At 40.2% G+C, this 72,089-nt stretch overlaps 4 protein-coding genes across 5 annotated transcripts in view; 1 reads left to right on the top strand and 3 right to left on the bottom strand.

Moving 5' to 3' along the window:
- Positions 1 to 33,418, bottom strand: part of wwox (WW domain containing oxidoreductase) — a 239,333-nt gene extending 205,915 nt beyond the window's left edge. The window contains exons 1-5 of the mRNA XM_072671844.1: positions 33,207 to 33,418; positions 32,868 to 32,932; positions 31,934 to 31,991; positions 30,923 to 31,092; positions 15,300 to 15,406 (exon numbers count right to left, since the gene is read on the bottom strand). Coding sequence (XP_072527945.1) covers positions 15,300 to 15,406; positions 30,923 to 31,092; positions 31,934 to 31,991; positions 32,868 to 32,932; positions 33,207 to 33,313 — 507 coding nt within the window. The 5' untranslated portion in view covers positions 33,314 to 33,418. The remainder of the gene's footprint in view (positions 1 to 15,299; positions 15,407 to 30,922; positions 31,093 to 31,933; positions 31,992 to 32,867; positions 32,933 to 33,206) is intronic.
- A 4,534-nt stretch (positions 33,419 to 37,952) lies between these two features.
- Positions 37,953 to 44,505, bottom strand: hprt1l (hypoxanthine phosphoribosyltransferase 1, like). The gene is made up of 9 exons (XM_072673749.1): positions 44,165 to 44,505; positions 42,592 to 42,698; positions 41,238 to 41,421; positions 40,586 to 40,651; positions 40,456 to 40,473; positions 39,787 to 39,869; positions 39,232 to 39,278; positions 38,706 to 38,782; positions 37,953 to 38,607 (listed from the first exon to the last, which is right to left on the bottom strand). Exons 1-9 carry the CDS (start codon positions 44,180 to 44,182, stop codon positions 38,560 to 38,562), a joined length of 648 nt encoding a protein of 215 aa, XP_072529850.1. The 5' UTR covers positions 44,183 to 44,505; the 3' UTR covers positions 37,953 to 38,559.
- Positions 44,506 to 45,164: 659 nt separating this feature from the next.
- On the bottom strand, positions 45,165 to 65,291 carry nfat5a (nuclear factor of activated T cells 5a). Of its 2 annotated transcripts, none has more exons than XM_072671842.1 (13): positions 64,948 to 65,291; positions 58,472 to 58,594; positions 56,235 to 56,811; positions 54,561 to 54,744; positions 54,264 to 54,454; positions 54,005 to 54,177; positions 53,757 to 53,891; positions 53,289 to 53,341; positions 53,067 to 53,199; positions 51,458 to 51,532; positions 51,239 to 51,363; positions 48,838 to 51,127; positions 45,165 to 48,663 (listed from the first exon to the last, which is right to left on the bottom strand). In XM_072671842.1, the coding sequence occupies exons 1-13, from the start codon at positions 65,018 to 65,020 to the stop codon at positions 48,461 to 48,463; spliced, it is 4,335 nt and encodes a 1,444-aa protein (XP_072527943.1). In that variant the 5' UTR covers positions 65,021 to 65,291; the 3' UTR covers positions 45,165 to 48,460. The 2 variants fall into 2 exon arrangements, with proteins under 2 accessions (XP_072527943.1, XP_072527944.1); XM_072671843.1 differs by lacking the exon at positions 64,948 to 65,291 and adding an exon at positions 58,790 to 58,868.
- Positions 65,292 to 68,093: 2,802 nt separating this feature from the next.
- Positions 68,094 to 71,794, top strand: dbndd1 (dysbindin domain containing 1). The gene is made up of 4 exons (XM_072673748.1): positions 68,094 to 68,154; positions 69,048 to 69,194; positions 69,762 to 69,899; positions 70,699 to 71,794. The coding sequence occupies exons 1-4, from the start codon at positions 68,124 to 68,126 to the stop codon at positions 70,869 to 70,871; spliced, it is 489 nt and encodes a 162-aa protein (XP_072529849.1). The 5' UTR covers positions 68,094 to 68,123; the 3' UTR covers positions 70,872 to 71,794.
- The last annotated feature ends 295 nt before the right edge of the window (positions 71,795 to 72,089 follow it).

Here is a 72,089-nt window from a genome sequence, read left to right as displayed (position 1 = left end):
ATTAGAGATTTGTTGAATTTACAAGAATGGGATTTATGAATATAAGAGCAGATCTGTGAAACCGATCCTAAATCGGTCACAGACTTTTTGTAAAGACTTTCTCTTAATAACACAAATTCTTTGAACAATATAAGTGAATGAGGCCCTTTTTTGGGTAGACAAACATTAAGGGGCCAGTAGCTTTAGCTTATTCAGAAGGTCTAAGACATGCGCACAGTACAGAAATTGTCGCTCTGCTGGACTAAAACAACAATAAGGTTATAAAAAAAACACATTACAAAACACCTCAAAATAAGAGGTCCAGTAGTAAGGCCTAATATCACCCCATCAGATCATGGCAGGAACATTGCACACTAATCTGAAGGCTAGCAGCAATTGTCTCCGCAGTGCAGTCAAACAGAAAGGGGCTCGTTCTCAGCTTGCGTCCAGACAGGCCAAGCCTGGCCAGCAGCTCTCTAATTTCCCACCACTAAAAGCTCAACAGCCACCAGGGGACCTGTATAGCACATTACAGGTTAAGCCCTCATTTTGTCTCCAGGATGGAGGTGGGTAAAAACCAGAAAAAAAAAGAGAAAGGTGGGAGGGAAAAAAAAAAAACGAAAAGAAACTTTCCCCTCTACCCTGACCTGTGGCCGTGTAGCGGTGTACCCAGGGTGCAGTGAGGGAGCCCAGAGGTGTCAGAAGTGTTTGGGTGTGTTTTCCTAGCAGTGAGCTCAGTTATTGTGTCCGTGGTCTGCTGGGGACAGGAGGGCAATATTGCTTTAATGTGCGTGTTAGTGGAGAGGGGAATGGATAGATTAAGACAGAGTCCCAGCCCAGCAGCAGCCCAGCTCCCTGAGCACACAGTCCGTTAAGCTGCACTGCGTACTGGTGTGTGTGTGTGTGTGTATGTGTGTGTGTGTGTGTGTGTGTGTGTTTCGTTGGGCGATTGCTGAAAGGGTCGCTAACTGCACTTCCCACAAACCCTTGCAGTTACTCAACGGAACCTGTCCAGTCGACTGAAATGCAATGCACTTCAAAAAGACTAGCATGCGTGCTTACTTTATGTGTCTAAACAAGCCAAAGTATCCAGCCGGGTGTCACACTAGTCTTGTTCTTTACGCTTACGTTATGAGCAAGGACAAGTGAAGGGCAGGGGAAAACTGTAATGTATAAATTTACAACCTGATTCCTTTAAACAAGCTGGAGCTCAGTGCTTCCCGGGTTAAATATGTAAATGTAATCTCATGTTTACGGTTTGCGTGATGACGCACGCACAGGCCGGGCTAAAGCGCCTCTGATTAATGATACGACATCGTACAGCTGCAGCACGGCACGTGTTGAAATTATTCACCATGAATTAATAACAAACACATCTCCATCGCTTCAGAGGTGCGAGATGATTCGATTTATACGATTTAATAAACTGGGGCCCAGAAATCTCAGCAACGTTATTGACTCAACTTAAAAACAAACACTGTTTTAGTTGACATAATGAATTCACTTCTTACGAGGAGCTTCACAGCACTGAAACGACTGTCAAACACACAGTAAAGCCTTAATAATAAAAGTGCTTTGCTCTCCCAGCTTTCAGGAAGGCAGCTGCTTTAAATAGCTAAAGGAAAACAATAAAAGAACTTCAGAATTCAAAGTGCCATCATAGAGCTCTTCAGAACTTTAAGAGCTAGATTTTAAATATTGATAATGGACAGTTATTTTGTTTTTGGGGCATCTTGCTGCATAGCATGTTGAAGATCTACCCATACATTTGCATATATTCAAAGGTTGGTCTTGGCCATTCCAAAAGCTTTGGCTTAAGTTTCTTGAATTAGTTCATGGTGGATTTGGAGGCTTGTTTTGGATCATTGCCCTAAATATTTGCTTCTAGTATTTGCTTTAGTAGAATCTACTGCAGTGCGTTCTGCGACTCTGGCTACCAAACAAACCCCAAGCAGAACATATTCACCCCCCATTTTTAACAGTAGGCAAGAGATTCTTTTCATATATTGCTGCTGCTTGGAGATTGTGTCCAAAGAGCTTTAGTTTGACTGTCAGTTTACAGCACTTTTTAAGAAAAATGCATTTGGCTTATCTAGATATATTGCCTACTGTAGCTCTGCCTCTGATGATCAGGGTAGCAGGTTAAGTTCTGAACACTCTACAATGCTGCACAGTAGAACTTTTGCTACCCAGCTAAAGCTTCTTGCAGGTTCTTCTTCTTGTTGTTTGACTTACCGACATATTGTTTTTTTATCTTAAAGGTGTCCTAAAATAGAAAACTGTAGTCTTTAGTGTAGCTAAATACTGAGAGGTTGGCAATGTCAGGGAAGCGTAAGAGTATCCATGCTATGCTAATTCCCTAGCCGACCGTCATGAGATGTTTTTTTTTACCTTTTATTATATGCAATGTCTGCTTCCTTCAAACTGAACAAATGGGACTACCTCAGACAAGTGCCAACTACCAACACATCAGAAAGGGAAAATTTAAAGGATCGCACTGCAAGGGGAAACCAAAACCGTGGTAGCTAGCAGGTGCTAGACCAGCTAGCTAACCAGCTACAATCTCTTCAGTTAGCTAACCACACCAAGGACATCCAAACTTGGGAATAGAAAAGACTTGGGAACAATTGCAAAAAAAATTACATTGTTTTTGTTACACTACTAAAACCAAAGCTATGCTATAGTATGCTATGCAGCTTTTGTGAGCAGACATGGTGACATAAACCAGCCAATCAGAGCAGAGCTCATCATTTGTTTCCACAAGCGTACTACAAAAAGAGGTAAAAATAACAAGGTTGTAAATAAAACTGTGTCTGACCACAGTCTCATTATTTGTATACCAAAGAACAACTTATAAAGTAATTGCATTCTATGACATATCCATAGTTTTAGAACCCCAAATGTAAATTTCTTTGCATGTCTTTTTTGTTGGGGCTAAAAATGCAATGCCGTTTACAAAGGCTTCGAACAAAAGGACATAAAAAATATCACAATTTCAAATGTGAAGAACTAAGGCAATAGAAAATTAGCCATAATAAAAATAAATAAATAAAACTGCGCATGGGTGCACACAGTCTACTGAAAGCAGAAACAGCCCTTCAATTAAACCTCCTTTTAATCTACCTGATTCATAGAGCTGTAAAAATACGTGTTTCTAATCTACTTCTTCCTTGCTTGCCACTATTGTAATGGTACTTGGATTATCTTGTAAGCTCAGTGATATATTGAGCTTCTTACTGATTCTGGAACCCCCCATGTTTACAGTCTGCTAAATATGTATGCGAGTCTGCCAGGCAAATGAAGCTGTAAACCTCTTCTTTGAGCAGATCAGAAACACAAGCCTTCCCCCCTGGCTGCTGATTGCTTTGCCTGAGGTCAGAGACTCCAGCGGGGCTCAGGGCCTTTCCTTAGTAATTCCTTCTATACTCTTCTCAGGTTCCTATTGGACAAGTGTATTCTGTTATTCCAGCCATTAAATAAAGCACACACATATTCATCTAGACAACAAAGTGATGTCTTAAGGCACTACATCAAGATACAACTTCTGATCCGAGTTTAATCTTCGCCTCAACCTTTGCCTCAGTTGCTTGTAGGTCTTTGTACATTCAGTGTTGTCTTCACTAAGTGAAAAGCTGCTCAAAAAAGCTTTGAGGACAAAAACAATATCTTTGCCTTAAGATGTTCTTGGGTTGCTTTTGGAGTAAAGTTTTGGATCATTATTCATCTGTACTGTGAAACATCATTTTGCAGTATTGGAGTGAATCTGAGCACAACCCTATACACATCCTGCTAAATCCATCAATAGTCACATCATCCACAAACACCAGTGATCCAGCCATACATGCCCGTAACAGTACCTCCACCATGTGTGGCAGGCTATCTTTCTTTCTACATATTTAGTCTTTTTTACATCTGTCCAAAGAACTGTCTTGCAAATCTTAGATGGTTTCAAGCTCAGTCTAATCTGACCTTTCTGTTTTTGTGTGCTACTAGCGGACTGGCTGCAATCTCTAAACCAATAATGCAACATCATATGTTATAAGCTATTGGTCTTCAGTCACACACTGATTGCTTCGTGCCAAATCCACTGAGGTGGCATGCAGAGGCAAACATACAGGTATCGTTAGTGTTAAATCAACTCTTTAAGTCTTCATTTTGAAGTTCATTTTAAAGTGTTTATACATTCCTCATTGGCTAGAGTTAATTTCACACTATTTGTCAGTGTTAGAAATGTAATTGCTCACTTTAGATACTACAGTCTTGTACTAAATTGCATGTCAACGTTCACAATCTTTACCAAAGGTTCTGGTTTAACCCTGCAGTATAACAGCCTGCAGGGAAGGTGGAAACTTGCTCTTATAACTATAAACACTGAGGTCAAGTAGCTACACCAAAATACAGAACACACACATTATATATATATATATATATATATATATATATATATATATATATATATATATATATATATATATATATATATATATATAATATAATATATACACACACACACACACACACACCCATGGAGGTAGCCTGGGGGGGGGGGGTAAGTGAATAAGGGGGGAGTGAGGGAGGATTATGGTTAATAAGAGGAAAAAAAGACCCACCCAGTATGCAAATAGGTGGTGCCAGAAGCCAATGGGAAAGGTGTGAGGATTGTGGGAGGAGCCTAAGCTAATTAAACTCATCCTGCTGTTTTGCTCATCAGTGTTGAGAACGTTTACAGCAATGAAATAAATAAACACTACACAACTCTAGAGTAGGTTACACTGGACATTCAACACTGCTGTTTTTGCTGTGCTGATATTTAAGGCCTTTAAAGGTTATTGGTCACATTGCTTTTCAGATTTATCAATAATTTAGCAACATTTTAGCAATACAGTGAATAGAAAATTAGCCTTATTACCATGACACACTGGCCATAAAATAGATGTTTTAGTTTGTTTTAAATTCTATTTTGTGTGCTTTACACATAGTTTTCCAGGCCTGACAGCAAGCGTCAATGCAGGTCATCGTCTAGTTGCTTTAGACTGCTTAAAAAGAACACTTGTATATGTGTATGTGTAACATTTGTATTTGTAAAACTTGTAGAATATGGAAAATATAAGGGTTGGTTACTGTCTGGTATTTCAGTACTGAATGTTATCAATACTGTCCAACCCCACCTGAAGCCCATGTGCATTATAGCGAATTAATGAATGAAAAGGACTAACGGCTAGTTGAAAGAAGCTTAATCTGCTTAACCTTTAACCTTTCCTGGTCATTAGGAGTGCATACTGAGGGCTGACCATATTTACCACTTCTAAAGAGAGGGCTAATATAGTTCAAACTACAAAGAGACAGATACTCACAGCCAGTCTTCACATATTGCACCCATTATGAACAGGTCTAACTCCTGCAAGATTACCGATGGCAACTGACCTCATGAGGAAATATGAAACATTTATGAGCGACAAATTGTCAAAAACTGCAGATCCAGCATATATAGTTCAGGCGAATCTCTTCATCAGATTTTAGCCACTCGAATTCACACAGTCAGGACATACAGTATGCCAGCGAGATGTTCATGCTTGCAGGGGAATTTCACCAATTTTTCATCATGATTCACTCATCGAGAAGCAAACAACGTCAAAGAGTGTTCTGAAGATAAATGATTCATGCTAGGCAATTTTACAGTGTTGGATAGGTGTTGGCAGGCAGGGGTTGCAACACCTACCACACAAAAGATGACCATTTAAATAACCAGTGAAGCTGCTCATGTCTTTTGAGATTTGAAATATAAATAAAATGTGAGCAAATCCTCCACCCTGAATGCATCCCAGCCACGGGAAATGCATGCAGGGTGGAGGAGAGCCCTGGTTCTTAGCACTAGAACATTTATATATAATAATATGTAAAATATCTATTTATAAATACATTGTAAATAAATGATACTTACTTTAATACTTACTACAGCAGTCTGTCGTACACAGTAGACATCCTATACAGAGAGTTTACCACTTGAATAGTAAGATAGAGTTCTCTATCAAAGTAGCTCCTAATAAAGGGTGTGTGTGTGTATCAGTATAAGACAGAGGCCCGAAGAGAGACTAGCTGGGATCTCCATCTCTTATTCAATCCAAATCAGCCACCCGAGACTTTTATGGAGGGGAAAAGGTAAAGTACAGGAGAATGAGAATGTATTATGAAAGCCACTGCAGCTCCTCTAGAGTATAGAGCCGCTACTGATAGAGAAACAGCTAGCAGAGCCATCTTTCATCTGGGGAATAGGAGGAAAAAGCTGGAAATCATTCTTTCCAACAGGTTTATAAGTACTCTCTGCAGGGAACAGGGACGATACACACTGAGCAAATTGGAGTGCTATTCATATCTTGTTTATGTAAATAGGAAATAACAACAGCAACAATAGGAAATAACAAAAACAGCACCTAGATATACTGGAAATAACGTTCCTGCAATTTGCAAAAACGGGGAAAAAGTTCAAATTCTATATTTCCTTTGAAGTGAGAAGCTGACTTCTTTGTCTCAGAAAAGGGCAATAATATTTCCCTCCAAGTGTCCCTTACACACACACACACACACACACACACACACACACACACACACACACACACACACACACACAGATTGCGAGGGGTTCTGGCAGCCTCAAAAAGAGCAGTGTGCCTTGGCCCCAGGGTGTCCAGCAATAGCCGTGGTCAGCATTCCAGACTTGTCACTTTCTTTCTCCATCCACCAACCTTCAGCCACAATCAAGGCCACCATCCGGAGCCGCGCGTCAACATGACACAGGACGTTAGCACACGCATGCTCCGAGGCTGCTCTTCCAAACTCATCCGACTCTGTAAGCAGTGTGCTGTGTGAACCAGGCTCAGGAGCACACGTGCATTAGGCAGCACCTTCATGGACCGGGCTATTTTCCATTTGACTCGGACTAGAGCGCTCTAGTCCAGTGCTCATTCAGCCAGTGTACTGCTGTGGTGCACAAGCGGGCAGTTAATACAACGGGACTGGGCTAAGGACCTGAAAGATACTGCATCTTCTCATACCGCAACTACACTAGCAGTCAAGGAGAGTAATAATTTTGGGAACTTTATGAACAAAAATAACTTGCTATATTTCATATTCTGAGTGTTTTGGGAACAACACAATTGCATTACATGATAAATCACAACCATAATTATCTGTTTAATAGGGGTGTAAAAATACACAATTCAAAATTCTACTGAAAATGTAATAAGTAGTGTCTGGATGTATGTCTATGTATGCCATCATGCACAGTTCACATATTTTTCAGATTTCAAATTTTAATATTCTGTATGTAAAAAAAAAAATATGCTGACAATTATTTTACAGCGTTCTAAATATTACTACTACACATGTCCCAAAGCGTTGTAGTGTTAAGGTCATCTTAACTGGTAGAGAAAGAGTGTTCAGTGTGTACACACTCCAAACTCCATGGTGGCTGGTAACACCAAAACCAGCCAGTGAGCAATCACACCATGTGGGTGACAGGATCCCAATTCATTACAAAGAGCCTTTCTCTTTTTAAGCTGATGAGATGCAGCATATTTTGTACAAAGAGAATATAATGAGTATACATATAATAGTTTTTAAATCTGTTGTAACTGGTGCTTTTTGTCTGCAGGTCAAAAATACAGCAATACAAATAGTGCATCATGAAAATGTTTTTAAATATTGCGAATGCTCCATTACTCTTTTTCTGAACAAGGCAACCAACACACTCCGCTATAAGTGCCATGTACTCAACGCCAGTGCCAGCCAGCATTGCACTGCAGTATAGGGAGAAAGTGCCATCTACCTATTAGTAGTGATGTGGGGAGAAATCCCAACTGTGCTCTCTCAGGGCCCCGGCTGCCAACGGCTAGCAGCATGACTGGGATTCGGAGTAGCGATTCTCTAGTCATAGTGACAGCGCCTTATTCCGCTGGACCAATCGGGGCCCTAATGCTCTATTACTGTTAGGGAAAAAGCTAGCGTATATTTCCCAGCTGCCACTCATACAACGTCACTGTACAGCCTAACACGCCTGGAGGAGAATGCTAATTGCCAGTTCTGTTAAATCAGCCAACAGATGCCCTTAATGGAAGGCATCACGCATAATGACAACCCACTGTAATAATCCACTGTTTTAACAGGTAAAGGGAATGAAGTACACACCAACATAATCCAACGACAGTGACTTCATCCACACTGTCCTGGTGAATCTGACACTATTTTACATGAGTGAAGTATTTACTGTTCATTTTAGTGTTTCAGTCCGTTCAACATTGCACACTTTCATTCTATTGGTCTCGGTCTCTCCTTACCCCTCTCTCTCTCTCTCTCTCTCTCTCTCTCTTCAAAGCTCAAGCTCTACTCAATTATATATCACAGTATATTTTCTAAATTGATCATGAGGGAAGGGAAGCAACGCACTACAGTGAAAATAAAACGTACCACAGCAATTAAAAGCAACCCAGCAATCTGTTTGTTAATAGCTCATTAGGCTGCTGCATCCAGAGGAGAAAGCATCTCCACTTTTCGGTTGTGAATAAAGAGCCATGCTTGACAAGAGCAGACAGCATTGCATGTGGAAAGTTAAATATGGTCACTTATCTAATTACACTGGCCTGTCTGTCTGCCTCAATGTTAATGTGCTTTTTACACATTACAAGGTTGAGCCTTTCTCTACTCGCTCTCTCAATAAACCTCTGTGGAGAGGAGGGTTCACCCTAATTGGTTCCAAAGCACACCCTAACAACGCAACGCATCCTTAGCCGACACCAGCCATGTTAATTTCCCTCTCGATTGTAAATAGAGTTCTGCAAAAACAATGAATATATGGTAACGCGAGGCTAGGTGGGCAATTAACACGATTACAAAGTGCCTCATTAGCATTTTGACACCAGCAGAAAAAAGGCAAACACGTTTTAAGAGGAGCAAAAAAATGCAGCTAAGTTATTCTGGTCAACAGCGACAGGCCTTGATCAGAAATGCATCCCCCTCGAGACTCTATTAAACCACTCTCAGGGGACCATGAATCAGAGATAAGCAGAATTTTACAGGCAATCAAGAAAACTAAATCACACAGATACTCACAGGCACGCAGACTCACATACACACAAACACACATACATAAGCACATGCACGCATATTCAATACACACACATCATTCTGACTGTTAACCATCAGCTTGACCCTCATTTACGACAACAGCTGCCCTTAGGAAGCGGGAATATTAAGTGTAAGCAGACCAAGTAAGTAGGGCTGGGCAATTAATCGATAATTAAACGAAAATGACCTTCCGAACCTCTCATCGACGTAATCCTGCCCATGTTGGTAATTTTGTTGTTGTTTGTTTCTTAATTAATTAGCATATAACATGTCAAAAATGTGTGGCTATGCTCTGTGTCTAACGTACTGTAATACCGATAAAAAAAGTAATATATATGTATATGTATACATACAATATCTAAAGATATCTCACTTTACTTGAGTGGTCCATTATAGATGCCTCGTACATGCTCACCTAACATTCAAATAACATTCAAACGAATATCTATTAAATGCAACTGAAATCTAAGTTGAATGTAAATGACTGAATGTAACCCTACACCAAGCCCTAACCCTATCCTTACCCTTAAAATCAACCCTAAATCCTAACCCTAACCCTAAAAAGGTAAAAACATGGTTAGGGTTAAGTGTCGAGTTAAAATGACTAGAGATTTAAAACCATGACAATTTAAAGAACCATTTGAATGGGAAAAAAGGGATTTCCCAAGTTGAATGGTTCTTCTCTATGATGAAAAACCTTCTGCAGATAATTATATAATTATTATTTACAGAATAATTACTTCCACAGTAGTATCAGAAACATTAAATATGCATTCAAGGCGGTCCCAAAGTGTCCTCAGCATCAGCACCCCCATCCCCACCTCTCTGAAGTCGTATTCTGGGCCACTCGTACTTTTCTAATGCACATCTGCCAATTCACTCCTTACCCTCTCTCGTAGTAGCCTCATTGCACACTATAAAATCCCAGCCTGCCCAACCCCATAAACACCACTAACAGTGCTCTGATTGTACAACACCCTCGTAATTGTACACAGCAAGAGTTTCACATGGAAAACCAAAAGCAATGGGTCTGCCATATTAAACCCGTGCCTGTGCACTCATTGCTAGAATAAGCTCCATTTGAATTAGCTCCACCTGCCACATGAACTGCTAGTACTGTTAGCTTGAATCAGCTCCATTTAAACATATGCAGTTCAGCAAACTTAGCAAAGTTAGGTTTGCATCCACATACAGGCTTATGCCAATTATATATATGTATACGTGCAGGACTATGGCCATACCATGTTCTTTGGGGCAATGCCATAGAAAATAAAAACAGCTTAAGAGAAGTTTAATAGATGCTCCAGAATTTTTTACATAATCTATACAAGAGGGGGGGGGGAAACAAATATATATATATATATATATATATATATATATATATATATATATATATATATATATATATATATATATATATATGACATCATGCTATACACTATTTTTTGCAAAATTGACATGCAGACAAAATACATGAGTAGTATCAGAGTCTTAGAAAACTACTATTCAAATACTCTGAGATACAGTAAATTGTATTTATATAATCATCTAATTACACTATCTATAATGAAATGTATAATTAGTCAGTATTCTTTAGGCACCGATGATACGCTCGCTTGCATCACAATAACAAAATATTGATAAAATTGTCAAACCAACAAAACCAACAAAAGGTTGATATTCCATCACATCACATCACATCACATCACATAAGAAGAACAACACATAGAATTGTAGACTGAGGTGATAGATGCACGTCACATTGACCTCAGAACAAACCCCTCGACAAACCTCAAGCATTTCTGACCGCAGATAACCCAGAGGATGTGGGAACTCCTCTCACTACAGATAATCACAGAGCATCAGGCCAGCAGAGACGGACGAGCCATGCCACAAAGGTAAAGGTTAAAGTCAGAGAGGCCATAACACAACCATTCAGAACATACCTCAACAAAGTGTGTGTGTGTGTGTGTGTGTGTGTGTGTGTGTGTGTGTGTGTGCGCAAGCGAGTATGTGTGCGCTTCGGTGTCCGACCAGGCCGAGTCAGCGTGACACTGCACTTTTACAGATGTAAGCTGCTATGCTGTCATTAGTAAGCATGTGCAGAGGGAGGAGGGGGGATGTAGTGTGATTAGTAAGCAAGTTTGCATGAAGGCGAGGAACTGCAGAGCACCCTAAAGACCATGCAACCTGTCTGCACTAAAAATATACCAAAAGAGGATGAACCATGAAGGCTGATCAAAAAAAGCATATGATTTTAACCTTGAAAGCAGTGATTAGACCATGTTAGACTTTGTTAGACCTTGCTAGGCTTTGTACATATGCGAAATTCTGTCCAAACTCTGTGTGTGTGTATTTTCTTTTTCTTTTTTTATTATTAGTTCTTGGTATTGATTTTTAAAATATAAAAACAAGTAATAAAAATGAATACATTAATTATTCAACAACGTTTTAGATTCCAGCATTTTGTCAACATTTTGTTAAAGGTGAAGGCAATCCAGTCAGACGCTATAAGTTGTCAGTTGTCTGTAAGGTTTCTGCTAGGTATAAGAACACATGTTGTGCTAGGCGATCAGCTTTTACCATCTTTTCTCTCCAATGTCTGCTCTCTGAAATACAAACTGGATTTCCTCTGACTAGAGCTAACCACACATCAGAAGGGGAACTAAAAAGCACAGTGCTGCATGTGAAAGCCAAACCCTATCCAGGGCGGATAGGCTAAAAGCTAACCTTTTAGCCAACCAGCTACATTCTCCTTAGCTTGCTAACCACACACACATACACCGCACGAAGAGGACACAGAGCACAGCAACACTATCTGGTAAGGATTACAATGTCCTTGTTATAGTGGTCCCTGTCACCAGCCAAAAAAAGCAGAGCTCATCTTTTTTTCCATAATAAAAGAAAAATGAACATGTTTCATTCGGAGCAAAATAACAGGGTTGTAAATTGGCTGGGCATTTTTTTTAGCCCAAGCTAGGTACATACTAATTTTACATTAAAAAATGATTTAAAATACTTAACACATGCTTTCTATGTCACATTTAAACAAAGATTATTCACTGAGAAGACTATATTTTTAAGTTAAACTGTAACATTCCTTTTTTTTATTTATTCTTCAAACACAATTTGTCATGTAATATCAATCTGCAGTATTTGCAGAAACTGCAGCACTAAGCACAAACTAACGTCTCGTGCTTGGGTTTAGCCATGCCGTTAAGTGACCTGATCACTTGACTAAGGGTTAAAGATTATCAAGGCCAGCGCACTCTCAACACTCAAACCGGTCCACGCGGAATTCTAGTTGACCCAGGAAGCACACATGCCAACCTTATGTCCAGGAGACTTCAAAATATACGTCTTTATCAAAATAACCTTAACACGAGCGTGGGAAGACTCTGCGAGTTCATCCATCATTTTAACGATTAATTTCCTTCATCCCGTCCTTTCCCGACTCTATTAATATCGTTGCTGAAGTGTACGAGTACGTCTCCAGCCGAGGAGATTCACTCCGATATTACTGCTCTCATTACTCATCCCGGAATGCCTGTGATATAGGAGTCAAATCAAATCCCACATTTCTTAATCAGAAAATGAGAATCTTAACGTGATCAGCTCTTCTTTTGACATTATTTATCCACTCATTCTTCAAGATGATAGCCCATGTGACTCCCTCACGTTCTGAACGAGCAGAAAATGATTAAATGAAGGAAAAATTATTTTGTAAATGTTACAGTTCGTCCTCAAAAACTACTCACAAGCCTGAGGGAAGAATTTGAACAGATATAATAATTACAACGTTCATTAAAATGTTGATGCTGCTTCAGAATCTACAACACTGACTGTTACTCCACTAGTGTATTGTAGTGGAATAGGTGTGTGTGTGAGATTGTGTCTGTGCATGTGCGAGTGTGTGTGTGTGTGTGTGTGTGTGTGTGTGTGTGTGTGTGTGTGTGTGTATGCGTGAGAGTAAAACACCTCGGAGCAGTTCAGCTACATTTATTAAAACATGCCGTGATTTGAAGCTGTCGGAGCTGACGAATTATCCAGTGCAGAGAAGGGCCTTTGTTCAATTAGATATTTCAGCCGCTTTAAAGCGCTTTAGATTCCCCTGTAATCTATCGGCATCCTGTAATTAATCAACTAATTCACAGTCTCGGGACGGCTGTAATTACAGCGCTGGTAATAGCTTATTCTTTCTGCTCCAGCACCTACATTTCATTTGTTTATTTTCCCACAGTCATAAATCTAGGGGAGCGTCAGGAGTGCCACAATATTAGTGCAATAATCAGAGTTAATTATCAGACGGCCCTCGCTCTCTCCTCCCACTAATAACACAGGCTATCAGAGAGATCTGCCTCAGCGCAGACTGGAGAGGCTCACACCGCTTCAGTGGAGCAGCTTTAGCAGCCCCTTATTAATCACATACCACTAAAAGCTAAACATCTACAAACAGATTCACTATTTGTAGAGAAGCCAAAAATGTGTTGGGCTGCACTGGCTAGCACAATTCATTGGCTGTTAAAAGCCTGTTAAAGCCTGTGTGCTTTAGCAAAAGCCTGCAACAGCATATTCGCTAGGATTATTTTTAGGAAGGAAGGCTATAAAGACAGACGGCAGTTAGGTTAGACCCGAAGCTTCAAACTCATTAATATTCTTCAACTATTACTAATCTTAACTCTGCTTTAAATATCTTACAGGATTACTGGTAACATTAAGATTATCCTTTATGGAATTTATTCTCCACATTGAACCTATTGTGGCAACACACACACACACACACACACACACACACACACACACACACACACACACACACACACACACACACACACACAAAATGCAGCACCCAGGAAGCAATTGGGGGCTAGGTGGCCTGCTCTCTGAATGCTGCACCAGGGGACCTTCTCTAGTCATTAGGCAGAGACTGCCCCTCATTAGGCCATTATTAGGCCCCGCAATGTAAATATACAATCACCTAGAAAGTGGTGTCATGATCTAGCATGATCTGTATTTCTCTCTTTATTTTAGTGAGAGTCAAGTGAGATAGAATTATCCTTCAAATGTTTGCTTGCAAAAACTACAACTTCAATTCCAACACTGGAGTTTTTAAGTTATTTAGTACTTCAGAGCAAAACTGGGGTAACTACCAAGGGTATGCCACCAGTAGGCAGCCTTGCACAGGTTTTTATGGTGACAGCATAGTTCCTAAGTGGTGTTAGCCACTACTTCATCACTACAACATTTTGAATACCCTAACATTTCTTATGGTATGTATTTGTTGAATTACCAGCTTGTAGTATATAAACTGGGTATGCCCAGTTAGGATGCAGAATTTGCTTTCTGCATTTGTAACCCTACAAAAATAATTCAGGTGATTTAGCTTAATCAGTTAGAACCCAAAAGCACTGGTATCTGCACCAGCTTACAATTTTCCTAGTCTGGACCTCAACTGTGAATGCTCCAGAAAAGTCTGGAAAAGTATGGTCAATTCCACCCCTGCTACTGAAGGTAAAAGATGGGGAAATAAACCCCCCCCCCAAAATGCAATTACTGCATGAACCCACAGCGAAATATAGTTTACAGGATTCCTGTCCCAGGAAAACCTGAGACAAGACCTGAGAATTTCACAGCTCTCAGAAGTTAACACTGCAACTAAAATAAATCTTGAAATATTTAAACATGTGTTGTGTATCCTCTCTAAACATATGTGTTAAAAATAAAACTGTGTGTGTATATTTTTATTAACACCTGTCCAGGTAGGGACACATTTATTGTTAGTCAATACCAGTGTGTTCTACATATCCGTGTCAGATATATGTTGTGATTTTTTGACCCACACAAAGTATGTTAAAAGTGACCACTCAAAAAGTGCATTATTAACATGTATTAACATATTAACAAATTATTAACATATCAGCAATGTCAGAGCCAAACCTTTAAATCTCCAAAACAGCAAAACCGTTTTTCTCAATGTTAAGACATCAATGAAGAAAGAAATTATTTTATTCCAGTCATATTTTAAGCTTCTCTAAAAGAAGCTTTCGGTTCATTCATCAGGAAATTTTGACACAACGTAAGGAACAATTGCCAGACTCACATTAGGCCAAAAAGTGAAAAAACTTAAAACGTGGAGATGCAAGGTTTTGTTCTGACAGTGACGAGATCATTTAAGAGTGTAAGTGTATGTTCACACTCACCCACTCCTCTAGAATCAGACTAACTGCTTTACTGCTGCGAGCTTTATTCCGGCAGGCTAAGATCACATGAGCACCATGAAGAGCGAAGGAGCGTGCTGTCTCAAAACCTGCAGAGAAAGAGAGAGAGAAAAAAAGAGAGAGAGAGAGAGAGAGAGAGAGAGAGAGAGAGAGAGAGAGAGAAAGGAGAAAAAAAGAGAAAAAAAAGAAAGAGAGAGAGAGAAAGAGGAAAGGAAATGACATGATTGCGATTAGTCTTCTTGTTCAGATAACGCTGCGATCAATGCTCTCTCACATTATCGATGCTCTCGCTCTCTCTTTTTCTCTCTTACTCTCTATTTGGGACTGAATGGAGTGGAGGAACAGAGAGGGGGACACGGACTAAAAGCCATATCTCCAATTCAGTCCTAGCTTTTCTCCATCACACACAGCCATGGGCTTCTCTTTCAGCTGCCTAATCAACTCCCTCTGCAGTGATGAAAATGATTGAATTAATGGAGCAGAAGCTCTCGCCAGCTTCAGCACAGATAAAGTTAGAAATGGTACCATGGGCACTTTCAGGAGATTCCCCTACTGTGGGGGGGAAAAAAAGGTACATGATGTAACAACAATGACATGTAATAGAATTTAAAGCGTTCAAAGAATACAGCGTCTTCTCACGTACTGAGCATTTTGTAATGGAGGAAACGGAGGCGGCAGGGCCGCGTGGTTAGTACAGACAAACTTCTCTTGCCCAACCGATGACACGGCACACTTCAAAGCAGGAAAGATAAGGATTCTCCACCATCACACAGTCTCAGATAGGCACTGGCCTCATCATCCTGCAGCCTACTATCACTCCAGAGATAAATCCGGCCCATGAGCAGAGATACGAGCAGAAATTCATTTCCAAAATCATGAGTCTAAATAGGTCATTCAAACCCAAAAGGTTGAAACACTTTAGTAAAATTACTGAACTAATTACGTGCGGGAGAGGGAGAGAACATTAAGAAGTTCAGCTACAAAAAAAAAAAAAAAAAATGTAAATAAATAAATAAATAAATAAAGCACCAAAAAAGGCTATATTTAGGGGGGACTTGGGGTATTGTTTGGGTTGCTTTTTTGCTGACCTGCCGTTTTGCATTGTCCCTTTGATTACACAAAGTGTGTTTAAAGTTTCTCCAAAGCTGGCATCAGCAGTTTAAGAGGCGGAGTGGGCATCAGATTTAGAGGTATGAGGGGCTGAAAATAGACATGCCGAGCCAAAGCTTCAGCTTGGAGACGCTGGCCAACAACTGAAAGCCTGACATTAATAATTAAGTTTAGGAAAAGGTCATTTACAACGGAGAAAGGTGTTTATTTCACCCAGAGCTGAAGCGCATGAGAACTAAACTCTTGACTTTAGAAAGTTGCGCTGGATGCCACTGCCAGCTAGAACCCTCCTCCACAACAGCTGACCCAGAAAAGACAGATTCGGGCACTTTCTGCATTAATCTCATGATACTTGTTCTTGTCCATGTTGCCTTGATTTGCTAATTAAATCCAGATTTTGCAAGCTCGAATGATTCAGCATAAACATTTCTATTGACAGTAAATTACTGTCCACACAGTGAGGGGCGGTGGTTTATGGCTAAGCTGGCTTGGTGATCATTAGGAATAGGGTGTTTTTGTTTTGTTTTGTTTTGTTTTTTTTTGGGGGGGGGGGTGTTTAGGATTATTGTAGTACCGTACTACTAAAAAATATATATATATATATATATTCAAATATGAAATTATCACCACTACTGTTTACACTTCAGATTATAATTTTTCCCCTTCTTCTTGGTCAGGATCGCAATAGGTTTTTTTGTTTTTAAGTCTTCTCAGAATCATTGTGTCTAAGGCAGGAATACTCCCTGGACACTATGCCAGTCCATCACAGGGTGCCACACACACCCATTCACTCACACATTGACATCTAGGGGTAATTTAGCATTACAGATTCACCCACTGTGTGTTTGGAACCGTTTGGAAACCCACATGGACAGTCCACCAGAAACCTTAGTCTGCACACACTCACACTAATAATACAATAATAACAATAATAATAACAATAATAATAATAATAATAACAATAATAATAATAATAATAACTATAATTATTACAACTACTTAAGACACAGGATCCAACTGGGAAACCATAACAACTGCCTTGCAACCACTAAGCAACATGATAGCAATCACCTTGCAACACCGTAGAGCCCCATCTTGCACACACCTTGCAACGTCATAGCAGCCAACTGAGATACCATAGTGACCACCATGCAACACTATAGCAACCACCTATTAACCACCTAGCAACCACCATAGAAAGCAGCCTGAATAACGTAAAAAAACATGTAGCAACAGCCTACCAGCTGTTTGGTAGTGAGAACAACTTAAGCCTTGAAACCAATCTGAGTTTCCTTCAGGAAATACAATTCTCTAGTTATTATCATTAATAGTAGTAGTAGTGATAATAGTAGTAGTAGTAGTATTAGCAGCAACATTAGTAACATTGTGTTTCTGGTTTAATGAAACCAAACGTTATTTAATGTCATTACCAGAACTTAAATTTACTGGTTTTATATGATGGTATATTATCAAAACCTGTGAGGGTCTCAGCCCTACTGATCATCAGATCAGAGAAACATTTTGTTTTTCAGGAACTAGGTCCAGCAGTGTTTGTTTCAGCTGCAGCGCTGCATGGCTGTGCCCTGTGCAGCAGACGCACGCTTGCTGCTCGCTCTGCTCCCCAAGACAGAGAAATAACCCCTGGCCATGCTGCTTGTAAAACATATTACGCTGTCATGGCCCAGAAAAGAGCTGACAGGCCAACACGTCTCAAACACAGAACCATTACTCAATTATTCTCTCTTTCTCACACTCCCCTCTCTCTCTTCCTCACTCTCCAAAAAGCCAGCAGAGGGCATCTCTGGAAATGACACCTGACAACCACCATCGATTATGAGTGACGTCCACACGCATGTCACACTTTTCACACTTTCCTCTGCTTCAAAAGAAGTTTTGAAAAGTTCATATACAGTATAATACAGCTAGTGTGTGTGTGCGTGCGTGGTACATCCAAGTAACTCCAGCAAGAAATGGATCCACTAGTGCAAACAGACAGTCAGAAGCCTTTTATAAATAGGAAGGGTTTTTTTTGCATGCGATAGCACACTCCATAAGTGGGGCAATTTGTTCCCACACACACACACACACACACACACACACACACACACACACACACACACACACACACACACACACACACACACACACACACACACACAGTAAAAACCCTTGATTGATAGCCTGACCTTACACTTCTATGCAAACTAAATGAGTCTGACAGTGAGGCACCCAGATTCCAGGCGACAGACAGTTTGCACGATAGCGTGGATTAAAATGAACTTTAATTAGATTAAGTTTTAATCTGATTTTCATTAAAAGGCAAACTAGGGGCCCTAATTGTGAGGCGAGTGCTAAAGAGTAATATCCATTAAAACTCAAAATTGGAGGCGGATAAGAGCTCCTCTCTGACAAGTGAAGCATGGAATTAAATTATATGACACCTTATTAGGAGTAATGGAAGGAGCACGGTGCATCTGTACAATGAAGTGGCATCCCAGGAAACAGACACCCAAATAATATTTAACCAAAAAAAAAAAAAAAAAAAGGTACCCTTTAGTAAATTACCATAAAACGGCTAACTGATTAGTTGGTTGAAGAACAAAGCCTGGTTCTAGATCACCAGCTCACCTGATAACTGTAAAAGCCACCATGACTCACATGAGGAGAGCCTTTGTATCTGAGTGTTATTTCTATTTATTCTAATATTGGCACAAGATATTATTGCCATATTGTATCTTCACAATGGAGGCTTCACAGGTGAAGAAAAACGCGGCTTAACTTTCAGTGGAAGTCAAAGCAAAAGATTTACACAGTATATGTAATCCGCATAGAAAAACAGTGTCAATATAATCGGACACTCTGGAGCAGACGCACATGAACCCAAAAAAGTTACCATGGCCAATGCCAACATCAGTATCTGACCTCAGTAATGCTCCGAGTTGCTGAACGCAATACAATCCTCACAGCCTTGCAGGGTGATTAGATGCTGTTTCAGCAGCAAAGGAAGGACAAATTCTGTTAGGAACATGAAACAGGTGTCTACAATATCATGTCCTTTGGACATATAGTGTATTAATGTCTGATTACTGTAGAAGTATCTGTAAATCCTACAGTATAACAATGCAAAATGCTTAAACACAAAAATAATTAGGATATTATGCAAAGCAGAATATGATATTTTATAAATATCATATTCTCTGATATCGGCATTCTGGAGCATTTCTATTGGTCCATGCATCAGCTAATTAGCCAGATTCACATTATATTAAAAAGCTAAAAATAACAAAAACAGAAGTATAGCGCACGTTTATGTGAGAGAGCGATGATATGTTAAAAAAACTGAAAAACAATGTTGTTGATGATCAGCAGCCTTGTTTTCACCGTCACCTTGGAAAAAGCACGGTGGCTGTCGGGCCTGAAACATGAGTTAATCGACACTGATGTTTTTCATAATGGGGAACAAATTAGAGCATGTTTAACAACAGCAGCGACCTGCTGGGTGTTATTTATGGAAAATAGAGAGGCCCTGACATTAATTTGGATATAACGACTCCAGTTGTTGGGCTAACAGAAACGTGGTGTATGTGGTGTATGTGGTGTGTGTGCGCACGCGTTTGAGTGTGTGTGTGTGTGTGTGTGTGTGTGTGTGTGTGTGTGTGTGTGTGTGTGTGCCCCAGTCATACAAAAGCGTACGCAGAGCAGGGTGAGCTGTAGATGAAGATAAACAACAGCACTGTGTTGTTTTTCTGTCAGCCTTTTAGCCCTCCTCACACACTACACAAGGTCAGTTATGGGTCATCTACCAGCTTTTGTGTACACAAATGGGTGGCATGTACACCAACCAATAAAGACTTCACAAACGATGGGCGAAGCGCTAAGCAGCCAGCAAAAAGCGCAAGTTAATCAGCAGTATCTGCTTCTGCTGTTTGGTATATGAGGAAAGTGGTGTGGATTTTGGGATGGAAACGCTAAAGGAGCGAGACGTTCCACAGATGGGCCCAAGGGTCAGATTGAGGGGGTTTACTGCTCCACTGAGTTCTGTTCCAGTCCACATCCTGGTCTCTGCTGGTAGCATTGCCTTTGGACAGACAGAATAAGACCAAGCCAACTTCAACAACAGAAAACTGATGACTGCTTTGATTGATTTGAACACAGGCATTTTTTCCCCTTTTCTTTTCCAAGAATAGCTGTTAGTCTAGATCGTGAGAGAGCATGACACACAACACAACATAACATTAAGAAAATTCCGTTAAATGTTTTTCTATACACTCTCTAATAGATACATGAAGAAGGGTGCATTGAAATGACACCACAGTAGAAGCACTTTTGGTTTCCTGAGGAATCTTCAATTGAGTTGTACAAATTGAGTCCACTGAAAGGTCCTTTGGGGAATCTAAAGTGGTTTAATCTGGCATTGCTCCAAAGAATGCTTTCTGGCATCTTTATTTGTAACCATATTCAACATCCCACTGGCAACACATTCAGAAACTCTTTACCTCATGTTTACAATAGCCACAGAAAAGTGAACCAGCATGTGGAACCAGGGAGCGTTCAACCTTGTTTTCTTTTACAATACAAAACAAACTGGTCTTGTATTGTTGGATGCACTACAGTAGTTTCAGAGCGAGTGTGTACATATAATAAGGATTCAATCCCTTAAAACAGCCTATGGCCAAACCTCTGTTAGGCCAAACCTCTGTTAACCCCACCCAAAGAATAGCCCCACATGATTGTATAGAAGTCCCTGTAGTTACTGAATATTATGCCTAAGCATGCAAAAAAAAAAGGTGTAAAGTCGGATTGGTAAGAGTGAATTACTGATTTTTAACAAATTTTAAAAAAATGATTTGTTTTGTGTTTTTGTACATTTTTTTTTATTAAAATGATGGTGTGCAACACAAGCAAAGACAACATCTAGAAATTCCCTGCTTTGAAAGATGTCAGATAAATGCCAAAACAAAATTGAGACAAACGGGTTTAAGAGCAGAAATAGTAAGAAGACACCTTTTCATCTTTCTTTTCTAGGTGATTAAAAAAATACAATAAAATAATAAATAAATAAATAATCAATGACATTATAATGCATACATAACATATAACCCTTTTGCACAAGAACATTAAAAATACAAATACTTCTTATTTATTTAAGAAATGAACAAAATCCACAGGAGTTTGGCACTGAGGTGTTGGATGATACGCAGTGTGAAATGCAGGGGAGTTAGCTCCACTTAAAGACTCTGATTTTGTGATTTCATGGTCTGTTTGGCGCCACTGGCCCACTGCTTCACATTACCCTTGGCCAATACACACATACAGAACCCACTGCTTTCTGTACACCCGTTTTATAACGGCCAACACAAATCTACACAAATTACCCATGTTTATTTAGAATCCACAACATCTTAATAAATCAATAGTATAGAACATGGTTTATAAGCCCGAGCGGCCCAATTTTCCTGCACCTCCCCAATCGGCTCGCTGAAACTACCCGGACTACTGATGTAATAACTATATAAAATGATGAAGTGTGAGAATATAAAAGTTTTCTAGAGCAGCAGGTGTTCGATATATATTTTGGGGTTAAAATGGGGAGTCTGGTGCCCCTGTACATCCACGAGAAGCCCTAATTCGCACCATTAATAACGCCCCCGGTTTCATTTGGGATCGGGGAGGCGTTGTCACAGCCCAAAGTGAAATGTATGGTTTGTAATTACCGGAGTGTAGGGTGAGATGTTCCACCTGAGCAGCTCACGCTGTTCTATTACCCCCACCGCCCAGATTCTCTTGCCCCCAGCTGCCCCCAGCAACCCCTTCTGAGCCACCTCCCAGACTCCAGCTTTGACCCCTAGTGGCCACGGCCAACTCCCACCGCAATTTTTCATCATGCCCTCCACTTGCACCGGTCACCCTGTCCCTACAGCAGCCTCTCACACCAGTCCATTACAGTCCCACCAGGGCAGCACAACATGGAGGAAATACTAGTACTGTGATTATAGAACTACATATTGCGATATGTTAAAACACATTCATGAATTACTAACAACATGAAGGAGGTTTTGTTGGCATTCATTCGATTATGTTAAACACAGTAAAACACTGTGACTGGTTGGAGGGCTCATTTGTATAAGGCCTTTCATAACATCAACATTAAAAAAAATCATCAATGTGACCTGTGCAAAGGTTTGGACACCCTAGGCTATGCAGGACATGATTAGCAATTGAAGCCTGTGGCATGACACTAACTGTAAATGTGCCAACACTCCATGAACTTTTAGGGGAACTGTGGAGGTCAAGATGGAAGTTAAAACCCCTCTTTGGCTGGCAAGAAGATTTAGAGTGATATTACATTGTTGTTCACTTCATGGAAGAGTCGTAAGAAGAAAACCGCAGCAACCCTGACTCAAAAGCCAACATCTGTATGCTACAGGACATCTAGATGAAGATCAGAACCACAATTAGAACATTTAGAGCAAAAACAAAACAAAAAAACACTGTGAAGCATGGGGTGGGGGTGGATACATCATGTTTTTGATGTGGTTGTGTTGTGTTGCTGCCAGTGGCAATTGCAATACTGCACAGGTGGAGAGAGGAATGGATTCCACAAAACACCAGCAAGTTCTGGATGCAAATGACAAGCCAACTGTTAAAAGTCTGAAGTTACAAAGAGAATGGCTTCTGCAACATGCTAAATGATCCACAGCACACCTTAAAACAATGAACTACCTAAAGAGACACAAACTGAAGCTTTGGAACGTCCCTTTCAATCCTAAATACTAGAATACTTGCAGATACTTGCAGATCTAAACAGCATACAACATTTAGATAAGCTGTGCATGCAAGACAACCCAAGACCCATCTCAGACCTAGAGGCCTTCTGCAAAAATGAGTGAATAAAATTCAAACTATAAAAACCCAATGAACTTTTAGGTACAAATGGCCATTGCAAGCTGTGATTTCTGCCACAGGAGGCGTTACTCCTGACTCTATAGGGTGCCCAAACCTTTGCACAGGCCCAAACTTTTACATACAACTATACATTTCTATTGTGTGTGTGTGTGTGTATGTGTGTTAGGGTGGGCTTGTCCTTCACAGTGTCTTTAACAAATACTAATAAAACAAACCCAGTTGCACAGCAGGACTGCTGCAGAGATGAGCGTGTTTTAAAAGAAATGAAAACACTTCAGGTCTTACAGAGCTTACAGAGAGAGGTGCCCAGAAAAGGCCACATCAGCTCTTTATGGCAGAGAAATGTGATTGTTCCCCTACTGTACTCCCCTAAAATACATCAATAACAAAGTAAAAAACTAAAATAAAGAGAAGCTGGTTGTGGGGAAGTCAAGGGATTCAAACTCAGACTTTAAAATTCGGAAATTAATGAAAACATGCCAAATTATATTTTTTTAAGTAAATAAATGAAAATCTATGCATGAAATAATTCTATTAAATAAAGCCTTTTCTTTGTCAAAGGTCAGTTTGATGGAAACAAGCTGCTGGACATATAAATATAAACGAGTGGCTTCTTTGAGTGATGCCATAGAAGAACCATTTTTGTGAATTAAATGTGTGTATGGAGAACTTGTTAATGCTTTAAAGCCGTGTACCAATGTAAAGGTTCTTCACACAACCCAAACAAAACATCTTTATTATCTTTATCTTTAAATCTTTACTAAATTAAAAACTGTTCTGCTATGGCATCATCCACCCTCTGTCACACCTTTATTTCTAAGAGTGTACCTAATGACATTTAGAAAGAGACAGAAAAAGAAAAGAGGAGAGCACGAGAGAAAGAGAGACATAACTCGAACACTGTTCATAAACCACCTGAGTTCACATACGATCCAGGCCATCCTCATCTCCCCTTTACCGCTCATAGGTCTTAAACACTAAAACACATATATGCATTCCAGCCCTTTCTCTTACCAATTCAGCTGCACTGAGCTTGTAATCATTATCGAACCTTTTATCCCCTGTTGTAATTTTCTTGCATGTTACATCAGTTTTGCTGTGCTCCCAGAATTTTGTTCAAGGTCAATAAAGTTCAATAATTTGACTAACCAACCATACCTCGTATTCATTACATAGCCAATAAACAGATTCATCAAAAAGAACATGAAATGCACATTAAAAACATCAGATTCCATTTCCTCGGCTGTTCGCTAACAATAACAGGCTCTACGTGAACGTAAGCATGTTTAAAATAGACTCTGTCTCAGGCTGAGGTGGAAAAAGGAGTAGGAAGACATTCAGCGTTCTTCAAAACGACTAAAAGCAGACTAAAACAAACATCCTAAATGCTGCTACGAGCAGCTTCTCTGTCCTTAAAATGCATCGGTGCGCCTGTGCACGAGGGCATCTTCATTCATAGACAAAGAGATGGGTGCAAATATGAGTGGGGTGGCGGGGGGGGGGGGTTTTGCAATCGATTTAATGGCAGTTATGCTGAACAAATCAGCCTCAATCTAGCGCCTCCCCACAAAGCCTCAGCCTTTAGGCTTTATCTCCAGTCGGAGTCACTTTTCCACCTAATCCCTGTGCCAGCGCAGAGAGCCAGACACCTAATCCACCAACACCGCAGCAGCATAAAGACATACCAGCACAATCACACAGCGAGTAAAATTCAGCTCCAAATGCACACCAGGCATACAATTTTTTTTTTCACGAACCACAAAATAAAGGAAAAGATTTCCATGCCCTAAGCCTTGTTATTCGTCCCTAGCGCAACCTTTATGCACTCGATTTCCTAGCCGGACATGGAGAATTCTCCAGAATACGGCACAAAAGGCAGGTCATGAGATTAGAGCAGCGCCAATGCTGCAAGACGGGACAGCATGGGTAAGCACTTTTCAGTCTGATTCCAAAACAAATGAGGGACACATTTGACCTCTACATAAATATCCCAGAAAAAGGAGCCTTAACATATCATTACGCTTTTTTTTATTATTATTATTTATTATTATTTCTTCTGCTGCTCAGGTGTTGTCAGGTCTTTTATTACCATAAGGAAGTGAGTAGCATATCAATGAACAGTCGAGACAGGGAAGGCCAAGACAACAGAACACTTCGGAAAGCAAATCATCCTAGGTTTTCTTACGAGTCTAAAATCTTCCCTACTGCTAAACTGAGCTGAATGATCTATAGAAATCAAAGAAAGGAGATTTTCTGAAACTGCTCTATTCATAAGCAACACGAAACCGGATTATTTTGGTCTTCTCGCTGACAGAAACGGACAAACTAAAATAGACGTCGGACAAATATAGAGATTTGTGCACATCCATATACACATGGCTATGACACAGCAAGACAAATACAGGCACATTAGTGCAATGCGACCGCCTCGCGACATCCATCACCATCACAGAATGGCAGCGGAGAGGCTGGAGCCGTCCACCTGGTGACTGTACCGATCTGGAGGGAATCCAGCAACACACCCAATCACCAAAAATAAACACACAGCTCCTCGCTGCACTTAAACTGCGGTCTTCATTCTAATAAAGGCTGACATACTGTATAGCTGTTCCATCCCATTATCTCCACCAAAAACCAGGAAAAAGGAGAACGAGAGAATCTAGAAAGCACATTCATGCCAACTGGGACGCAGAGCGAGACTGGGTTTTACAGGAATACAAATAATGCAGTGAAGGAGAAAAAGAGTCTCAGGTTATAGCTATAGCTGGTATATTAAAAAAATATCTATGTGATGTTAGTTATATATATATTTATTTATTTTTTTTGGAGGGGGGGCATTATCCAAAACAATACAAAGAGAACAAAGGCTAAACAACTGCTGTTTCCAAAAGGTTGTGATGTGTCAAAAAAAAAAAAAAAAAAGACAAAATGGTATTATTATTTTAGCCGATTCTGCTCAGAAGGCAAATAGAGAATAGGGAATCACCCCGCGACACAGTGACAGCAGTCCGTTTCAGCCTCAGCGCTAAGGGAACAGCGCTCTGGACGGTAAATAACTTTTAGTTGGTTCAATAGAAGAGAATTAAGGAAAGCGCCCAAGTTGCTAATGGGAATGAATGGGAGGCATCAGCCGGGGTCAAAAGCACTGCAAGATCAATGCAGAGGTACAGGTGTACAGCAATACAAAAGGAGAGAGCACCAAAAGAGAAAGAGTGGGAGAAAGAGAGAGAGAGAAAGCGTGCAAGCGAGAGAGAGAGAGAGAGAGAGAGAGAGAGAGAGAGAGAGAGAGAGAGAGAGAGAGAAAGAGAGAGAGAGAGAGAGAGAGAGAGCGGGCGAGAATATACTTAGGAACATTGCTTCCTATTACCCAGATTTAAGATGGTGGAGAGTAAAGTTTAGTGGAAGAGAGAAAGAGCGTATGAGAGAGAGAGAGAGAGAGAGAGAGAGAGAGAGAGAGAGAGAGAGAGAGAGTCACACAGAAGAGTAATGGACTAATGGGATGCACTGAGCAGTGGTCTAATCATAAAGAGCATGGGAATGCACTATGCCTTCTGACCGCAAATTACCATAATCATCTGGCTTATTATGAGAAAATTATATTGCTTCTCAATGCATGAGGTACCCGGTACCTGATACACAATTTCAATGCATCGAACCCCAAATTGCCTCAATGAAAACCATCTGAATAAATAACAGGATGGGATTAAGGAATGAAGGTGCAAAATAAACATGACAGACTGTTTAGATGCAATTAAAAGTTTAGTAAAACTGTTTACTGGTATCATTACGCACTTTTTAACTGACACAGTTACTATTCATCTTTAACTGACATCACTACCAACCAGTAAATATTATATTATTAGGACTTCTCGTAAGGCAGAAAATGTTTGTGGAAAAGTCCCATTAACTCTGAACATTACAACAGCACTTACCATATCTTGTATAAAAAAATAAAATAATAAAAAAAAAAACTCTCTTGCAAGACCTGCATTATGAGATTTTTGAGACTACTGTTACTGTCACTGTAAATAATGACAAATGTAGCAGCTAAATAAATGCATGTACTAAATTTACTAGTAAATTTAATTTAAGATTTTGAAACAATATTTGGTCAAATCAAATATGTAATTATGCCAGTTAGCAGTTGATGTAGTTATCATCATCGACTATTTCCATTGTTCAATATCTTAAATAAAAAAAAAAAAAAAAAAGGAAAAAAAAAAAGTTGATCTAGATTTCTAAAGGAATATGAATGAGCAGTTGAAGCGCTCTCCTCATGAGGAAGGGTTACACTGTCCTCTAGTGGTTGAAATGGACAACACAGAACAATGAAAGAAAGTTTCTCTAGGTATGCTGACACTTTTCAGAAAAAAACATCCAGAGCAAGACCACGTTTGCTTCTTGCATTTGCCTCCACACAAGTCATCAAATTTAAAATACTATTTCTATTTTCCTTTTCATTAATTTGATATATTTTTAATAATTGTATATACATTTCACCTGTCTTCAGCAATCCTGCCTGCATAAATGTATTACATAGACACTATTTAAAGACAGCAACAGATTACAGTTTGAAAAATAGAACAATCCGGTGCTTACAGCCTCACTGGTTCAAAAGAAAGACCATACACCATCTTCCTGCTCCACTATCCACCAATCAGAGAACCCAAACTACTGTCCTTTTCAAACGATTCGTACAAAGCTGAAAATGGCCTTTCCCACTGCCTCCAGATCTGGCAAAGCAAGTGTGACATTTCAGATGGAGTATTACTTTGGACAAAACAATTAACATGTTTATGCCGATCGGATTTCCTCCACGCCCTCGTTATCTATCCTCATTGAGCTATAACAGGCGCTAAGGCTGACTGAATGGACGCTGTTTGCAATAATTTACAATAGAAAGACTCCGGAAATGCATTTGTCTCCAGTCCATTATGTTATGAGCCATGCATTAATGCAGCTCAAATAGACCCTATTCATTAGAGTTAACAATGACAGCCAACTCAAGCTCACTAATGAACACCAATACTCATGTGGGGAATTAAGAGATGATTTGTGGAGTTTGTATGTATCATTCAAAAGATAATGTAGATGGATGTTTCGGTTAGTGTACAGGCTCAGAGATAAACAGGCAAGCCAGGACGAGGCAAAACTACGTGGTGTTACAGTGCCACCCTCTGTACATTACATGCAATTACTTTTTTTCCCCATTTGTGAGGCAGGTGCACAGAGGATTTGGAGAAGCCAACAATGCGACATTTATAAATGAAACAGGATTCATAGGAGACAGTCAAAATGAACATAAGTGGTCACTGTCATGAGACTGTAGACTATCGCTGTGATCACAGCTCAAACCATGTGATTACAGAGGCAGACAGCCTTTATCGGTTCGTTTTAAGGTTTTACTGACTCAATAGCTTATTTGAAAACATTTCTTTTTAAGGAAAAATTGGGACACAGCATCAGTGATGCAAAGTATTGAAAGCTATTTGAGTGCTAATAGTATCCCCTTGTGAATAATCTTCAGTTTAGTGCATGCTTCTACTGTATGCTGTATTACAATATCAGGGAGGACTGTGTGTAGTATAGTAATTGTAAGTAAATAGGACAAAAAAAAGCTAGCTAAGCAAGTGTGTGTAGCCATCCTTTTCCATCAGCAATTTACAGTGTGTGACATTTGCTTCCAGGATTTGCAGGTATTTAATTGAATCCATTCTTCCTTCTACCAGTGAAATGTTCACTGTGCCACTGGCTGGCACACTGGCACAATCCCAAAGTATGATCAATCCAACCCCATGCTTACCAGCTAGAGAAGTGTTCTTTCCATGAACCCCCCAAACATACATTTGCTCACTGCAGCCAAAATGTTTCCTTTGAAAACGTCTGAAACATCTGAAAGTTTTGTGATGAGGATGCAATTACAGTTATCTTCTGATAATTCTTAAAAGTCATATTTGGGCAGAACACTGCACCACCACTCTAAAGTATGCCCAAATCGTCCCAAATTCTTTTGCAGTCAAACAAGGAGTACGTCCCAATCACGCACTAAACACTAATACTATAAGGTATAGACTACGGCTGTGTCCGAAAAGTAAGAAACGCTGTCCACTTAGACAGGATTCTGATGCAGGAAGGCACCCAGTCTTGTCTGAATCGAAGTTTAGTAATCTAGCCTTTTACTTCATTGGGCAAAAATGCTAATGGGTAAGAACAACAATGCTAAACGCTAAATACCTTGGCAACGTAAGGGTGTACTGTTGCCTTTGTGATTCGGTTACAGAGACCTTCATCACTACACTGCCCTCTGAGACGCAGTAAACAGCAAGGCATCAAGTCAGCTAGCTAATTTCAGTTCTAGACACAGCCTGTAAACTAATCTTAAGAGTGCAGGCTTAGTAGTTTGGTATGCAAAATAGGAACATACTAATCTTAAAATACTAACAGCTTGTGTTGTTCTCCTGCCGCCAACGCAACTGGGATTCACCCAAAGTTTCTTCACTAATGAAAACATGACCCATTAATGTGGAAAGTAATAGGTTAATGATTACTAGTATCCTAAGGTTTTTTTTTGTGTGAGGCTGAAATCACTGTTTGAAGGTTGGACCAGATGTGTTTTTTAAGGTTTGGCCAAAAGCTTTTTTTTCTTTTTTTTCTCCCTGAAGGTTACTGTAACTGATGGTTTCACCAGAATCGCTAAAAACAAAAGTTGGGACAGATATGCTTTTTTTTTTACAGTTAGGCTGGAGACACAAACTTTTTGGAGGTTGGGCCAGACACAAATCTTTTTTTAAGATAAAAAAATAAAAATAAAAATGTATTACACTTTTTGGGAGTTTAACCTGCTTAACGCTGGATGGTTCATAAATATTTATTTTGAAGGTTGTGCCATAAATGTTTCTGTTTTTAAAAAGCTGTTTTTTTAAAAGGTTGAGCTGGAAATCTTTCTTTGAACGTTGGCCTAGAAATATTTTTTGAAGCTAAGAAAACATGTTCATTGAAAATTTTTTCCCCTCAAAGCTGGGCCTGGAACTGCTAAAAAATTGTCTTTTAACAGTTGATTTGTAATCACTACGTTTGGGCCGCAAACATATTTTAAATGTTTTTTTTTAAAGCTCAGGCTAAAAATGTTTTTTGTAGATTGGGCTGAAAATGCTCAAAAATGTTTTTAAAGGTTGGTCCGTAACATTAATCCATTGTTTTCTGAAGGTTGGGCCAGAAATGCAGAAAATGATTTTTGAAAAGTTGCAGAAAACAGTTGGAAAAAAGCATTCACAGACTGAATTTATTCACACACAGACTTGTGCAATCTTTACACTTACAGCTCAGAACATCAGCCAAATTTTATTATAAAAACATTTGCGGTAATGTATTTGTTAAAAAGTGTTTGTAATTTTGTAAAAAGAATTTAACTTAACATTTGTGTCATAACTTTAGCATGGTGTATTTCCCTTTCCCCCTCTAAAACTGTACATCTTGCTTAGAATCTAAAAAAAAAAAGGTTTCTCTTCAACTTCACGCCCTGCACAAGCGTGGAAATGAACAAATTACACCTGACTAGTGTCATATCAGTTGTGAGAAGTAGCACTTACCGATACCAGAATTGGCTCCGGTGATTACTACAACCTTATTGGAGAGGTCACGTCCCTGTAGAATCTCCAAGGCAGCAGTGTTTCCATCATAGCGCTTGGGCTTGATCTGCACATCCTCTATGGTGAAGGCCTGCCGCGGGTCAAAGTATGTCTTTCTCTTGTTGATGTGACTGAAAGAGCAGAAGAAAATGGGACAAATGAAGCCAGTCAAAGATATCAAAGTCACGACTAGAAAGATCAAATAGGACAAACATATTATAGCGCAGATCAAGGAAGAAATACCAACAGCTAGGTCAGGTGGTGTAAAGATTAACATCAGGTATAGGAAGGTACACAATATGGCCAAAGGTTTGCAGATAGCTGCTCATCCTTTTTTCTGCAGTAACAGTCTCTTCTGCACTAGATGTTGGAACATTGAAAAGCATGGGCATTTAGCTACAAGATAAGTAGTGAGGGCAGGTCAGATATTATTTTCTATATTATATATATAGAAATAAAATGTGTGTGTATATACACACACACACATTTTATTTAAGGTTTACTGGTTGTTATTTAATTGTTTTTCTTTTATGTGTTTAAGTTAATTAAAGCCTGTATTTCCATACTTGGATGCTCTGGAAATGAGGGCCATCCTCAGTGTACTTCCAAGTATTTTCAAAAATGAGGTTAAATGAATAATAGTGAATGATTAGTTATCGATCACAAACACCACTCCAATTCAATCCAAAAATATTAAATGGAGCTCCACTGCTTCAAAAGAACACTGCTCCAGCGCTCCACAGCCCAGTGATGGCTTTATATCCCTCTAGCACATACTGGATATAAGCTCAAATGCAGGTGCCTCAGATCTTTCCATTGGAGCAGTAAAAAGAACTATTCAAATAAATTTGATTCTTTTTTTGTGATTTAGCTGAATTAACTTTTTAGAGAGGGTCTGAATACGCGTGGAGATATAGTGTACTTACCCATGGTTCATTGGTAAATAAGGAAGCAACTTAACATAGAACTCACTCAACGTAAAAGATTTGACCCTTGTCATCCAACTCCTGTTCCCACCCATACGGCAGATCTGCAGAAAAGCACACAACCATCTTAAAAACAATAATTCAAAGAATCATATTCAACATAATTGAATCAGGAACACTGGTTTAATTTCATCTGCAGCATTTTACACTTAGAAAAGATTGCTGACCTGTATCATTAGAGATGTGATGGAGTAACGTTCACTTGGTTTCTTAAAATCAAGGCAAACTACGCTTATAACTGATCAGTACTTTACTTAAAAGCTGAGCTTAGCAGTTCCAGGGTCTTGAAATGTATTTACAGAGTACTGGATTCACACATTTAATGGTGGTTTTAGAAACCAAATGTCTGAGGAGTTTAACATTAGTAGATTAAATAGTTAATGTACAGAACATTAGTACATTAAATAGTTATGTCTGATGATTAAATCTATAAAAAAAAAGTCTTAGCTTTGTGATAAGGGTTTGGCCTAAAATGCATTTAAACACACACATACAGACAAATAAAAAAATAGTCCCTACACAGATTTACCACTAGCTTAATCAACAGTTCATACTGTTGCTATCATGCAAAAACCTTGTATGTCAATTTTTGCAGTTTTACTGCTGGCCATAATTTAAATCTGGCTGTTGGGTTGACATTTCATTATGAATGGATTAATAGAAATATTCTGTAAAGTTGCCTATTTGAACATACAAGGTTGTGTGTGATGGCAATGACCCATGACTGTAGGTTCAGTGGTCATTGCACAGTAACTATAAAGGTCATACTGGTGCTGTGGACATAACCTCTGGTTCCTATCACAACAAAACCTTAGTCAGTGACCCTCTCTACCAAAACCATTCCCAGTCAAAGCATTCTGACTTTATCCTCAGCTCTTCACCTACTCTTCAGGTGAAATCTTGAAAAATAGGAAGCTAACCTCCTGCACAGCGTTTCTTCTTCCCAGTCTTAGGATGCTCCCACTGCGTTTTCATCTCTTCGTGGCTGAAAAAGACAATCAGTTTCTTTTCAGAGTGAAATGGCCTGACAGACCTGTATGCCGGGTAGGCTGGCTAGTGCTGTATGTGAGCTCATGGTCAACCTGTCAGACTGTTTGAACCCTCTTTAAAACACTATTACTAAAGTAGACTCCGAGACACAACACACATTTCAAATTAGCTGAGCGACACGAAGCCGGAGGAGTGGGAAACACGGTGATACGGACTCGAGCATGAGCAGAAATTGTGAGAAAGCGTCCAGTGTAAACTAGCTAACTTACTTGGCATAATAAACCCAGCCATCCTTCGTAGATCTCTCCTCCCAGCCGGGTGGGAGCTCGTCCTCGCTGTCAGTGTCGTCCATTCCCGCGTATTTAAGAGCAGCCATTTGTGAGTTGGAGTTTTTCCTGTGCGTGTCTGATTTAGTGGGTTCTGTGTCAAACAGTAAAATCACTCTCCACCAAGAAAAAGACACCCACAGCAACACTCTCCAATATTGGCCGCACACTTCCGCAACAACATCGTGACGTTCGGCGAAGGGATTTGTGGGATTTGTAGGCAGAGGCGCTTCAGAAAACGGTAAAGTAAAAGCCGATTCAAACGACTCTCAGTGCTTAATAATGAAATAAAAAAACTCGCTTGTGCGTCATGATGTATAAATAAATCTGAAAAAGCTTTAGTTAATCTGCCTGTAATTCTTTTCACAGTTCAGTTCAGATAACATATCACAAATAGATGGATGAATAAAATACGCATGCACTGGCATTTTGGATCCGTGCATGCCGGCACAGCACCCGGTACATCCTAAAGCTGATTGCACAGCACCCGGCACATCCTAAAGCTGATTGCACAGCACCCGGCACATCCTAAAGCTGATTGAACAGCACCCGGCACGTCCTAAAGCAGATTGCACAGCACCCGGCACATCCTAAAGCAGATTGCACTGCACAGCACCCGGCACATCCTAAAGCAGATTGCACTGCACAGCACCCGGCACATCCTAAAGCAGATTGCACAGCACCCGGCACATCCTAAAGCAGATTGCACAGCACCCGGCACATCCTAAAGCAGATTGCACAGCACCCGGCACATCCTAAAGCAGATTGCACTGCACAGCACCCGGCACATCCTAAAGCAGCTTGCACAGCACCCGGCACATCCTAAAGCAGATTGCACAGCACCCGGCACATCCTAAAGCAGCCAGCACACTAAAATGCACATTTCAAAGCAGCAGGCACACAAATCGTACATCCTACAGCAGCACATCTTAAAGCAGTCCATACTTAATTTAACACAACCTAAAGCAACCAGTTCACCACCCAGCACATTCTAAAGCAGCCGACACACCACCTGGCACATCCTAAAGCAGCCGGCACACTACCCGACATAATCTAAAGCAGCCGGCACACCACCTGGCACATCCTAAAGCAGCCGGCACACCACCCGACACAATCTAAAGCAGCCGGCACACCACCTGGCACATCCTTAAGCAGCTGGCCCACCAACTGGCACATTTTATATACGCCAGCAGACCAATTGTTAGATACTACAGCCAGCACACCACCCGGCCCATCTTAACAAAGCCAGGATATTAACTGGCACATCTTATAGGAGTAGGCACACCAACCAACATATTTTGAAACAGCTGGCACACCAACTTGCATATCCAACAGCTGTGAGCACACCAGCCAGCACATCTTAGAGCAGCCGGCACACAAATTGGTTCATCCTAAAGAGGCCAGCAACCAGCACATTCTTAAGTACTCAACATTCTTAAGTATTGGTATATAGTAAAGTCAAACTTTTTTCTACACTGACAATGTTTGGGTTTGAGATCAATAGATAAATATGAAACACCACATTAAAAATTAAACTTTTATTCCCTGATATTTTATTTACTTCATTTTAAAGTGAGCAAAAACTTCAGAATATATGACCTCTGAATGTCTGCTCTTGGTTTGAGCCCTGGGTTTCACCTGAGACACTGTATCGTTCAGTGTACTTCTGATTTTTCTCTTGTTTTGCGCACCGTACATAAAAACGCACCACGCGTAAAAACGCGCGCCATGCGTAAAGCCCCCGAGAGCTGTAGAGAAAACCAGATACGCAACTACATCTCAGCTGTAGATTAATGAATTTATATTCATCTGATTATTGGATGGTGACGCTATAACCTTGGACAGTTCAGGATTTGGCACATATGAGGACACTGTTAACCAACACTGCTGTTAGGTTTCTTTAAACAGATGTAATCTACATTATAACGTCGCAGGTTCCTAAATCTGTAAAACACATTGCTGATCACAAGGTTCTCTACACACGCGCTCTTTGTTTATAGAAGGCGTCATCAGCGCCCCCTGAGGCCGTAACGTCAAGACAAAAAGCGTCTAGTTTAGTGTGAGGGAGTTTGGTTGTAAATGCTTGTTCTGTGCGTTTTTCACTGGTGGCCTAATTCGAATCTGGCAGTTGTTCTTAACATTGTGTCAATTTTAATAATGTTATGATGAATGGACAGATAGAAATACTCAAAAATGACCTGGAATAAAATCGTTTTAAATAAAAAAACAAATAGGAAAGTTTTTACTGTAAAACTTCTGTAAAGTTGCAGCTGTAGAGTTTTTTGATATGTAAATTAAGTTAATTGATTAATATCAATGTTAAAATAGTGAGATATCTGGACTGGGGTTAACATTACAGCTCATTTTGGGTTAATGTCAATTAATTCAATATAATTGTGTTGTTTAGAAAATACACTGAGAACATGGGTTGTTTAAATATATTTATGTATAAATAGTTTAAGATTATTTTACCTGCAATGAATCCAAATAGAATTAAATGTTAATAAAATCTCGATTTTACTGTTCCAAAAATCGAAAACTGATGCATCTATGACTTTTAGGGGAGCTTAGGTAATGTAGGACTCTCCACATTAGTAGCATTGCATGTTGGTGGTGATGCATGTTTCAACAGGTTTGTCAACACCTTACAGCACGAACATTGCGCGCCGCGTAAAAACGCGCGCCGTGCGTAAACGCCAGGTGTGGATGAATTACAATATATTAGTCTGATTACTGGATCTGTATCCTGTAACCCTGGACAGTTCAGGGTAATGCAGGAGACTTTCGGTACATATGAGAACAGTCCACTAACGCTGCTACTAGTTCCCTTCAAATAGATCCTAATCTAACTTTTCATGTGCAATCACAACAACATTGTGTCCTAAATCTGAAAAGTCCTGCACATCAAACATTCATTGCTGTTTAGGTGTTACCATCAGAGCATTGAGATGGGGGCGTTAAGACAAAACTGCTCTAAAAATGGTAGATGTATTTATATGCCTGCATTGACCGGAGCCGGCATATAAATCAACAAACAAAAAGAAAATCAACAGTAAAAAGAACAGATCCAGGTAATCCATCTTCAGAGTCATTTCTACATTAGAATATGTTACCGCAGATGCAATAAAATAATAAATGAGTCTTGTTTGCTTTCACCTAACAAAAATGTTTGTGGGTTGACAGATGTTTGTGTTGGTGTGCCGGTGGCTTTCAGATGTTCCTTGTTGGTGTTCTAACTGCTGTAAGATGTGCCGGTTGATGTGCCGGCTGCTTTAGGATGTGCAAGTTGGTGTACCGGTTGGTGTGCTGGTGGCTATAAGATGTGCCACTTGGTATGCCGGCTGCTGTAAGATGTGCCTGTTGGTGTGCCGGCTGCTGTAAGATGTGCCACTTGGTAAGCCAGCAGCTTGAAGATGTTCCAGTTGGTGTGCCGGTGCTGTAAGATGTGCGTGTTGGTGTGCCGGCTGCTGCAAGATGTGCCAGTTGGTGTGCCGGCTGCTGTAAGATGTGCCACTTGGTATGCCGGCTGCTATAAGATGTGCCTGTTGGTGTGCCGGCTGCTATAAGATGTGCCTGTTGGTGTGCCAGCTGCTGCAAGATGTGCCAGTTGGTGTGCCGCCTGCTGTAAGATGTGCGTGTTGGTGTGCCGGCTGCTTTAGGATGTGCTGGTTGAAGTGCCGGCCAACTCCCAGCTGCTAGGAGGTTTGCCAGGTGAAGTGGCAAAGAAATGATCCAACCACCCTCTCCATTTTTACACTATGCATGAGTTAAATGTTGGTCCATATGTGTGCCCATCTTCAGTATCTCACTCATAACTACGTAATGTGCTTCAAACTAGGTTTTAAATCTAGGAATAAACGACTAAATAATATCTACATGATGTTATCTACATTTATTTAAAAACAAATTTGTGTTCCAACTGAATATTTTAGGATGAATAAAACTAAGGCCGTAGAGACTGCCTTATTTCATGTAAATTCTGACACAAACTCAAAAACAGGCAAGACATTCAAATACACGTTTTTAGTAACACATTTCTCCGTTGGCCTTTTAGAGCTCTTATAGTGGACATGGTTCACACCTGATGGTTTCACCTTCCAGTGCTGCACAGTGCATATATCAATGTTTTCATATCCTTTTAAGTTTCCCCTACATTGTACTTCTTGGAAAATGATCCTACATGCTTGACACACCTTTCTTTTGAAAGCTTCTCCAAATCTTTTTGGCAAACTCGTTTAAGCTGAACCAGGTTGGATAGGGAGCGTCAGCACTGAGACATTTTTAGATCCCTCCAGAGATGCCTAATTGGGTTCAGCTCCGGACCAGCAGGTGGGCCACTCCGGGGCTTTCACATAGTTTTCCAGAAGCCACTCCTTTGGGTCATGGTCTTGTTGAGATGTGATCCTTGACCTCAGCCTGATAGCTTGAGCACTCTGCAAAAGAATTTCAATCAGGATTGCTCCATTTCTATCCTGCCTCAATCTTTCCCTCTATCCGGACTAGTCTCCCAGTTTCCATCACAGAAAAACATCATCTTTGACTGTAGGGATGGTATTAATAAGATGTTGCTTTGTGTCTGGTCTGAAAACTTTCCGTACACACACTGTATTTGTAGGTGGCAGAGCCAAACATCATGTCAAATTCAGAACATTTACATATTTTCATTAATTAATAACATAGCCCACAATATACATCAGTGTGATTTTATTGCAGTAATCCAGGAAAGCTTGGTGGCAATACCAAAACTTTCCAGCATCACACACTTTTACATTCATTTTCTCAGTACATGATTAAAACACTGTACAGCTTTATTAGAGGTAACAACAAAATGTACAGTCATGCACTGTCCCAATAACTCCAAATGAAAAGGTCTTACTTTTCATTCCGTTCCTGGACCTTAAAGCCTTAGACACGGCAATGTCACAAAAAAAAAGTGCCATTTATAACACAAATATGTTCAAGTACATCTAAGGCCTCCACAGAAATAATAAATAAAAATGTAAAACACCATCTATAACCATAATAGTAGTGATATTTATAACCTATTAAAACAAAACCAAGACTAGGCCTATCCTATTCATTCTAAACTAAACCATAACAACTTGTTATTCCAGGCTTTCTACGTCTCTCCAGCACCATGGGTGGTCATTTCTTAAGTAGATCCACAAGTCACGCATTCATACTCCTCTGATAAAACAGAAATGCAGGATGTAGAAAAATAACTCTTCAGAACCAAGCCAGCAAGAAGGGATCACAGTGGTCTTAGTCTTCATAAGTCCAGAACCTCATATTCTTTTCACACTCGATACTTCTCTTTTGCTCTGTCGCTTAGTATACAGATGTGCTGGAGATAATAAAGAACACTTTCATGCCAGAAAACATTCATCATCAATTAACATCTGATCTTGAAGTCATGAGTTGGAAGAACTCTGACCTACTTACACTCAGATCCCTGAAATATTCATTGTAGTCTAGGGCATAGCCCACCAGGAACTTGTCAGGAACCTCAAATCCGATGTCTAGGAGGAAAATGCAAAAAGTTGGTAGTCAGTCAGTTGATAACTAAATACATACATTTACATAAATCTAATGTTGAAAAATCCAACTGGAAGCTACTTGTGATGCCAACATCTGCTCAAACAAAAGCAGCTTCAACAGCAGGCCATTAAAGGGTAGTTGAGGGCTGGGGCTGAGGGGGGCTGATAACAGACTCTTAACACTTCAGTTCTAAAGCTAAAAGCAGAGGTCAAGGGACAGTAACATCTGTGCTTCTAGGACAGGCCTAAAGAGCTTATCTTTCACCCTTCTAAAAGCATTGCATAACCATTCCAAGCACTGATACATCAGCTTGTGTCCAAGTGCCGTGTCACACAACACAGAGGGTTTTCTTCCCCCTTTAAAGATTACACACGAACAGCAGAAATGTAAAAATTCCACATGTATGCAGATCTAAGAGAAATGAACTCACAATCAGGACGGTATCCCGAGCTTCTTGGCGTTCTTTTCACTAGAAGGCTGAAATAGAATGGAATACTTTAACTAGTCACTTCACCGTCCATTATATTGTATAATAAGGGTTGCTTCAGCTAAATGCAAGAACACAATGGAAAATGGACTGCTCCTAAAAACCACTTTCATACTGCTGTCCACAGCAACATGCCTATATAGCACACAGACAATCAGTTGTTCCTTACATTAGGCTACAGAAGGGAGAGAGAGGCATTTAGCCATTAGGGCACAGTATGTGCAGTTACTACCCATTCAATTAGCTAATGGTTATGCAACTCACATGGTTTGAGTGACTCATGTGACTTTAAATGAATGTATGTGCATGCATGCATACGTTGTGTCCCTCATTTTAAAGCCCCAAGTATGGAGAGCCAGGGAGTCCTGTGAATTAGCTCTACACACACACAATGTTAGAATTTATTGGAAAAACATGAAGTGCTACTGATGGTCACTGTGCATCGGTCACGAACATCAGTAAAACAGCACTGTGAAAACGTAAGGAAGGAGACCCTACCTGGCCACTTTGACCATTTTGGGATTACATTCATTTAATAATGCCAGCAGTGTTTCCATAGTCCTCCCGGTCTCTACAATATCCTGGTGAAAAAATAAATAAATAAATAAATAAATAAATAAATAAATAGATAGATAGATAGAAATTCAGAAAGGTTGAACAGTAGAGCTGTTAAGATGCACAGATCCCAACAACAGCAGGAAAAATCAACCTATCAAGAACATTTTCAACATGTCAGAAACAAAATAGAATAGTGAAAATTCAAAATGTGAATTTTAATGCAAAAATTACATTACAATTATAATCATAACCAACAATCAGACCACATTTTATATTTGTAATCTGTGAAAAATTCCAGGTAATTCTAATGGATATACTTATGTTTTTTTGCAAATATTTATTTTTTTAAATACTTATTTTTGCAGAATAAGTATAAATCCAGTGGTCAGAATGTTTTGTGGGTCAGTAAAGTTATTGATAAGATGGTTAGAAGAACACAGAAGAACGCAGGTTTGGTTGCTGACATCTCTGAATTCTCTGTTTGTTCAGTTCCACCAGCAGCTCACCTGATTCACCTTCATAAAGGACTTATTAGATGTTGTAGGTGTCGGATGGTAATCAAAAGTACAACTTCAGAAAAACTTGTTGAAATGCCACAATAAAACTCACCTCAACTATAAGCACATTCTGTAAAGAGTGACAAGACAAAGAATGGTTAAGAACATCATAAATGTAGACAGGTGCAAAACATGTCTTTATAAAGTGCTACAGAAGACACTGCAATCAAAGCAAATCTCACCTTTCCAGCTAGAGCAGATAATTCATCTCCTCCAATAACCTTTACACAGTTTGTCGACTGATCGTTCTGAGAAAAGAACAGTAGATTTTTGGAAACACTGTTATTTTAACCAGCAAGCCTGAATCCAAGTCAATTCAACATCAGCATCAGTATCAGATTACATTGTTGGGAGAAAGCTTTTCTTTGACAGCCAGTTCAAAGTAATAGGAGCTGACCGAAACCATAGAAAGGCCATAATATAAAGTTGCATCCGGTCATAGCGGAGAACAACAGATGTGTAATTATAAGTACAGCTACATATATACGTTGTTCTTTACATTCATTTTTGACTTGATGATGAACGGACAAAAAGAAATGCTACAAAATGACTTGGAATAAAAACGTTTTACATAGACTTTCATTAAAATTTAAGCCCCCCCTCCCCCCAAATCTCCTGTAAAAGTTGCCAATTTGAGAATTGCATGATTGCAACATTTCCTGTATAAACAAACAAGTGAAATAAAGAGCACTAATCCATCAATGGAAGGCAGACAGGCGCTTTCTTCAGTTATTCCTTAAAATGTGCAATATCAGAGATAGCTTAAGCTCACTCCATTTGGCACATTCTTTCAATGTGAATGAATGGGGAGAGAGGTTTAAAAGTGGCACTCACTGAGTAGCTCTTTAGCCTAATGAAATCCACAGTCAATGGCACAGACTTATCACAGTTCTGATTCAGTGCCTTAATGTACTCCATCAGGTCTGCAAAGAATTTATATCCTCCTTTCAGGACACACAGTGCCACGATGTGATGTCCTCCCATTTCACGAACAATATCTCTGGCCAACCTCTCAGTCCTGGAAAAAAGACACACAGACACAGACAGACACAGACACACACACACACACACACACACACACACACACACACACACACACACACACACACACACACACACACACACACACACACACACACACACACACGTCATACTAATACAGGGTAATACAGCATAACACTATTTGATTTCTCTACAACTCTGGTGTGGAGAAAGACAATAGACAAGGACAGTATGTGCATATGCACAGAACGCACAGTATGGCAGGTCAGGTTAGCTAAAGGAAGCTAAATGCAATAAATATACAGTCATTAGACATTTCTACAGCATAGGTGTTATAAGGTAAGTGTGTATAAGAGTAGTCAACAGTGGTAGAAAGTAATCAGGTCAGGTGTGATAATTGACAGCAATGCCACAAAGGTTTTATTGACAAAGTATACAGTACAAGCGTAGACTTATTAGCAGTCATAACGTATAAGTACAAGACTACCTACACTATGAAAATGTATAAATAAATGAATAAATAAATAAAGGAGCTTCAAACAGTTCTTTGCCACAGAAGAACCATTTTTGGTTAGATCAAAAAAAGACCATATGTTTGCAATAGTGATGTGCATTACAAATGTTTTTATGGAAGGACAAGTGCTACTATTACTATTTAAAGGGCTCATATATATTTATCATAGAAAGCTGCATCTGTGTGAGGTATATAAATCTATACCTAGACATACAGACATGTATAATAACTAAGAGAGAAAACAAAAAAGCAATATCCTCTGTCTATGAAAGGGGATACTCGAGGAAATTTGCTTAACAAATTCATAGAAATGCAGAATTCAAATCACATGCTTATCCTGTGGTCTTGCAAACAAGTGCCTGCACCCCTCACACACACACCCAACCACCACTAACTAAATTTACTGTATGAACACAAGGGCTTTTGACAATCTTGGTCACTCCGGGGTCAGGTCATCAGCTCAGTAGCAACGCATCAGATCACTGCACAAACTGTGCTCCTCCAAATCTCAAACAAGCACATACTTTAGGAATTACGGAAATTGGGAGGAAACCTTAATCTGGCATCAATAGAAAGCTACCTACCTACTTGTTGCTGAGATCACAGAGCACACAGTCAGTTTTCAGGCTACAGTAAACGGAATCATTTAAAGAGAAAAGAAAAAAAACTTACCGATCTTTAATAAGACCATTGGGAATTATAACACTGTCCAAGTCTTCCTCATAGTGTTTAGGCACACAAAAAAGACTCAGTTCATGACCTTGGTCATCATCAAGTATCTGTAAAGATAAAAATATAGAATTATGGTGAATTGTCCTAATGTGGGACACCTAAGCTTTATTAGGGGCAGGTCTTCCTCAAATAAATAAAAGTCAATTAAACAATGGATCACAAGGTGTGGCAGCATGTGATCCAAAAATAAATAAATAAATAAAATAAAATTATTATTATTATTATTATTATAATAATAAATCACATCCCCCTTCCAAACGTCCAATCATAGACAAGGGTGGAGCAATCTTCAAACAGGAAGCCACCCATTTAAAGACCCCTAGAAAGTCATTGGCACGGTGCTCAAACAAAATTCATTCAGGTTTTTCAGTGTTTATGATGTGTTCTGGATTTTTTTCCATCAGAAAATAATAAAGGTGTAAATTTACTCTACATTTGTTATTTCAAATTAAATGCCCTGTTGTCTCGCTTTCAGAAATACGGTTCAAAAAGTGGGACAGTTTGATTTGCCCAGTGTGGGACAGTTCTATAAATACTTCAGTCAGGCAAAACTCTGAGGGGTTTTTTCAGGGGTTTAGTCTTCTAATGTTCTTTATGAATGTCTTTCTAATAGACTGTCACGCAAAAACCTTGTATCTCCAAAACAACAATTTTACAGGAGAAGAAAAAAAAGATTTTAGAGCATTTCTATTGGCTTAAGGAAAATTAGCCATCAGGAACTGTCTACTCAATGTAAAGAACTGCCAGATTTAAAAGAAAAAGACAAATGGAGACAAGGTTTTGTTTGACTGCGATGTAACCACTACTGTCTACTGTAACACGCAACATCCACACCTATAAGCCTTAAGGTTTTGTAACAGCAAGAACATGGAATTGCACATTTAGTCTCAAGTGTTTCAGACCCAAGAGGTTTTTATTACATACTTTAATGACATTTGTGCCTTTTAACCTTAACTTTCCAGTGTCCCACATTTCAAACAGAACTGGCTCACAGTGGATTTTTTTGTTGTTGTTGTTAATCTGCATGGTAGTTGTTCAGCCTTCAGCTTGCTCCTCCATACCCAGGCCTATCTAGGTTACATCGGTCATAAGAAGATGCATCTGTGTAAGATTTCTGAATAAGATGAAACATAGGCTGCAAAAGGTTAGTCCTGCTTCCACTTCATCATCAGGGTCCATGCAAATGTTAGAGGAGTTGCACTGCTGCTCTAACCAACGGTGTGTTCCTGGCAGCACTCCAGCCTGCTTAACACAGATTTGGAGGGAGTGCAGCGTTTTCACAGACTGCTCGTCAGAAAACCCTCAAACACAGGTGTACGCCCGCTGAATCTAGCAAGCTGCTCATCGCCGTCTATCAAACAAACGCGGGGATTTTTGCGTAGTCTGCGGATAAACAGAGAAGCCTAGCTCCTTCCACAGTGCAGCTAGCAGACAGACAGGTAGTGCTAGATAACGGCAAGGCTTACACAGCGTATACAACTGTAAAAAAAATTAGTAAAAAAATGCACCTTACCTCCAAATAGGAGGCCATCGCTAGAGGATTGTCTTTGGAGTATCTACTCTATAGTGCTGCGGTCGTTGTTGAGGTTTCTGATGGATTCATGCTTGCCCGTCCAGAAAGAGAGCAGGCCGCTCGAGCCGTCCTGCACGCAGCGCCTCCTCAGCTCGAACAGCGCGAGACGCCGCTGACTGCAGTTTTAAACCCTGACGTCACAATCCAGTTTGCCCATTAATCTGATTTAGTGGAAGCGACCTGCTGCTCCATCCCTCCTCCCCAAGCACGCAGAGCACCGGGACCTCCAGCACGGAGTTAGGCTTCAAGCGAAATGTCGACTACATTTGGAGTCAGAGGAGCCTTGTGGAGAGTGACACACCCTCACAATGTACACACACACACCCTCTAGCTGGCTGTCTGCAGCATCTACTTTGGGGCAATCATAAGGCTCATAAGGCTAGCTAACACCTGGCTGACCATAGCAAGGGTTGATGCTGGAACCTTTGTAGCGGCTAAAAGCTAACGCCAGGTGACCAGAGCTGTTATCTGGCACACAGTAGCCTTTTGCACAGCTGAAGGCTAACACCAGGCTACGATCTCTTTAGCTAGCTAACTAACATCACATAGGCCTAAATGAAAACTGAGAAGACCCAGAGAGGATACCAACACTGGTCAGGTAAGACTTGTGAATAATTAAATCATTTAATTATTAATTAAAAAAAATATATTGTTACAGTAACATGGTGCCATAAACCATCCAAGCAGAGCTTTTCATATTTACCATCATCCATTCAGATTATCAGTTAACACCATTTTCTTCTAATTGGGATCAATTATTTTATTTTTAGTAACAGGCACGGATCACACTACAGCATTAAGAGTCCTTTGGCAAGACAATTAAAAGTTTGAACTGCTGCAGCCAGACTAATTAGATGTTAATGATCACAGTTTTGTAGTCGCTCACTCTGAGTAATTATCCATTTACTCACAGACCCTGGACCACACTTGCACACAAATGTCAGATCTATCTTTATTCATATAGATAGCAGCACGTTTTACAGAAATAGAACTGCAAGAGTATACAAATGTACTGATTTTTAAAGCAAAATACAAGTATATTTATATGTTAAATGTTACTTCACATGGATCTTCACACGACACTTAGACACACTCAAAAGTAAACTGTTAACCTTATGACTTCAAAAGTGAAGAATAGTATTCACACCAAACGAAAGCAAATCATAGTAAAAAAAATGCATATAAAGAATGGAAAAATGAGTTGTAAGAAGCACTCGAAACATTCACACGCATACACACAAAGCACACAAACTGCTGGTGAGTGGGGTAAGCGCTCTAAGATTGTTGTCTGAAACCATGTCAAATCCGTTACTTCACCGTGCCCTTTTTTTAAATAGCTATTTTTAAGATGAGAACAATCAAAACGTATTGTCATTTTTCTGTTCTGTACCTTGTTATGGCAAATCTCTAGAGGCAATAACCAATCGTTAAACCAAAAGAAGGGGAAAAAAGGTTTAAAAAAAAAAAAAAAGGAAATAAAATAAATGGTCAAGCTGCATAGCAGTTTCATGATATAAAGCTCAAACGCAATTCTGCATTTGATGGATCTGTAAACAACATCTAAACGAGACAACTACACACATCATTAGAAATCTTGCAGTTTTGAACTTTTGGATCACTTTAAAGTTGAACTACAAACCCCAAAATGTGTAATTAGTTACAAAGGTACTTTAGAAGTAAGGGGGAACGGCTTGCAAAGGCACAAAGTACTTCCAATAAAAATAGCACAATACAATGGAAAGTAGAATAAATATCTGCGCAACCTAACAACAGTTTAAGTAGTTCTTACAATGATGGATTGCGCAGAAATGTTCTGCTTTTGTTCGGTTTCTGCTTGCTTTCGGTTACACGTACAGTACAACAGTATGTTTTGACCTAAGCTGGAACATTGGTGCTCAAAAACCAGGAACTCGCAGATAACCGTTTCATCCCAAAAGAAATAAAGAGTTCTGCTGCCATATTCTGAGAGAAAAGATGTCATCTTAATTGGTCCTTAGTTAGATGTAGTGTGAATCTTTAGTTCTACATCATGAGGTAAAAGCACATTCTTTCACTCTGGAATCAGAGTTACTGATTTGTTTATATGGCTTTGTATGGAACATAATGTTCCAAAGCATTAGCCTATATACTCTGTAAAAACCTCTCCTTTTCAGGTCTTAGACCGACAGTATTTCAGCTCCACAAGTCACACAGAACCCCTGCTTCATAGCACAGTGATGGGGACAAAAGCACTATCATTTTCTCCCCCTTGACATGATGTATGAAGTACAGTACTGCAGAAGGGACACAAAGTTCAATGTTTTTAAAATGTACATAGTACATTTAGTAATTTCAGTCTTACAAAAATACTGTATGTATGGCTCACGTAATACAGGTGAGAGATTACACTTTACTACAAAGACAACACATATTCTACAAACCAATGTCACACAGAGGAACAAACACCACAACTAAAAAGTTAGGCTTCTTTGTACAGAGTTTGTAACAAACATTAAATACATAATTAGAAAACAAATTACTATACAGTGATGATGGACAAATAAGGGAAATAGTCAAGATAAATAACTGATTATATAAAGCACATTTGGGAGAACTTTACAATTCCTTAATCAGACGTTTTACTTTGCATGTGAACGCTGTCGATGCAAAAGTGGCTTCTAGAAATAAAAATGCTGCACATGACTTTTTTTCTTGGTTCTTCAAAACAATACGGTGATGTAAACACGTGTGAATGTGGGTAAAATAAAGATATGTGACATACAAATGGTCATATTTGTGAAGACTTTCCTAAGGAGCTTTAGGATGGAGTTGTTGTGTAATAATCAATCAGTTTTTGTGGCGATATAACAATGGTTATTTATGTAAACAATGCAGCACCACTATGCCAATGTGTTGAATGAACCCTGTACAACTTCATTTATCAAGTCAAACATAACCAATAAAAGAACTGATGACCCATCCGCCCTTCACATTAATAAATCTTCTTTTCAGCAGCTAGCCCAATTGAAAAAGTACATATAATACATTTAATATTTTAAAAAAATGGATCAATCTTCATGTAACAGAGTACAAATATTAATATGCTCTATTTGCTACTGTTTAACACACAAAACATACATAAACTGTACACAATATGTCAAGGGCATGCGTGTGTATAGTCTGGTTGGCTGACCTGAAACTTGCAGGCTTTCAGACAGAACTGCTTATGGGTACTGCAAATGATGGATAAGCAACTGGATCAGGCCTCATTGTTGGTTATGATTTCAATCCCTGGCACAGTCATTTAAGTCACTACACACAATACATCTGCCAAAAAGATTAACATCCAGAACGTCCAGATTTGCCACAATGAAACCACATCCAGCTTGTGAGTTACAGGATAGGCAGAGAGGCCAAGCTGACACATGTATCCAATGTTAACATACTCTACCCAAGTGATGGTACACATCCCTGACAGGAATGAATAAAGATGGACCTCTTCTTTATAAAAATGTATTAGATGGAGCAACAAAAATATCTTGACTACATACAAATATATACAATAAATGTTACACATCTAATGGATCAGGACAAGTGGATGCTGTACAGTCATGACAATAACAAAAGTATAATAATCATGGCTCGTTAAACAAGTTATGAAAATGAGTAAATATGACAATTTATAAAAAAAAAAAAAAAAAAAAAGAGAACCTTTCTGGGAAAGGCCTCTCTAAAGACTATAAAAACAGACACAGGCAAACAGGTGGATGCAAATGGCTTGAAAGCTAGAAGGGAGTGTCTCATTTCAGAAGCTCCATAAAGTGCTAAACATACCATCTAAAATTCATAGACAATATATTGGTCCAATGTGTTGGATCTAAGTGGTTCAAGTTGTCAGTTTCTATTAGTGAGATGGAGAACGGTGTTTAAAAGAAAATAATCTGTTCTAAATTGAGGAAAACATGATGCCGAGATATGATATAGCTTCATAGATCACATGATGCTGACTTGCCAGAACATTCATTGGCCCCAATTACGTGGATCCCTAAAAGTCCCCAAGAGAACTAACCATGATTACATCCACCTGTAACAGCCTACATGGACCCCCCCCCCTCCTCCCAAAAAAACAAACAAACAAACATTAAAGGCTTTTTAAAAAGATGCAGAGCCTCCAGATTCCACAACACACTGCATGTACATGTGTACGCTCAAAATAGAGCTCAAGGAGGCTCACCAAGGTGACATGTCAATGCATCTTTACTGCTCTAAGAAATCCCTGGGGAGCGTCTTCCCTTGTTCCTGAAACCGCTCTAACAGTTCATCAATCTTCTCATTGAGATTGTTGGACTGGTCCAGTAAAATCTGTGCACTACTCTGGTTGAGATCTGAACTAGGATGTCCCATGGTCACAAGCTGATCTGCCAGTGCAGGTCCTGGAGGGTTTAAGAGCTGACCACATTCTGGCGAATGGAGCACAAGAAGAACTTTGTAAGACTCTTTAACAAAGATTTAAACTAAGACTCAAGTTTATTTATTAGGAATTGCAGCTTTATGTACACAGTAGCAAAGTTAGAATAGGAGTCAGAATTAAAATATATATATATATATATATAATAATCATAAAGAGGACTTACCTGTGGGGAGTTCAAACAGAAACAGGCCTGTTTGCCCTGGCTGACCAGGCTGACTCAAGGTGCTCCCCAATGTTGTCTGAAAGAGTGGATCGGGATTCTGTTGACTGGAAGTGGTGGAAGAGCTCTGCAACCCTCCAATTGCCACACCACCCTGCCCACTAAAAATGGCAGCTCCTGGGGCAGCCTGAGGTAACTCTTGGCTCTCTTGTACTCTCTGTAGCGCTGAAATGGCTGACTGAGGCAAAAAGATATTGACAGAGGCTTGGTCTGTAGTAGATACAGAGGCAATATTACTGGTGCTGGGAACAACCTGCATTGGTTGCTGGTCCTGAAAAAGTCCTGATTGAGTTGAAGGCATACTGGTGGACGAGTCATCCACAACAGAGCTCTCATCTTGGAAAGACATTGGCTCTGACGCATCCTGCTGGGCCACATTGACCACACTGGCTTGGGGGAAAAGAATTTGTTGACTCGGAGTTGACTGGGATGGAGGGACTGTAGATTGGTTTGTGGAATTATCTGCGGTCACATTCACAGAGCTTGGAACTACTTGCATGGGCTGCTGGTCCTGAAATATGTTCGGTGGGAGGGGTTCACCACCAATTGGACCTTGGTTCTGGCCGCTGAATAGGAGAGTCTGAGGCAAGTCTTGTGGGTTAATAGGAGTTGCACAGAACAGTAGGCCAGTCTGTGGTTGTTGCGGACCCTGGTTTTGGGATATTGTAGACATAGTCTGGAAAAGGGCAGCTTGCTGAGGTGTTTGTATTTGCTGTGGCTGGGGAGACTGTTGTTCCATAGGTGCAGACAACTGGGGTTGTCCCTGAAAAAGTGAGACCGTCTGGGGTGCCGAGGAGGACGTTTGTATGGGCGTCAGAAAAGCTATTTGTTGTTGCTGTTGGTTCTGGGTATTGTCAGCTGTTATTTGGGTGGGGAGAACCCCCTGAGAAATGAAAAGTGTGGTTGAGGGAGCCTGTTGCTCAGAGGGTAAGTTGGTGCTTGTCAGCATTGTCATTGTATTTGAAAATAAAGCAGGTTGGACTTGGGTAGTCTTGGAGGTGCCAAAGAGTGCTGTCTGTGGGTTCTGTGCATCCGTCAGTGGAGCATGACTCTGAAATAACTGCTGAGGAGGTGAGGACTGTGAAGGTGACTGCTGAAGAAAGCTTGATGTCTGAATGGTCAATAGCCCTCCTGCCTGCTGAAAAAGTGCTTGCTGCTGTGGCTGCTGGGATGAGTTCTGGAGGAAACCATCAGATGGCTGGGACATGGTACCATCTGTTTGGGTGGTGCTTTGATGCTCAGACATTTGATTCTGTGGTACTCCAGGAAAACTTGGGGTGCACTGCATAGGAATGTGCGGTTGTAGAAGTTCTGATTGTAACTGCTTCTGTAGATTTTCCAAGACTTCTTGATCTTGTTGAAGTTTCTCCAGGTTTTTCTGATGTTGTTGCTGCTGTTGCAGATTATCAAGTACTTTCTGGTGTTGCATATTCACCAAAGAGTTTTGCTGCTGAATGTTCTCAATAACATTCTGGTGTTGCAGGTTTTCCAGAACATTCTGATGTGATTGCTGTTGCTGCTGCAGATTCCCAAGGGCTTGTTGCTGAAGGTTCTCCAAGACCTTTTGTTGCTGTTGCAGATTTTCCAGAACTGTTTGCTGATGCTGGAGATCCACTAGTGCCTTCTGATGCTGTTGCTGCAGATTCTCTAATATGTTATGTTCTTGTTGCTGTTGTTGCTGGTTGGTCAGGGTGTTCTCATTTCCACCCAGCCTTAAACTGTTCATGTTCTCCTGGACATGTTGCTGAAGGCTTTCAGCAGAAGGAGTTGGACCATAAAGTACAGAGTTAAGTTGTTGTTGTTCTTGCAACTCCCTCACTGCTCGTTCTAGCTGTGCCACCTCGTCCTGAGGTAAAAGGGTCTGGACTTGGGGTTGCTGGGATGCAGGAGGCCTTGACTCTATCCCCACTACCACCATACCTGTGCCGTCTGGACTGTTGTCTTCTGGAGACAGAGTCTCTGGGGTCTCCCGCAAGAACTGCTGAGGGACCTGTGGGGGCACAGGCTGAAGAACTGTTGTGTCTTCTGACAAGGACACTTGAAAGGATGTTGTGGGAGAGATGTCTTGTTTCTGAATGGTGTTAAGGGGCTCTGGGGGTGCAAAAATTGGGGGTGCTGACTGTTGAGTGTCAACAGATGGCAGAGGCACAGGGCTAGGATAGGATTTGCTGCTCGTGGGAAGGACAGTGCTGATTTCCAAAATCTGTTGATTTGAATTAAGGACCTCTGCAGGCTGGATAAAATAAGAAATTTATGAAATAAATGTGTTTATTAAATGTGTGTATATATTTAGCTAAACCCTTGCATTTCTTATTAAACTGGAATTTGGATGTTTATAGCCAACCTTAAAAATGTTGCATGCTGTTGGGTTGGTAGAGACTTCCATTGGAGTGACTTCTTCTCGTTTGACGATCGATATCACTGGGGCCATCAAGGTATTGTTTAGATTACTGGTCCCAGTTTGCATTGCTACAAAATGCAGTTAAAATAAAATGAATACAACAAGCAAAACACAAACTTTTGATTTGCCTATTATACATAGTATGATCTTTTATTTTTGTACCTGTCATCTGGTCTTCAAAAGTGCAAGGTTTGCCTGTTGATGGCAATTCTGACTTCACAGAAATATCCGTTTTTTCTTTAATAAAAAAAAAAAAGAAAGAAAGAAAGAAAAGGAAAATGTCATTTAGAAAACACAACTACATGAATATTCTTTTTGGTCATTTTACTGAGCTGACGCACAGTTTATTAGCCATACTCTGTCCCACTGAGGCAAAGGGACCACCACATGGCCCCTATTAAGTAGACATTAATCCCTATTGGGCAACACACACTAATATACCACTGCTGTGCAGAGAAAAGCAAACCAATTAATTTCAGGTCAGTGGTGGTCATATGGTGGTCTCTTTTAGTTGATTGACAGGACAGAGGCAGAAACAGACGAGTTTCAGTCAGCAAATCTGTATAGTATTTATAGTTTTTAAATGATCATTCCATTAATTAACAGGAAACCGTTTTGCACCATCTATATCAAGGTCAAAACATAGCTGTATTGTGCCACCTTTAGCAGCAGCAACTGCAACCAAAGGCTTCCCATAACTGGACGCCAGTCTTTTCAAAGTGCTGTGGAAGAATTTCGGAAGAAGTTTGGCAACTTTTATTCTTTCAATAAACAGAATGATCATTTGTGTTTCCCCTGGTTGTCTTTTTTCTTAAATTAAAGTTGAAACACAGATGAAATCAGGAGGGGGCAAACACTGTTTTTAGCACTGATTAAATGCCACATGAGTATAAAAAAACCCCATAACTTTAGATATAGATTTAGACCAATAAGCCAAAACATTTAGACTCAGTTGCAAAACATTGATTCAACTGTAACAATGGTTTTATGTTATGTTTGTAATGTTTGAAAAGATCTTAACAGCTGGATCTTGTAAACATTTTAGATTCAGAAGAAACAGTTACGAGTGAAGACCTGAGCAGCTTTGACAAGGGCCAAATTGTTATGGCTAGACAGCTTGTCAGCGCATCTCCAAAACAGCAAGCTGGGTGGATAACAACAGTGGTACAAGGAGAGAGAAAATTCACAAAACGACTGGGTTTTTGGCATGTGAGGCATTACAGTATAAGAGCAACAAGGACTGTCTGGCCAGAACCTACATAAAGGCTACTGTGGCACAAGTTTTAAATATTTAATGATGCTTACAGGAGGAATACCCAACTGAGTAGCTGCAGACCAGTCAGAGTGCCTATGCTAACCTGTCAAAAGCAGCTACAAAAGGTCACACAAGCATCTGGACTGGACTGGAATGGTCCTGTTTTCTTTTACATCACTTGGACAGCAGAGTACGCGTGCACCGTTGACCTGCGAGATGCGCTGGATCTGTGTCAGAGCCATGGAGAATTTATCTTACAAGTGACAGGAGTTTAAAAGCTCCGATGCGAACATCTTGGTGCCAGATACCACAGGGCACCTAGGTCTTGTAAAGCGAGTTTTTTGGCACGCACATGACTATCAGGATATTGGGCAGGTGGTCCTAATGTTTTGCTTATTGGCGTACACATAGTTACCAACCATAAACCTCATAATAACGATCATAATAAATCATCATAAAAAACAAAAACAGATAAGTTTAGATAAGATAAGTTTAATATTTAACTTATTTACAAACCTGGCTGAGGAGTATAGGTGAATGGTTGTAGTTCATGTGTTCTCCCTGCATTCGTTACCACACATATTCCAGCTGACACCGGGGAGGTCACAGTCAAATCATGATAAGGTGGGACCTTCACCACCAAGTGATTCTGGGTAGAATTAAAAATAGAAATGAGTTTCAAATAAGAATTTACCATTCAAACTAAACATGACCCATTACTGGGCCAGCTGCACCTACCTGATGGAAAAGCTCCATGTCAATCTCTGCTTCAGCCTGCCATGAGCCATCATCTGAGACAAAGAGAACTTGCTTTAATAGGGGGCAGTGGTGGCTCAGCGGTTAGAGCGCCGGGATATCGATAACAGGGTTGTGGGTTCGATTCCCGGGCTCGGCAAGCTGCCACTGTTGGGCCCTTGAGCAAGGCACTTTACCCTCTCTGCTCCCCGGGCGCTGGAGTTGGCTGCCCACCGCTCTGGGTGTGTGTGTGTACTCACTGCCCCTAACACATGTGTGTGTGTGTGTGTGTGAGTGTGTGTTCACTACCAGATGGGTTAAATGCGGAGGACACATTTCGCTGTACAGTGTACAGTGACAAATACATGCACCTTTACCTTTACCTTATAAAGAAGATAAAACAAAACTAAAAACACAGGACATGCCTCTGTCAATTACGAAACTCCGGACACTACATTATTTAAGCAATACCTGTAGCATTGTCCTGAAAAATAACTTTGGTTCCCTTGAGGAAGTTCTTGCCAATAATAAAGATCTCCTCTCCTCCAACCACTGGGCAGCTATGAAGACTCTTCTTGAGAATTTCAGGCACTCCGGCAGGCTGGGCTAAACATTACGAAACACAAAATGCATTAACATTCCCTGAAATAACAATAAATTAAAAAGAATAAATAAATAAATAAAAACAATATTTTTAGGCAGACCCAGTATATACTCACTACAGAGAATTGGTGAAGAAGGGGTCTGCAGAGTAAGAACAGAGCCGTCTGGTCTGGGGATGTTTACTCTGAATGCCAAACGTGCACGAGTGCTTTTCTTTTTGGACCCAGCCACCCCTATTCGAGCTTCCACATCTGCATTCCTCAGTTTCAGTATGCCAACACAGTCGACTCTGCCGAGAGAAATTCTATGTTAATTTCGACCTTCTATTTTGATCTCGAAAAAATAACAAAAATAAATAGTGAAGAGTTGCCTTACGCTAATGTCATGGAGTTGCTGGGCTCAAGATTTACTTCAATAACTGTGGTCCCTTCAATATCCACCTCCTTACAGGCCGTTGTGTTGCGCCCCGTCACTCTACAGGCTTGATAAAAGCCATGAGGCTTTATACGTCCAGCATCATTAGCAACAAACACTTGGAGTACAACTGGTTCAGTGACACCTTCTAACTGAAAAAGAAAAAGAGGATAGCATACCATGAATACCACATTTTTATATTCTGTGTGTTTGTTTACTTTCCAATACTCCATTTCCTAAACTGAATTTAATTCTTACTTTGACCGTAGGAAAGCCTTGTTGTGTGCGATCTTTGACAGATCCTCTGCTCCCCTCTGTAAGGTATCGTGCTCTGTGCTGCGTTTCAGGCTGGACCAGAATCTTCAGTTCCTTTCCTTCACTCTTCTGTGGATACTGTGTTGAAAGAATGCCCCCTTTCTGACTGCCAGCCACCTCCAGGGTGCTATGAGACAAAAAAGGGATTCAGCAAATGAGTATGGCTTAAATATCACATTGTGGCACAGTTTGAAAGTCACAATGCATTGCCATTTTTATATATAACGTATTGCCAATAATTTGATTACATCTTAAAAGACATTTCATGTGTACATTAAAAAGATAAATCAAACATTCCAGGATGTCCAGTGAGGTCAACACATTATGCATCAGTTTAATAAATGTTTAAAAGATGCCTACCTGAACTAACTGAAAAACTTTCGCAGCTACTATTTTGTTTTTATTATGGACTAAGTAATTAATTGATCAGACATATTCATTAGTACATATCTTGTTTGTTGAGATTGCTTAAGTGTCTTTTGGTGTTTCATCAATATTTCCATTCATGTTCTCAGAATATTCTTGATTCACACACATCAATAAACAACCTTAGCATACATCCCAAGACAAGTCTTTAAGCCATCTACTAGTGCTTGAGACATCAGGGACCACTGAGGTGGGGACAGAATGTCATACTCATGCAACTCTCTAATGTTTCTAGAAAGAACATTTGTAAATCTTGGAAAGAACAGCGGACAGAAAACAGAGACTTTGGATACATCCAAATAATTTACATTACACACTTAGCCAACTTTGGCTAGGAATTTAAGGAAGCATTCAGACTGCCGATGCTGAAGGGTGTCAAACATATGGCCCATAGGCCAAAACCAGCTAAATAACGGTTCTAATCAAGAGCCCACCAAATAAATTTAGAACCTATTTTCTCAACGGTGATGCCCTGACTCTTTTTAATTTAGTTCAGCAGCTTATTAAAAGAAATCACTACCCTATCCGCACAGACACTGACCTCTAGGCACAAACACACAGTGTGACAGTGTCACAGTGAGTGTCAAACGCAGCAGCTGAACCAATTAAGAATCTCTATTTCAGCTGGGAAGCGGGACAAAAGACAGTCAAACTGCAGAATCAATAAAAGTCTGTATGTAGAGCTAAAAGTGTTAACCAATCATTGGCTTAGTTGTCTTATCAGTCAGAAAACGGTCTCTTGTCATTCAGTTAGTCCCACCATCACACAAAATCAAAATGCTAATGATGTGTAGTTCATCCCCTGCCTGCTGAGTGTCTGTATGTGCACTGTGCAGTGGTGGTTATTTATTGACTATTCTGTTTGTTGCTTATGTGGAGTGTTCTTACATTAGAAAATAGCACTCTATAAATGAACATTATTATACTATGAATATTATAAATGAATATTATACTGAAATATTTCATTTGAAATATATATATATATAAACAAAATACTTCCAATAATTTTTTTTAATCAAATGAAACATTTACAGTTAGTCATTACAGTTGCAGTCTAGAAAGAATAACCTCAGTTCAGCTTGATCTTACGATTTTAAATCAAGACCTTTGCTACCAAATCTTTTTAAAGCAGGACGCTGCATTTTAAGTGCTTAAAGTTTGCAACATATTTAATCAGGCAAAAGAACCAACCTTCCTTTGAGATTGCCCTTCGCTTCAGAGCCCAGTTGGGAAAGAACAAAGTGTGGAGCTTTTGCACTGTCTGCATCAAACACATCCATGGTTGCTTCATCCCTCGCCACAGGTTTCGGGCCCGGCCGCTGGCGAGGTGTACGCTTCCGGGATTTTCTGGGTACTTCAGTATTGTCGTTGTACGAACTGTTGCTCAACATGCTGAAGTTAGAAACAGAGTCATCCATCCAAATACTGCTGCTCTGCTCTGAGTCTGGATTGGGAACCAACTCATCCTGGCAGGACATACGGCTGTCATCCAGCAGGTCTTCTGGAGGCGGCGAGATATTCAGGACGGTCCGCCGTTTTGACGGTGTCATCTGGTTTTGATGGGCCGATACCCCAACACCATCACCCCCAGCAGCCCCACCGATGCCAGAAGCTGAACCAGGCTCCACTCCCAGCACCTCTGCAGGGATACAGCCGTGGAGCCTGGAAGACTGCTCTGGAGCTGAAGTAGCAGAGTGAATGCTGGCACAGGAAGAGGCAGGAAGTGCACTGCTGTGCCCTCCAGGGGAGGTTGAGGCGGTGGCGGCATCTGAAGTATGGACAATGCATAAGTTAATAATGCTTTTTAATACAAAACTGGCTAGCAGTCCCGATCAAGCAGTGACATTTGTGCATGAAAGTGTGTTGGCAACTTTCCCCCATGCCTTTAGACCACAATTTCCAAATCAAAAATAAGTCAATGACATACTATTCATGTTTTTTTTGTCTTTTCCCTTTTTATCAACTATGATTACATGTTTGTGCACAGAAATTTCCCTTTTAATTATTTTCCCTTTATAGTCTATGGCCCTAATGTTTAAAAATCTAAAATCCTGTGCCATGTAAAATTTTGCCAGGAAAAACTGCAGACATACAGATGTATGTATGGCTGCTGTCTTTTAATAAACGACAGAACTAATCTACACAGTTTCTAAAAAACAAATGCTGTTCAATTAGAATTCTCAGGTGTGCCAGGTGTCAAATACTGCATGCCAATTGGAGTATTCGGTTGGGACTGAGCGTAGCCATGGAGACAGAATAAACAAGCTTCTGACCTACGAAGCAGAGAACTGCAGACCATTTTATAAGCAGACTCTCCCTGTTTCAGAGGGAACTCCCTGGAATAAAAACGACAAATGACAGCAAAAGAGCAGTAAGTGCTGGTCATTCAAGAATCATCCAATGTTGACAGCAGCAAATTTGGTCAATCAGTCATTTGTGCTCAAATCAATCAGTAAATTCACCGCAGTAGCATCAATGCCAAAGTGCTATTGCTAACAAAAGCACATAGTACAAAAACCATACAAGTGGTCACAGGGCCAGCTTTATAATCATGGTGTCCCAGTTTTACATTTACAATTTTAGCTCTGATGCGATGTTTACAGTTGGCTAAATCTAAAGTTTATTGCTGCAAAAGATTTGTCTGGGCAGACTCATTTAAAGCCTGTTCAGCTTCCTGTCAAAATAGAAAATAGCAAGCACTTCACCTTGCACCACTGCACTGATTCTAATGATTAGACAAGAGAACAGCCTACTGGAAGAAGGGAAAAGAACAGAAGAAAAGCCTTTAGTTAGGCTTCTCATTAACAACATGCTAGAAAATGATTTTCAGAATCACACTCTGCATGTTTTTTTTCTGTATTACTGCTAAAAGTAAAAATGGACAAAAAAAAAAAAAAAAAAAAAAAAAAAAAAGGGCAAGGGTTGGTACAGTTTTTTTTCAGGCCACCTTAACCATAACTTGCCTTTGGGCACAAGCCAGAAAGTGGTCTGGGCAAAAACCAGGAAACAACTCTTGCTCAATGAGAGCAATAACAGGAAATTCTTTAAACATTCTAGTAGTTTTACTGGACAGAGGCAACTTAAACACTGGCAGTACACTCTAAGTCTGCTACTAGATGAAAATCACCTGTTACAAGTAAATGTGTGGATAGGTTAATGGGTATGTTATGAATAAATGGGTATGTTATGAAAGAAGTTAAATTATAACAGCAAGCAGTACCATACATGTTAAAAAGAAATATGTAATATGTTAAAAATATCAGCAAGTGGCAAAAAGAACATGGAATCTAAACTCATACAAAGAGGGGCAGGACACAGTGAAACAAGTGATCAAAACTGGTTTGGAAGAGGAAAATCTAATGAGTCAGTCTTTTAAGACAACTGAAGAGAAAAGATGATGCAGCGAGGCAGCAAGAAATGTAGTTTACCTGAGGCCAGGGCTGCAGAGGGAAGAGGACCTGCCTCTCCACCGCTCTTTTGGCTCATGGTGTGTTTGTCCTGTGTGGTGGGGGGAAGCTGCAGTTCTTTAGGGAGCAGGTCATACACTGATTCTGAAAAATGCATAAAGAAAACTGTAATTTGTTCGTAATCCACAGGAAGACATTACTTCGCCATTCCCACACCAAAACACAAAGCCATAGCATAGCACTGCTACTTCTCTAAACACAAAAGATAAACATGCGCACATAAATGCCACGGAAACCCATGTTTGCTTTCTAACACAAGCATCCCAATAGCTTCAGTACTGTTAGCTAGTGTCCATTAGTCTTGATCGCTTTCTTTTTGAGCTTTGATTCCCACTGCAGGCAACATTGTTTACTCGGTTGGCAATTTGCAACTTGTCCATCTTGTCAACCTTGGTCAAAACGAGTTAGAAAGAGGTGTCACAGATTTAGTGCCAAGTTAGTGTCACAGATAAGTTACCTATTGTGTGTGACTCATGGGAGTTTTATTGATACTGAAACTCTCTACATTTCTGTAATTGACCTATGCCTCCTCTTCCCCCTCTATAGCCAGGAAACATAACTGACTGATGCAATAGCGCTTATTTTGGTCATGGGCATCAAACATGCAGTAAAGCATATTTACTTTAATATGTAATGAGTCTACCAATCTATACTAATGTCCTTCAGTGAAGTACTACCCCTTTTTCAGTACATCATTTGTAAGGCTACAAGATACCTACATAAGCTTTTATGACAATTGAAACTTTTAGAAAGATTTATATAGGCTTATTTCCAGTTGTGTGCCAGTTGCTATACAGCTTTCACCTGAAGTGACAAATGTGGTGTGCATGACAATGGATGCATGTTGCAATAACTCCCTACAATGTTTATGTAAGGTTTATGTCAGTTGTCATGAAACATGAAATGTACAGTTTTGTGCACTCTTGATCAATGACACATTTGCTTAGTGAACTGGGCCTCTTGTAGATAAAACAATATTTCCAGCAAATCCTAATGAGCAGTTGTAACAGCAACTGTAACAACCTAAAATGAAAGTAATCAATGGCCACAGGGGAAGGCTAGAGGCTTTTCTGTTTTTGCCTGTGGTTTCTACGGAGCAGAATGTTAAGAATTGACTGTTCAGGGGAACTCAGGAGGTCAAGACCAGATGTGAAAGACCAATACAACTCCCAGAGAGGACTGCTTATGTGCTGGTAAGACAAGGCAAACCAAAACCTCCATATGGCTGCTGAAAACCTTCATCATGCACGTTTAGTTGTGTCAAGAGGGTGGTGCAGATTAGATATATTCAGCAAAGGTATGTTTGGAGGGAAACATTGAATTGCACTTCATGAAAGAAACACCTCACCAACTGTAAAGTGCAAACAGAAAAAAAATGAGGGGAATTTATTATGTTCTTGTTTGTTTAGTTTGTAAATTATGTTCATACAAAAATGAAGCCATACAAGCTTGTTTACAAACACTGATTTAAAAGAGAAGCATTTTAACCCATCCGTGGTGATGAACACGCGCACGCACACACACACCGTGTGTCCACACACTCGGAGCAGACCTTCCAGTCCCAAGCTTAGTGCTCTAACCTTTAGGTTACACCTGCTGCCAGTGGCATTGACTATATTGCATGAATGGATGGAAGAATTAATTCCACAAAATACCAGTAAATCCCGGAAGCAACGGTCTAAATACAGTATGTGTGAGCATGCTTTAACAAACCTTGTGAGGTGTTAGCACCCTCTGCTGTGCTGGCATGCTCTTGCAATCGTTGTTTACATGTGAATGGAGAAGATTTTTAGAAACACTGCTGGAGGATAAGAAAAATGGCCATATTTTCAAAAACATCACACATTGACATGTGTGAACAGATTTTTTTTTCCCGATAATCATCAATTTGGTTGTAGTGACTGTGGGTTTCAGTTTCACTGGCAATTTCATCACCTACTGTTTGCCATTTTAGTCAGAATAAATCTGACTAAAATCAACATGACAAAATACACTGCCTTCTGCAGACATTTTTAACAAAACATTTAAACTATACTAGTGTTTATAACTAAATGAGCTGTTTTTGGAAGGACTTGCCATATATGGACTGTATGAACTGCAGAGTGAATGATACATTTCAAAACTTTCACACTGTTTACACATTACATCAAGCTCTTATTTCAGTCTGCAGGCAGACTGTCGAGTAACAAAGCTTGTCTTTAGTGTAGGCTTCTGCCGATAACAGAATACTCTTATTTGGGACACTGGGTGGAAAATAACCATAATAAACAGTTACATTAAGTTGGGAAGGATTTATTATCTCTGCTTTCCCCTTCATTTCACAAAGATGACATTACAACTGAGGCTTGATTACTGTATTTGTTGTTTGGCTTTTTGTACAGGTATGAGAAATAAACAATTTTGTGGGAGCTGTTACCATGGTAACTCAGCAAACACAAAAATGACCTGATCAATTGCCCAATTCATTAAACAAATGTTTTAGTATTTTAAGGTATAGGCTTCATGTCTTGACCCACGGTTTTCTGTCAGCAGGCCATCATTAAGCGTGGGTGGCTGACTAGCTCTAGTTTTTTTAGGGAGTGCCTCGGACCATAGGCAGATAGTCAACACTGTTCTGCTTCTCAGTCTAGTGAATCAGTGCATGAGAAGAAAAACGAAAGAGAGCAGAGCAGAGCAAGCCAACAATATTCTCAAGAGGGGTCACACAGAGAACAGCCTCCGCAATTCATCATTAAATAAATATTCACTGAGTAACTAGCCTTTTGTCCAAACCCCACTGTTACAATAATAACACTAATTTCCACAAGTTCTCTTACGAGACTTACACCAAGCTTACAGTTAGTACTTTCACTTTTTTAAACTAGATTTAGCTTAAACATCAGCTATAAAAGTTCAAATGCAAGTTTTCACAGAAGGCGAGACGATGCAAGCTAGTTCTCTGTCTTGACCAGGTCTTTAGTAGTAGTAGTCTTATAGACACTACAGTGCATTATTCCAGATCTCACAGGTTCTTGCACATTTCAGTTTGGTTAAGGCGTGGCTATGGCTTCACTCCAGTCAACTCCGATTTTGCCTCCAAGTGATGGAAATTGACAGTTGTTCTTCAAGTACAAAAGATTTAATGCAGGCAACACTGTCTGAATACAAGACACCTTTTTAAAATGAATTTTAGATATTTTGTCAGCAACAAATATAGGCAGTTTCCCGCCAAATGCCTGGAAGTCTGAATAATTTCCCATCCTCACCTAGCAAGGAACTATGCTATCTGAGAAATTAACAAATGTTTGTAAGGGTGAGTTAATTTGCCAGTTAAATCACACATAACTAAAACATTACATTTTGTAAGAAAACTGAATATAAATGTATCCAAATAACAAACCAAGGATTGCCTGCATGAACATCTTGAGAACCAAATCCAGGGTGGAACTTAGTCTTTACAGATTGTAACCAGTCTGACACTATGGCATGAAAAGAAAACCCAAGCTCAGGTGAGTCTGTAGGAACTAAGGTAACATTAGCACTGCTAAGTAGAAAACGAATGACAACCTCAGATACTAGAAATAGTGCTCGCTTGACTTTACAAAATGTCTCTAGGCTCAACAAAATCATGTTAAATATGCTTCATTTTGCATCCATAAGCTGACTATAGATTCCAGTGTGCGCTTCCTTTTGTGCAGCCGGGCTCAAAAATGATAAGATTGTCATTTGTGTTTCGTACAAGCTTGCAGGGAATCTAGTAAGGGATGGGTAGAGAATAGTCTTAGCATGTCATAATGGTGCTGACTGTTCTTGGAAGTTGACGCTGGCCTCTGTTTGAAACAGTGACATAATTTTCAGTGTTGGCCAGCTTTTTTGCTGACATGGGAAAGACTGCAAATTTTCAAAGGTCTGGTGTGATCAAGTATTTTTTACTACAGAAAAATACATCACCACTTTTCATTAAGCAAAGATTTGACTGACTGAAAATGTGCTGCACAGGCAGACTACTAGACTAATAACACGAAATCAATCCCAACACATAAATACAACTATTAATTGAGGCACATATTTTACACTTGGCATAGTGTGTGGTCAAACCAAATGTGTACCTGAACACAGGTTAAAAAACAATCTAACCAAAAACAGGGTTGCCCCGACTTTATTGGTCAATACAACTACACGGGTCACTCTTCATGAGTCTTCACTATTCTTCATGATTGAATGTTACAAGAACATCCAGAGACCAACCTATCAAATCTCATCAATAAAATTTAAAAAAAAAAAACCTTGGGCAGATATGGCTTTCACAAATGCACACAACATTTACTATGTCAACTAGGAATTACATCAAGTCAGCAAGCAACTGAACCACAACAAAAATAAATATGGCTTCTACAGCAGAAATTTATCATCTAATCACTTCAACACTCCTTGTACAGCTGGATCATCCCCTGCACTCTGATTTAGATTAATATGTAAATTCTGTTTGTTGCCAATATTAAAGCACAACAGCATTTACCACAAATTACAAGCTGCATGCAGGTGCTGCCACAAAGTCACAACACATACAGAATGTGGTATCTGGTTAACTGTGGCGAGCACATGGTGTTTTTAACCAGAAGAGACCGGCGAAATCAGATCCTACCTGCTCTGGCACTCTTAACACTATGGCAGCGCATGCTGAATAGAAAACCAGGTGCCTGAGCTGAAACTGAAGTCAGGCAGGTTGGCAGGCCACATGATCCACATTCCAGCTATTCTGTCACTCCGTGTCCCTTGACTACAGAGAGATTAAGGAGTCATCTCATTCTCCTCGGGCTACATTTTATAATATGGGGATTAAATCTGGTGAAAGGGGTTGGTAAGGTTAGAAGAACAGCTCTCAATGCTGAAACGGGAACATGTCTACACATGGTGACAGGTAATTTAATATGAGAGAACAGGTGTTTCACTAATCAGGCGGAGGAAGCTGTTTCTCTCAATCAATTCAAAATTCAGACCTGTAAACAAGGAAACAGGGTAATGGAAAAAGGCCTGGTGCAGGTACTGTCTGTAGCCTTAAGGTACGAGTGTATGTAAACACTTTTGCTTCAGGTCTGCAGTCAGCACCTCACACAGCTAAGAAGTTTTTACCCCACCAAACACAGTTTCTGAAAGGTAAATACCGAAGCTCTAACCATACAACATACACTACACCTACAAAAGTATTCAGAACCTTCTAATGAGAGTTCGATACTTACGGAGCACCCTTTACTGACACAGGAATTTAGTTGTGAATGCACAGATTGTATAAATCACTATTCAAAACAACTGCCAATATAACTGGACGCTCTGGAGAATCTACACGAGTCTCTAAAGTCACCATGCCCAATGCCATCCAGTAGACAGAGGGGTATGAAGTACCCACAGCACTGGGATGCGGAGCAGAGGAGCAGCAGAGCAGACTTCCCTTAGAGGTTCCCTGGAGCTCCAGTCAAAACCTCTGGGATACGTTTGGCTTAAGTGGCATTCATTATCAGTACCTGAGCTCAAAAATGCAAGAATGCCATCAAATCCTCATAGCAATTTCCTAAATGGCATTTATTTTCAGGGAACAGGAAAGAAAATCTTCTTAAATTTAAATGGAAGTCGATGTTATACTGGGTCATTTTTTGAGCATTCCCACTAGTCCTTTAATCATGACATTTTTACAACGTTGATACCAACTGCCAGATTCAAACTATGTCAAAAAAGTGATATATATACACATTATATATATATATAGCTCATCAAACAGCGCCATGTGCCAGTCATAATATGAAAGTGGGCCTCTGACGCCAGCTACAGTTTACTCTACAACAGTGCCTGTATTTTCGCCCCAACTGAGGCAATGTCAGATCCTAGCTAACTTTACTAGGCACGCCTGCAACAGACCAAAATAAACAAACCCTCGTCTCCAGCCATTGCTGTGACAGGAAAGCTGTTCACAAAGGCTTTCGGTGTCTTAGTGTAAAAGCCCAGGCCCGCGCTAGACACTAACATGGCTGGCGGTGGTCCAAAATTCACAGCACGAAAAAGACACATCCAAGACTGCAACCTCAACACTTCTTCCTGCGTGGGTTTGAACCGCTACAGCACGCGTATCTAAATACCTCAAACTTCATGTAGGTTTTACACACTAACGAGACGCCCCCCGGCCCCGGTGAACGTGGAGCCGGCAGCGAGAAAGGGGGTCAGTGGAAACGCGCCTCGTGAAGTGGAGGAAAACAAACACACACACACACACTAACGGTACAGACACACACACACCAACAAACGCATGCAGCCAGCCTCAGAGCTGCGCGGCCACCGCTGCTAGCCATGCCTCCTGATCTGAGGGCGAAGCTACAGATTATCATTAGAAACGCAGCCGTCAACGGTTCAGCGGCTCACCAAAAGAGTTAGGTAACGAATAATATCAGAACCAACACGAGGCTTACCTTTGGAGTACAGAGATTTAGGGGAATTGAGGTCGATATCCGTGCTTAGTAGAGATATAAAATCAGAGGGCATACTAACTTAGCTAAGCTAGCTGTGTCTAGCTAGCCCTGTGCCTCATGAGAGCAGAGCAACGGATTCTCCACTGCTCAGGGGGAAGTAAACTGCCGCTACTGCCAAGTCAGGGCAGGGTTGAAGTATAAATATAGTCCCTATGGTGTCAAATAAATACCAGAGTACAAACAGTTGTGTTAATTTAGCCTCCTAAAAGAAAGCTTTTGCGATTTCTCTACATCCATCTGATTAGCTAGCTAGCCATAACAGCCATTCACCGTTTTCCCCAACGGCTCCGCCCCCTCTGAACGCGCATGCGCAAACTCACATTATTGTTAGCGCCGGAAGATGCAGGGAGCGTCGTGCAGCCGTTTCTGCTGAGAGGCTGCTCTGTTTGAGCGGACAAACGCACAATCGTTTAGTTCAGACAAGACATTAAGTATTAAGTCCTGCATCTAAAAGAGGGAGAAGTCCTTCTTGTGTGTCAGAGTATGGGAGACACCACGATAAAGCAGTTGTGCTTTATCTGCCAGTACTGAGTAGGAAACTGGATCAGCATGGCAACCTGTAACCTTAAGACAAAGTCATGTATTTTCTAATTTTTCACTGATTTTTTTTACCTCTATTTTACCATTATGAACATGACGTGTGCAAGGTTACTGATCATTTTGAATAAGAAATAAAAATGTTTGGTTCATATCACCCCCCTTGTATGGAACAGTTGGGGTAGTAGGTGGGGTAGCAGATGGTGCAGTTTACTAGTTTGAGATCTTAGCACTATTTTACCATTATCCATATTACATGTAACTCCAAACACGTGTAGATTCACTGGTCATTTTGAACAGTTCAAAGGCTATATGTGTGTTGTGCATATCAACCCCTGGTTCCTATTGCCACCCTTGTAAAGAATAGTGATGGTAAGATGGTATTTAACATCAACCTCTCTAAATGACTTTGTTCACAGCTCTGTGACTGAATTATGCAGACATTTACAAAAGACATTAAATTAGACAGTAAATTATGCTGTGAAGCATGATGTACAGTACACCTTTTCTAAAGATGACAGTACAATACAAGATGCAACTTCTCCAAATCCACCACTTCATCAATGAGATAATAAAAAAAATAAATAAAATCACAATCAGAATAACATATGTAGCACCCTCAATGATTAAAGAAGTAAAAGGCTGACTATACCTTTGTATCGTCAGTTTCTTCCGTAGATTACCAGGCGGCAGAGATGTCCAGGTAGCTGCAAAAGTGACAAAGTTGAGCTATTTTAAGTTTGTCCTGGACTGCTTTGCTCTAAAAGGGCACAGTCACTCAGGCAGGAGAAACAATGATTACACAGTTTCTTATTGTGTGTAATCAAAAGAAAGGGGAGGACTAAGCTTAGTGCTATAAAGAGACTGTAGAACAGCTCCTCCCTAGCGAAGGCTGAAGGTGGTGTATAAAAATGAATATGTCGTGATGCAAATACAGTTGCCAGTTTTTAAAATGTTTTTTATTCCTACAAATCGCCTCAACATGTGCAATCTGTGACTCAGCAAGGATTCAGAATAGTGTCTCATAACCCCTGTTTATCTGGGGGAACTCCATAATATCTCTGTCAGATGCGAAAGGCTTACGCAAAGAACTGAAGCCAGAGCAACAAAGCTGTCCTTCATAACTCAGTGCTCTGCAGGCCTGTGTGAAGATGTGTGGGTCTGATAGCTGTCCAAGCTCAACTCACAGTGATGTTTTTATGTGGAGTTGTTTTTGAGGGACTGCACCAAAGACAAATATCCTAAAGTATTGTAAGTATATATATATATATATATATATATATATATATATATATATATATATATATATATATATATATATATATGTATATATAGGCTCTTGTTCACAGTCCAGCTTACTGTGGTGATTTTCCTGCTTAGACCAACCTGATTCAACTTGTCAGTTTTGAAAAAAATAAAGGTGCTTGAGTGCTGCCATAAAAGAACCACTTTTGGCTACACAGAGAACCATGTGAGAGAATGTGTGTGTAAATACAAATAACCTTTAAATTAGTGAAGAACCTTTACATCAAGGGAAGTCTGTTTTTACAGTCACACATATCTAATACAAATATAGTTGTTCTTGTGGTTATTCTATGGCAGCACTCAAAGAACCATTTATAGCACATTTTCTAAAGGGTAGAAGTCATAGTCACACACATTTTGTCCTCCTTATGAGTCAACAGTAGAAGCCCTGTAGAGCTTTTAACACACAGATAGTGGACACAAAGCTCCACGCACATCTACAAATTCCTTTGTCCTCCCCATTTTTACTTTAGCAGTTAAGCAATACCTTGAATTTGTAACTCTAGTAAAAGTGTCCATAAATGGTGGTTGCAATAGTTTCATGTGGGTATTAAATGTGCTGACAAAGAGGGTCACTGTTTGACAATGAAGAATGGCCACAGAGTACATAACAGAGGGCAAAAAACTGACTTAAAGGGCAATTGGTCTTTGCCCCGCCTTTAAACAGCTGGTTATTCATCAAATGGGCAGAAATAAAAAAGATAAGATTACTGTAACTGGTATTGTATAGGGTTGAGTCAGACCTAACATGCTATGTTAAATTCTCCCCCCCCCCCCCCCCTTAAGATACAGAAGGATGGTAGTATATTGGCTTTATATTGGGTCTACAACAAGAGGGTCTATAAGAAGAGTCTTCTGTCCCTCCCGCCCAGCCCCATCTCATCAAACAGCTACACCTCCATCCTAAAATCTATATCTGTAGTCTGTTAGTGGTCCCTGCCTTACAGTTTCCCTTTGTTGGCTTTGTGTGTAGTGCCTTATGCATAATATAGGTGATTGCATTTTCCTGGCTTTGTTTTTCTTTGTTTTGTCTGCATGTGTCATTGTGCTGCGTGTGCTGCAATGACAAGGGAGGTGTGGAAGCGTGACTGCGCGTACAAAGGGAAGAAATGGGGAGAGAGAGAGAGAGAGAGAGAGAGAGAGAGAGAGAGGGAGGGAGGGAGAAAGAGAGAGGGAGAGTGATGGAGCAGGCTACGCCTCCTCCCCTTCAATCCCCCCTCCCATCCCTGGCTGCAGTGCCAGACAGCATTGCACCGGCTGCTGCTGTAGGCTGAATGGAGGCTCAGGCAGACTCCAGTGCTGCAGGTAAGAGACGCCTTTTTTGTTGTTGTACCAATACACAGCCCAGCATCCAACTGGGCAAGCAAAATTCTGAAAGAACATCAATTTACTGGAAGCCCTGTTACCATAGCTGAGATTTTTAATTAGTATTTTTTAGATAGAAACGCAGAAGCCGACAGGCAGACAGCTTCTGTTCAGCAGCATGGACAGCTGGCATCCATGCATGCTTATGATTTTACAGTGTAATTTGGACATATTGGCTTAAACCTTTGTAACAGCTGCTTCGTAAAGTTGGGTTTATAAATACAATAACATAAAAAGGATCAGTTAGACACAACACAGTATAGACTGCATTTCACATGTCTAACATGTTATTCACTGCAGTTGTAAAGTGGCGTAGAAATCTTCAGAGGCAGACTCTGCTGACTGTCTGACTTTCTGCGTGTGAGCTGTGTGAGGGGGCTAATCTATTGTAATGAGAGGTGTGGGGTAGGGGAAGGATGACCTGCACACTGCAGAGGAACGAAGCACACATAGGAACATACTGTCAATGACAAAATATCTCTTCCACTCAGTGTAGAGGACATATCGACTCTGAGATCCAAAAACGTTAAGTGTTTCCCTTATAAAAAAGACCCATCTGTATCATCTGTTCCTCTTTTCTCGTGAGAGCAATGATGGTCACAATGAAACAGAACACTTGTACGTTGTGGTTGCAGCCTCAGAGAAATCAATAGAGGGCGGCAAACTGCATCAACACTGTGAAACAGAAGTCTATCATGTGTCTTAATTTTGGCAACCATCAGCCTTTCAAACCAAAGACAGGAGCTCAGTAATGGAGTTCAGCTGGTGGGACTTTCACATAGAGATAAACGACTCCGGTTAGGATTCAGGTTCTTCTTGCGTTCTTTCTGCAGAGCCAAACAGGGAGCGAGACCTTCATAAACTTCTCAAGTCCTCCAGCTCTGCCAGTCTCACCACTGAGGCATCCCATAATGCTTCAGGAGAGCACGTTGGAACCCCTGGGCACCACTGCAGCCAGGTGCTGACCGCAGAGAGACGCCGTAAGTGTCATAGAGAAATGGCCACCTTGCTTGTTTAAATGTGTAGACTTAAAGGACCAGCATCATTTTTTTGGACATTGCACAATTTAACAAACCAAATTTACAAACCTTGACTGTGTGTGTTAGAGCAGACAAATCACCATGTTAAGCAGGTCAATGGTACCTCAGGTCCTGGACAGAAAATGACTGCTGTAGATCTTCATAAATGGTCAATACATAACTACAAACCTGCCCTTTGGGTGACAGGCTACTCTCAACACAATTTGACAATTGATGCATGAGATGGAAGGAGACTGACTATGTGTGCATGGCGATAGATGAATATGTAGTGTAGATGAATCTCAAGGTCCAATGAGAGTAGGCACAAGTGTACAGCTGACACAGTACAGGTGAACAGGTAATACAGGCTTGTCCAACAAAGCACAACATCAGCACAAGATGTCCTATTGATCAAAGGTTTACTGTTAAGTCAAACAAAGCTGAAGCACATTGTTGGCACTATATATATATATATTTTATGATGAATGTCCTTGTCCTTACTAGTAATGGTGTACTCTGCTCCCTCAGAGCCTCTGAGCAGTGTGTCCTCCCTGGAGGTACACTTTGATCTCCTGGACCTGACGGAGCTCACAGACATGTCTGATCAGGAGCTGGGAGAAGTGTTTGCTGATTCAGATGAAGAGAACCACAATGAATCCCCAGCAAGTGAGTCCAGCATGTTCCTCTTGACAGCCCTCAGTTTAAACGTTTAAACAACATTCATTTTTTTAATCTCGAGACTTACTACTAAGTATGAATTATTCAGTAAGTACTAAGAGGATAAAATGTAGGTGGTGTACTTATGAGAATAAGAAATGTAAATGTGGGCCCACTTATAAGCCTTTATGGCTTAAGGCAATGGCTCTCAAACTAGTCTTTCTGGATCACCAGGTGGTCCACATTTTTGTTCTTTTGCTATTTGTTGTAAGTGGGGCGGAAATTTAGACCATGTGGAGGAATGATTTGAGAACCACTGGGGCTAAAAATTGAAACCTTTCTATTACATTAAAAAATGTAATATATATACATTCATTTAATCTGCTTGAAGAAGGCATGAAGCTATAAAACAGAGCAAAAGTAGGGTTTTCTCATCCAGCTTGTTTCTTCCCACAGTTCTTTCATATTTCCCCCCTGCGAGCACATCATTATTTGATAGATCACTGAGCTGAAGTGCACAAATGTGTACCTCTTGAATATTTCATCTCACAACACTGTCAGAGGCACTGGTCGCTCTCTGCCTTTTTCTCCCTGATCTTTTGAGATTACTGTTGCATCAATTGCTCATCTTAAGTAACAGAATGGCCTCAAACCCTATCTATTCTGACCATTAGCTTTAAACAATCAGGTGACTTTTTTTTCTTTTACAAAATGGCAAACACTGAGCATAATCCCCCAGAAAAGTATCACAGGGATTATTTGAAGATTTTTGAATTTCATTTGGTGTCTTTACTTGTTCATCCCTCAGATCATCAGCAGCCTCCATTGCCACGTTTTCCCCATGGCGGGTACGTCCGATCGCCCTCCTGGACACGAGGTGGTAAAGGAGAGCAGCAGTCCAGAGACAGGAAACATCACAGCGACTCAGAGAACACAGAGCCTTTGCTGAAGATAGAGCGCTCCCAATCCCAGCAGCCCTGAGCCACAGGCAGCTCCATGGGCTCAGAGAGGACAGAAGTCCTTGTTTGAGGGATGAAGGTTCCTTCCCAAGGACGCAATAAGGGATCTCTGAAAGGACACAGAGAACCCTGATGAAGATAAAGTGATTTTTCTTGCCTAAATGGGGCAAATAGAGAACCTCATAAGCTCGAACGAAGAGTGGGCTCTTCTAAAGATGCAAAATCCCTCCTCTAACCAGCAACCAATGGGAGGTGAATCAGTGATGCAGTTCATACGGCCTTTTCAGCATTACTTTGTGAAGAACTCCAAGCATGATCACATGAAGCATTATGGCCCGTTCAGAGTCTTTACCGATTCTGGAGAGGAAGAGCTGTCGAGAACTGATGCAAAGCCTCAAAATACATCACAGTCTGTTTAAACTAGAGGGGGATTTCATTAAACAGCCTGTGGGTAGCATACATGAGCACACGGCACTGTAACAGTGCTCTACAAGCAGTGGAGTAAGAATAAAGCTTACCTAAACAAACTCCCATCTGAAAAGTGACAGACAAAAAGTAGAATGTGAAATGCCTATAAACACTGTGGGCAAAAATGTGGAGTGTGAGCTGAGCACAGTCTCTATTAGCAATACGGCCCTGGTGAAGTAAGAGTCAAAAACAATTCTTTTCCATCCAATTATTCTCTGAAAGCCCTCTAGAATTGATGTTCTGAATGAATTCCAATTTAAGCCAGAAAGAGTGAGGAACTACATGCCATTCATTTGTGTGAGAACCTTCCACTTGAGCATTTCTAAAACTATATGGTAATAATGAAGCAGTTACAGGTTATAACAGGGTTAAATTACGTTTAGCATGTTTAAAACAGGGTATGACACAGGATACATGGAGAAACTCAAAGACAGAGTGGTCAAACTAATCAAAATGAAAAAAACAAAAGAAATAAAGAGTCTAAAAGATGTGTGGTTGTCACTTATTCTGATTATTGCAATGCAGGAGTTGATGATCTATTAAAAAGATCTTTCTTTTAATATATGGGGCCTATAATCACTTTAGAAAGGTGTTTTAAATGGACACCTACAAATGAATCCTTTTTAAAGTATTGCTTATGTGTCCAGCTGAATTTATCCATAAACATATGACCTTGATTCATAACTCGACAGATTAACATTAGGTGTCTTAAGATAAAGCAAATCATATATAGTAGGCATATAAGAAAACAGTGGTGCTGTTTGACATTCAC

Source organism: Salminus brasiliensis, chromosome 2 (assembly GCF_030463535.1).
Source record: "Salminus brasiliensis chromosome 2, fSalBra1.hap2, whole genome shotgun sequence".
Taxonomy (NCBI): Eukaryota; Metazoa; Chordata; class Actinopteri; order Characiformes; family Bryconidae; genus Salminus; species Salminus brasiliensis.
The sequence above is the reverse complement of the archived record's forward strand: the minus strand, read 5'-3'. Positions and strand labels throughout refer to the sequence as shown.

What these genes read in the sequence shown, in the direction of transcription:
- hprt1l (XM_072673749.1), bottom strand. An exon ending in AATGGTCTTATTAAAGATCG is followed by an intron (nt 41,422 to 42,591) that starts GTAAGTTTTTTT and finishes TCTTTTTTCCAG; the next exon opens with GACTGAGAGGTTGGCCAGAG. An exon ending in AAAATGGTCAAAGTGGCCAG is followed by an intron (nt 39,279 to 39,786) that starts GTAGGGTCTCCT and finishes ATTCTATTTCAG; the next exon opens with CCTTCTAGTGAAAAGAACGC.
- nfat5a (XM_072671842.1), bottom strand. Translation starts at nt 65,020, where the DNA reads ATGCCCTCTGATTTTATATCTCTACTAAGCACGGATATCGACCTCAAT. An exon ending in CTCTGCAGCCCTGGCCTCAG is followed by an intron (nt 56,812 to 58,471) that starts GTAAACTACATT and finishes TCCATACTTCAG; the next exon opens with ATGCCGCCACCGCCTCAACC. An exon ending in TTTTGAAGACCAGATGACAG is followed by an intron (nt 51,364 to 51,457) that starts GTACAAAAATAA and finishes TGCATTTTGTAG; the next exon opens with CAATGCAAACTGGGACCAGT.
- dbndd1 (XM_072673748.1), top strand. Translation starts at nt 68,124, where the DNA reads ATGGAGGCTCAGGCAGACTCCAGTGCTGCAG. An exon ending in GGCAGACTCCAGTGCTGCAG is followed by an intron (nt 68,155 to 69,047) that starts GTAAGAGACGCC and finishes TTCTTTCTGCAG; the next exon opens with AGCCAAACAGGGAGCGAGAC. An exon ending in GCTGACCGCAGAGAGACGCC is followed by an intron (nt 69,195 to 69,761) that starts GTAAGTGTCATA and finishes CTGCTCCCTCAG; the next exon opens with AGCCTCTGAGCAGTGTGTCC.